The sequence below is a fragment of the Crinia signifera genome, chromosome 9, assembly GCF_055691185.1.
Source record: "Crinia signifera chromosome 9, ASM5569118v1, whole genome shotgun sequence".
In the NCBI taxonomy this organism is placed as follows: Eukaryota; Metazoa; Chordata; class Amphibia; order Anura; family Myobatrachidae; genus Crinia; species Crinia signifera.
This window is the reverse complement of record NC_139225.1, coordinates 29,815,207-29,887,295: the sequence shown is the minus strand read 5'-3', so window position 1 is coordinate 29,887,295 and position 72,089 is coordinate 29,815,207. Positions and strand designations below refer to the sequence as shown.

At 47.5% G+C, this 72,089-nt stretch overlaps 1 protein-coding gene across 3 annotated transcripts; it reads right to left on the bottom strand.

Annotated features, from left to right (window-relative positions):
- Positions 1–18,193: 18,193 nt before the first annotated feature.
- LOC146036544 (histo-blood group ABO system transferase-like) lies at positions 18,194–40,835 on the bottom strand. 3 transcript variants are annotated; one of them, XM_083160521.1, is made up of 7 exons: positions 40,762–40,835; positions 36,297–36,375; positions 33,511–33,561; positions 30,177–30,236; positions 23,934–23,969; positions 20,523–20,657; positions 18,194–19,102 (listed from the first exon to the last, which is right to left on the bottom strand). In XM_083160521.1, exons 1-7 carry the CDS (start codon positions 40,775–40,777, stop codon positions 18,373–18,375), a joined length of 1,107 nt encoding a protein of 368 aa, XP_083016647.1. In that variant the 5' UTR covers positions 40,778–40,835; the 3' UTR covers positions 18,194–18,372. The 3 variants fall into 3 exon arrangements, with proteins under 3 accessions (XP_083016647.1, XP_083016649.1, XP_083016648.1); XM_083160523.1 differs by lacking the exon at positions 20,523–20,657; XM_083160522.1 differs by lacking the exon at positions 30,177–30,236.
- Between the last annotated feature and the right edge of the window lie 31,254 nt (positions 40,836–72,089).

The following is a 72,089-nucleotide window of genomic DNA, read 5'->3' as shown; positions in this document are numbered from 1 at the left end:
TTTCCTGGTTTCTTGTTCCTGTTCTTTCCTGGTTTTCTTAAAAAAAATAAAACATTATTTAATAAATACAGTTTACAGGTTTGTTCACTGCCGAGACAGTAGCCGGGCCGCGATGCTACAGTGAGACCGGGGCAATTGCCTCCTCGGTATATTCAGACCTGCTTGTTGAGCAGTGAATTTGACCCAGTCTCCGATGGTCAGGGTGGGATGGTCGCATATGCGCATGCACAAACCCCCGCATGGTACGTACGTACGTTTTTCACTCACCGGGGTGATTGCAAAAATATTGACAAATGGGGCGGTCACTGGGGTGCGGCCAGCTTTGCATGGGTGTGACTGTGAGGTGAGCAGACTGACAGTAAGACTGTAATTATGATATTTTATTATTTGTAGTGATGAATGTACACTTTAGTCAGTCTGTACCCTCTCGTACTCTATAGATATGTCTATTCCCCATATATGTGTGTGTATTTCCAGATCATATAGTATTAGGCTGTAGAACTCCACAGTAATTAATGTACATTTTAGCCCTCTTGTTCTCTGCAGATGTTTCTATTCCCCATATCTGTGTGTACCATAGTAGTAGACTGTATATTGCCCAATATGATCAGACAGGAAATGTCCACAGGGGGTGATCCAATTCCCCTGCTATTTACAGGAAGGTTATGTCCACAGGGGGTAATCAGGACATAACCAAATTACCTTAATTGTATTTACACTCCTTTGTGCCTTTCTGGACTCTAGTAGACTCTTTGGAGCCTGACCCAGCAGGGGGGGGGGGGGGGGGGGGCAGCAGCAGTAGCTGGGAGGGGGATATACCTGACTCTTGAATCCACCAATTGAGACCCACTGCAAGCCCACTTTTGGTTTGTGCACCATGGGAATTTAGAAGGTTTTAAAATGACTTGTACACATGCCAGCTTTTTCATGTTAGTCGCAATCCTGGCTCAGGGGTCATACCCTCCACTGGATCTTGTGGAACACATCGTTTGCCCAGGAAGGGGGCATCCTACTAAGCTCTGTTGTGGAGCGTCTGTGCTGTGTGGATTTACACCGGTTTCGGCTATCACTGCTGTGTGGAATAAGTGATAGTTTTGTGATTTGGAACTGCTGCTACAAGGACTGCCATTTTGGACTGCTACCCGATAACGTTTATACGCTACATTTGCCTCTTGTTCCTGTGTTTGTCTACGTGTGTGTGCTGTGATAAAAATGAACCATATTTTGGTTTCATCTGCTCGGTGTCTGAGTGATTGAAGAACTCGTATCCTCACAGTGACCATAAAAATGGACGGACCCCTGAGAACGCAGGTGTGCCCCTGCCTGCTTGGGGCAGGCGGATGAGTTAGAAAACTGGGGGGGATCGTCACAAGCTAAATCGGTGATAAGGTATGAATAATAATTACATTGAATGTTTGTTGATTGTACCAACATGCGACCAATAATGACAGGTGTTGTCAGTGGTGCTGGGTTGGTGGTGCTCCCAAAAAAGTTCAGCGTTGAGCACCACCAGGTCATCACTCTCAACCCCCATCTGATATCATCATATGATGGAGGATAGTAGAAGGACTTGGTGACTGCAACAATCTCAGTATCTTTTTCTTCTCCTACTCGTCACTCTCTCATCCACTATCAGACCGGACCCTTCCTGCAATACTTGATGTAACAGGCTGCGGTATCTCTCTGTTTCTGGAAAGCAGAAGTGATCTTTGGTCCAACATGTCATCCCTATGTTGTTCCGCCTGATAGAGTATACGACCATACATTACTGAGCCGCCTGATCTTGTCTGATCTCAGCAGCTAAACAGTTACTGGCCGGATCAGTACCTATTGGGGGACTGATAGGGAATATCTGGTGTCGTATCGATTACAGGTGACCGCACAGCATCAGGTACCTCAGGAAAGACCTTTGTTCTGTTCTCACTCCCACCCTATCCTCCCATTCTTTTAGCTGGCATCTGTAACTGCCACCAATACCATTTGGCAACAGATCATACCATATTCTATCCGTATAATCCTCAGACGTCCAAAAAGCAGGGGGTGGTCCCCCAGGTGAAAGAAAAAATCTTCGCCAATCAAAAGTGATCACGATTTACTATTACAGTAATTAATTCTATCAATATCTACTGTGTATTATCTGTTTTCTAGTATTGACACATGCTAATTTGTCTTTAATTCTCATATTCTTGACGCCGCCTACTGACGCGCACATTTATTTTAAGAGAACCTTAATAAAAGTTATATATTAATTCTATCATCTTTACACATCATATCTTTTTTGTCTAATTGTAGTAAGTGTGCCCCAAAAACCTGTTGTGTTCTTCCTTTGTCCTTCCTTTTGGACACCCATTTTCATAATTCTTTCAGGCAGGCGGATGAGGTCACATGACATCAGCCCCCACCCCCAATTCGCACAAGAACGGCCAGGATAAAAGGAAGCCCAGGATTACTTTGTTATCTGCGAAATAGGAGGAGAAATCACTTGAGGGTGAGTAACGATTACTCCTCTGTTAGAGCGGATGTGTAAGGATTCGGTTCGGGGGGGTTGTTCAGTGGGGCGGTGTTTGCCTGCTCGCCAGATAGCAAAATATACGCAGACTAGCGAATAGGTCTGAATCAGGCCTATTGTCCAGACAGCACTCAGGCAATCTTTGGCCCCAGTGATCTGTACCAACCCTACCCCACCATCTGCACCCCTGAGGATGACCGACATCGAGTGGTCTGTCATTGTGACATAGGCGACTTCCCATAGACCTTATAGGTCTATGAGCTATCTGCCTGGCCTGTCAGGAGGCACACGCACCTCTGAGCCACCTGCCCAGTGTTTTGGCCTTGTCCCCCTCCTGTCTCCCACAGAAGTAACCTTTGCTTGGTCACAGAGCAGAGTAACCAACACGACATTTACGTTGAATCATCAGCGCCATTTCCCAGCGCTTTACTAAATATAGTAGCTCTTACTAACTGCTTTGGGGCTCATCTACATTTTGTATATAAGTAATTTTGGTACTTGTTTCCTAGCACGGCCACACCGATTAAGATCGGGGTGGTCGTGCTGAAAAAAATCGGTCGATCGCATCGCATGCGATTTGGTCGCATGCGATGCGACCGACCGATTTTTGACCCGATTTTTTTCATTGAATCCAATGTAAATTGGGTCCCTGGGACCCAATTTTACATTGTATTCAATGAAAAAAATTCCCAACCCCCCTCAAATTGAAGCGCGTAAACAGCAGCCCACGATAGACGCATACCCGAAGCGTGGCGAGCGCAGCGAGCCCGCGAGGGGCGGCGGTACGTGTCCTCCGACCTTTTCATGCCCTACTATCCACTAGGGCGTGGAGTGAGAATAGAATAGTGTGGCGAGCGCAGCGAGCCACCGAGCCCGAAGCGTGGCGAGCGGACGCGGATACCTTCACAGGTAAACGCGTCCCTTCGCGGGCTTCACAGGTGTCCGCGTCGCCACGGACACCTGTGAAGCCCGCAAGGGGACGCGTATAACTGTGAAGGTATCCGCGTCCCCTCGCGGGGCTCGCTGCGCTCGCCACGCTTCGGGCTCGGGGGCTCGCTGCGCTCGCCACACTATTCTATTCTCACTCCACGCCCTAGTGGATAGTAGGGCATGAAAAGGTCGGAGGACGCGTACCGCCGCCCCTCGCGGGCTCGCTGCGCTCGCCACGCTTCGGGTTGGCGTCTATCGTGGGGCGACGACGGGGACATCTATAATGTGAAATGGGTCATATGGACCCATTTCACATTTTTTGACATTTTTACACCATTTCAATGTTAAAAATTTTTTTAACATTGAATCCTATGCAAAAATCGGGGGCATCGCGTCGGGACCAATGTTAATGGTCCCGACCGACGCGATGCCCCCGATATTTTACCTTTCCCGACAAGATTTCAATGTTAAAATATTTTTTAACATTGAAGTCTATGGAAATATCGGGGGCATCGCGTCGGTCGCGTCGGGACCAATGTTAATGGTCCCGACCGACGCGATGCCCCCGATATTTTATCCTAGCCGGCAAAATGGACCTGATTTCAAAAGAAATCGGGTCCATCGTGGGTAATCGTGTCCCTTAAGTAAGGGACACGATTACTCACGATTGTGGCCGTGCTAGGAAACAAGTACCGTAATTTTAAAAGATTCCTCTCAGATGTAGCAGTACACACCCACGCTTCTAGGTGCCACATTCACAATCTCTCCATATATGGACATGCTCTTTGGGAGGAGCATGACACGCCCTCTCAGTAAGGCGCAATGCAAAAATCTACTACTAACTATAATCTCCTTGAAACTAGTTTTCAAAAGTAGGCAAGTATGATCTGTGTTCAGTCTCAGTGGGGGGAGGCGGGATATTATATGACATGTGGAGGTTTGTGATGTCACGGCAGCTTAAAGGTCTGGGGGCCACCAGGCTGCCAAGTGTATTGAAACCAATGGCTTCAATACAGGTGTAGTGATGTATTAATCCCGCCTATTTTGGGGTTGGCCCCGCCTACAAGTCAATTGGTGCCATCCACCTGACATTTATCTTTATATCCTTAAAAAGGTTGACCATGTCTAGGTGACAGTCACTAGGTCGCCACCTAAAATGGACAGCATACCTAGTTGGCTGTGACAGGAAGTTGACACAAGCAAATGGTCGTGCCTATGTTTTTTGTGCCTATGTTGACATCGACACCCTATAAGTGTACCATGTCACCTTGCATGGCTCGCTGCGCTCTAAAGCCCCGCACACATGGGGCGACCCAGCCTATGATCTAAGTGCCGGCCTAAGCACGATCGCTCAGCACACATCACAGTGCACCTGTGATGCACACCGCGATGTGCGCTGAGCGATATGTGCAGCGCGGGGCTGTGCACATGGTGCGATTAGAGCACCATTTCTAAGCTAGTCTAGGTAGAATCCTTAGAAATGGCGTGAAAACCTCCCCATGTGTTAAGCCCCCTTGGTTCGTGAAGGAAGAATAAGTCTGTTAAAAAAAATCATGAAAAACTCGTCAACCTTTTCCTGTGTCGACCACTTTCATGAGGAACGTTTGCTTGTGTTGAAAAAGAAGAAATGACTAGTGCTAAAAGTAATTTTTTTTAAACCGTGGATCAATGGAATAAAACAATTACAAATTTAGTGTATAAAATACACACACAAAACAATAATTCTTAAATAAAAATGAACACAATGAGGCACCTACACTAGCTGTACTCAGGTATAAATATGAGTCCCACTTGTCCCTATAATGCTCAGTCCTCCTTGTAGGAAGTTGATTAATAGACTACCCCCATAATTGCAAATCCGCTTAATAAGTAGTATGCGTCACCACTGAAGTCTCTGACGAGGTGAATGGTGGAAGTTCACTGCTGGAGGATGTTACGCTCTGTGCCGGTAAGGGGCGACCTCACTAAAAGGCGGGTTCCTTTATTCCAGTGTAGGTGGGTAGAGTATGCACAGAAGTAGCAATTGACGAGTGGAGAGAAGGGGGGGGGGGGGGATTCCAAGTTCAAAGGTAAAGAAGTATTTGAGCTGGTCCAAGACTGGAGGCATTCTGTCAATGACAACCTAGTGTGTCAACCTAATTTCTGTCGACCGATAGTAGCCGACTGTTGACCTAGACACTGTCGACCAGATACCGTGGGAAATCGTGAGCACAGCTAGCCATGCGAGGGGACACTGTGCACATACACAGGGGCCCTTTTTCTGGTTCACTTGCAAAGGCAATTTCATCTCAAATGGACAAAACCATGTGTGACTGGACGCCTGCCCTTAAGCTCTGGCTACGCACTTCGGGTACACAGATGGCTGTTCCTGGTCTCACTGAATTATTGCAGTAATTCTGTTAGTCACAAGATGAAAACAGTCATTTTATTTGCTCAGTTATAAGCCCTTAAAAGGACCCTCTCCTAGATCTCTCTAGGAGGCACAGCATACAAATGTTAGAGCGTACAGATACAGGCAGAAGTACAACTTTACAGGCAAACCTTGTGGGTTTTAATCCAAAATTCCCAGAACATACCAGGCATAGGGGGTAATTCCACCCTGTTCTCCCCCACCTCAGCATTGAGCAGGAGGTGTACATGCCTGGGACATTTACATTCATATATCAATTGGAACATTTTCCTGTCCTAAATAGATCCAGATTACATATCAATGGGTTCAAACCAATTTCCTAATATTTACCAAATGAACAGGAAAGCATGGATTCCTTGACACATCACATATACAAGTGATGTACTACTAATACCTTTACACAGGAACTACAGACACAAAGCCTGCTACCTGCTATGCACTGTCATTCTCCAGACATTCTGTTAGCAAAAGGACAATTTAGCTCATTTCCTCGTCACAGCAACTGTTAGATTCCTTCCTCCAGAAATTAACAAAGTGCATTTTAAGTTAGAATGCTCAATACAATATAAAAAATATATGGTGCAGTCCCAGCTCAGTACTGAACATACATTTCATAAATACATATAACTTTGTGCTTTGTGCCTTGTGCCCAGCAGCAGGCTTCAACTCACAGCAGCGCTGCAGCAGGGGACCTGTCCCAGCTCAGTGCTGCTCATACAGTTTAAAACATTTTAAACATGTCAAGTGCCCTTTTCCAAAATGGCTTAACCCCTTCAGTGCCGTGGCAGCCAATACACATGTGCCGGGCTCTCCGGCCACACTGCTCCCCCCCCATTCTAGCGGGCAACCAGAGCACCATGTCCCAACGATTTGGCTCCTGGACCCGCATTGTCTTGGGTCAAAAGGTAGGCTACCTGGGGGGTTTGGCTCCAGCATAGACAGTTCCTCCATATTGCAGTGGGCCATTTCTGGTTGGTACTGAAAGTCCACACAGTCACCATAATGTCCAAGTCCAAGGCTCCACCAAAACAGTCTGTCTGTTTACCCCAAGGTAGGTTGCAAACCTTCATCAGGTGGGTGTTCCTTCACCACTGTGGGATACCAGTTGCACCCTCTGTGCCAAAGCTGGTCCACTGCACACACAGTTGCCACCCAGTGTGTCCAAATTGTGGCATACCCCACCTACCACCATAGCAGTATCCTGCTCACACAAGTCACAGGGTTCTCCTACCCATATGGCTCCTCCTGGCTCCGTACTGCTGCCAGTCCATGCAGTGACGCAATAGTCCGTACCACAATGTCCTGGTAACATATATGCATCATCAGCACTGTAGCTGGTACCAGAGCCTCGTTCAGTGACTGGAATGCCAACTCTCAAGCAGGTGTACAGTCCACTGTCTTGGGAAGACCCTTCTTAGTCACTACTGTAAGGGGCGTCACTACTGAACTAGAGTCAGGGACAACCGGTCCGTAGGGCCTTACAGGTTTTAAGGTCAGTACCTGTATGGGAGTTGTGGGTTGGGGACAGCCTCTGGTCGCCTCTACCTTCAGTGGTCTGGGCCTACCCCTGTCTCCTCCCACACTATTCCCAGACACTGCACCTCTGTCACTTCTCCCGGGCACCCGTCTGCACTAACTGTCAGACCTGCCCTCCTGTCCTCCTCAAATGACCTATGTCTCCGAGAACTTACCCTATCTGGTGTATCCCCTTCTACCTTCCCAACTACCCTGGGCCTGAACCTTTCTGCCAGGGCACACTCCCTGCCCCCACCCCATCATGGCCACTGCGAGCTTGGCACCCGATGCCTGCCAGGGATGAGATCAAGAGTTGAGCCTCCCTAACCCCCTGCCAGTGGCCCCCACTTTCTCCTAAAGGGGGACACTCTACAGGGGGATCTAGATTGGGATTTCTAGGGTCATTCTGGTTGAGGTCAGTCATGTAAAGGTCAGTGTGGTCACTCATACTCACCGCTGGAGTTGGCAAACCATAAGGAAAAGGAGCATCGCTGGGTACCCCCACAGGATTCAACGAGCTGGCACACACATCCTCTGCATTGCTAGGGGATGTAGGCAAAAGGCATTTTGGGTAGATGCGCTGCTCTAGCGGCAGTGGTATTTTCCTCTGGGCCGATTGATGCTGTGGTTGGCTGTGCTTTCAGTTGAATGGCCACTGTGGTCTGTTCCTCTGGGCTGAGCTGTGCTGGGGTCGAGGGTAAGGATTGTATTCTGGTAGCTTGACTCCAGGCGATGGAGTTAGCAAATGTGGTAACGATTCCACCACCAAGATCATTCCCCAGGACTACATCTGTTGGGAGGCCATCCATGACTGCAACGTCTCGCAACTCTTGTCCAGCTCCCCAATTCAGGTAGACCCTTGCCATTGGGACCTCTCGCTCCATTCCATCTGCCATTGTAACTTTGGCAGTGTGACCCTGCAATACTGCAGCAGGATCAATAAGTCTGGGGCTTATGACAGTGATTGAGGCCCAAAAGTCTCTCAGGCCTTCTCCCTGCAGGGGCCCCACTTGGACCGGCTGAAGGTGCCGCCACATATTTTGTAGGGGCCGCCTGGCTATGCATGTGACTCTCTCCGCAGAGTCCGCCTGCTTCCTACCACACTCCATCGGACTGACTGGAGGGGGTACAGTCTCTGTGGGCTCATCTCCACGGGTTATACAAGCAAGCCGGGCTCCAGCACTCGGATTTGTAGCGTGAGTCTGGGGTGTCGGCAGTGTGTGACAGTTCCTCCTCAGATGTCAGATTTTCCCACAGCTGTAGCACTTCGTGACCAGCCGGGGCTCCGATGATCATAGGCGAATCTAGAAATATGGTAATGGATGGTCCCAGATCCAAATACTGAAGCAGGTTGGACCTTTGCGATGTGAAAAGGGGCGTGGTATTACACATTAGACCACACATCGTAATGCCTATTACACATTTTAGCAAACTCTGTAATACCAATTACAAATAAAGCCACACGCCGTATTGCCAATTACACATAAGACCACATGCCGTAATAACAATTACACATTGTGCCACACATCATGATGCCCATTACATACTGTATAACAAACCGTAATGCCCATTACATATTTGACACGTAAGTGCCGCTTACCTATATGTTCATTGCTAGGGGGTTCTTGCTTGATGCCAAGGGCTTCATGCTCGATGCCAGGTGCTTCATGATTGATGCCAAGGGGGCTTCATGCTCGATGCCAAGGGGGAGTTATTAAATGCTCATTGCAAAGGGGAGTGGGGATTGCTCATTGCTAAGGGGGAATTTATTTATCGCCAGGGCACGCTCCCATCACTGGCAATATGGTCGCCAGCGACCATATTCCCAGCGATTTCAGCCCCTATCGCCCCCGTGTGTACACAGCTTCAGAAATCTATTTCCGGGATCTGCAGTCAAGCAAGTTGTCCTCCCACCAGAAATTTATGAATAATAAGCCCACTCCACTATACACCCCTCCTCTGCATATTAAACATCCTCTACCACCCTGGAAGTTATGTATCAGGGCCCCTTCATTCAGCCCAATGCCCTCTTCTCCAACCCCATCTCACACCATCTGTGCATTAAAGGGGTAATTAGTGGAAATTACTGATCCAGGCCCTACATGCTGAGCGGTTGATATAATACCCCCTGCCACCCGCGGGACATCAATGCTTCCCCCACCCCTACCGCTGGAGGATCGTTAGGGGCCCCAATACATTGCTATGCCCAGGGGTCTACACTGCTGTTGATGCCCCTTTATGTATGCATATATATGTATATGTGTGTGTGTGTGTGTGTGTGTGTGTATACTTGTATAGATATAATTTATATATTTATTTATTATTATTTATATACATTTGGTCTATCTATAATACTTTAACTGACCCGGCATATTCTGCATCACCTAAGGCTGGTTTCACACACTCCGGCTCCTGCCGTACGGTGAAATCCCGCACGGCCAGGGAGCCGTGCCGCACACATTAGTTGTGAATGGACACTATTGTGTCCATTCACACGGGACGGCCACGACCCGGCCGCACGGTTGCAGCCGGATCCCGCCACTGGAAGGGATGGCTGCCGGGCTGTGGCCATCCCTTCCATGATAAACTACTGTGTGCGGCACGGCTCCCTGGCCGTGCGGGATTTCACCGTCCGGCAGGAGCCGGAGTGTGTGAAACCGGCCTTAGTGTCCATCTCCGTGCTTTGCTCCGCCCCTCTAGAAACCCCCTTCTGAAAAATCCTGCATTTGCCCCTGCCTTCAACTTAGAGTAGCACCCCGCCCACCTGATCTGAATATTATTTCACCAGCTTGGTCCCTGGTAGCCACAGACTGCAAACTGAGGGCACAATGAAGGTAAGACCTAAAAATTGACACTTATTGCTAGTCTTTGGGGTTGCTTTCGGGGTGGCACACCCTAACATTTATTTAGCACTATTTATTTTTCACTAATATTATACTTTCTGGTGGGCTGGTTGGTGGGTAAATATTTCTTGGCCAATTAATATACCAAGAACCTCTATTATTGATTGATTAATAATATGGAGTGTGCATCTGCACAATGTGTTTTTCTTTGCAGAACTACAAGTCTCAGCATGATAGCACGTGATGTATATAGGGGGTGCATTCTAAGATCCCCCCCCCCCCAGGGGCGGGGATACAGTCATTATGTCTACAACAACTAGGTCGACAAGCATTGGGTCAACACCACTAGGTCGACATGCAGCAAGGTCGACATGGGTCTAGGTCAACATGACATTAGGTCGACACAAGCATTAGGTCGACATGGGCTAGGTCGACAGTCAAAAGGTCGACATGGGGTTTTTCACTGTTTATTGAGCCGACAGGCGGTATTTCATGCCCTACCATCCACTAGGGTGGGAGAATAAAATAGTGTGCCGAGCATAGCGAGTGATGCGAGGGGATGCAATGCACTTCAAACTGTGTCCATGCCGACTGTGTCTACATTCAGGTAAAAAAACTGTGAAAACCCCTATGTCAACCTTTTGACTGTCGACCTAGCCCATGTCGACCTAATGCTTGTGTCGACCTTGACCCATGTCAACATAGTGGTGTCAACCCAATGCTTGTCGACCTAGTTGTTGTAGACCAAATGATCCACACCCGAGGGGCGATTGCTGGCCAAGAACACATGGGGGACAATGAGCTGAAGAGGGGAGTCCCCCTGGTGGTACAGTCCTTTGGAGTGGGCTGATACTTGGGCATTTGTGGACACAAAGGAACATCTGTGAATAAAACCTGGCACGGATTATTTTCACCAGATAGCTGGCATAAGAAGCATCCAAATCATATGTATTTGACAGCAGGTCCAATGGGATGCACGGTCCCGTTTTGCATCGCATTGGAGTCTGCGAGTCGCACCACCAGCAGGAGAGATCTGTTGGATCGCATGTGCTATATCGTATGCAAAAGGACAGCATATGATATATCGTATGTGATCCTGCCGCCCCGGAGATTTCAGAGCGGCTCAAGGTGGGGATAGCGGGCGACTTCTCCGCTTGGAGAAGTTACCTAATGTATGGCCAGCTTAAGGCACGCACTGAAGTCTGCTTCCCGCAGTATAGGATAACCTCTGTAGGTAGGGAGACATCTGCAACTACAGCCCTATTGGATATATAAGACTAACTGCCGCCTCTGGTATAGCTCAACCTCCATAAGCTGTAACCAGATAACCGCAGTCTGGATGATTTCAAATCATTGTTCAAACAGCGCTCACTGAGAGCTGCCTTCCGTGGCTGCAATGCCACCTCTGTGTGCAGCCTGGGGGTGGAAGGCCACCTGCAGGTACAATCGGCACACTGCACTGTAACGTGAAAAAGCCCCATCCACACTATACAATATGCAGCACAGCCGATATCATTAATGATATTGAAACAATCAGTGCATTAACGATATCGTTCAGTGATGTCACATGCAGTCACTGACAATATAGTCTAATTTGACTGCATGTCAAAACAATTGGGGTTATCGTTAACAATCTGCAGGAACAAACAACGTTAACTATATAGTGGGTACACAGAGAACAATATGCATTTTAATATTGATATACAGCATATGGAGTGTGACATTCTCTTTCCATCTTCTGCCTCCTGTGCCTCTTCTCCACTATTTAGCCTTGGTGCCTATTTAGCCATTGGCACAGAGGGGGTACAATTTACCCGGGCTCGGGTCTGATGAAAGGGCCTCCTACCACCCTCCCTCAGGAATTTGGACATAGAGAGGACATACTGCCAATGCAGCACAGCGCCACTGTCTAACTCTGGCGCTAGGTAACCCTATGGCACAGTTCCACCACCAAGCTGACACTGGATAGCTTCATATATGCACCCTTACCTCACTATGGGTCTGATTTTCATTAATTCAGTCCCCGGCGTGTTCGCACCGGGGGGCCGACGTTTTAGCACTACGCATATCTGCATATGCGCAGGGCTTCTGTGCGGGTGACTTGCATAGATGCCGTGGCGCTCACACAGGGGGGCGGGATGGAGGTGAGCATGGGGCGTACACATGGGGATGCCCAGCATTTCCTGGGCATACCCAGGAAAATGCTGGTTGCGCCCAGGAAAACGCTGGGCGACTCCATGCGAACGATGACGGGCAGCTACTAGCCGGGTGCGAGCAGCTGACATCACTGGACGTTAGCTGCCGCAAATCTAAATTAGCAAAGACTGACACTTTGGGAAAATCATTCCATAGTCGGCAACTTAGGGTTAGGCTGTGAAGGGAGGTGAGTTAAGGTGTGTACACACGGGGGAGATATATTGCTCAGCAATATATTGGTAGCAATATTTTGCTCAGTCTCTCCTTTTCACCAGAGATGGTCGCTGATGAAAAGAAACCTCTGCCGGGGGGAGCCGCAGAGGTAATCAGCTTGTTAGAACGGGGCTGAAAACGGGAGCGCGCACCCGGCGATTTATTGCCGGGGCACACTCCCATCACTGGCAATATGGTCGCCAGCGACCACATTCCCAACGATTTCAGCCCCTATCGCAGCTGTGTGTACACGGCTTAAGGGTTAGGCTGCGGGGAGGGAGGCACTTAGAAGAGGATTAGGGATAGTAATATCCCTGTTATCTCTTATATATTTGGCTACATCTGTCACTCAAAGTGTGTCTGGAGCTGTAACGCTGGCTCACATGACAGAGAACCAGCCCAGTGAGCCCACAGACAGTGCCAGACACCCTCTGCCTCTCCATGTTACACGGCAAAGACACAGCTACTCACCAGACACACCAGGTGAGAGCCCCCCACCTCCATACCTCCCAACATGACCCTCTCCAGGAGGGACAGAATGCTCTGTTTGTGGACTTCCATCTTAATTTATGATTGTCATCACCTGTCATTTTAAACAGGGTAATTGATAAGAAAGGTGTTTAAGCACAGGTGATGGTAATCCATATATTAAGAAGAAAGTCCAGAAACAAAGCAAAGTGTCCCTCCTGGAGAGGGTCATGTTGGGTATGCACCTCCCCCCCCCCATTCACGGCATCCCCACGATTAAATGGCACATGCAAAACACTGACATGGCTATGGTCGACCATGAAAAAGGTTGACAAGATTTATTTTTTACTTTTTCAATGTTTTCATATTCATTCTCATGTGTCGACATGGACACCAATGAAGTGCCACACTTATGTCAACATTTACATGTGTTGACCTTTCTGTGTTGATTTTTTTCTTGTGGCGATTCGCGGCACCCTCCGCGACCCCCCTCCCGCGATTTGCAGCACACCCCCCACAATTCGCGGCACCCCCGGTGACTCCCGCAATTCGCGGCCCCACAACGTGACACCCCCCCTTTTTTTTCCAGTGACAACTATGAACTATGTGCACGTCAACCTACACATATTCAACCAATTCTTTGTATAATATATAACACCTGTTCTGTTTTACTGTAGGTGTTTTAAGTCAGACCTTTTACTGCTACTATTACTGTTTATGTAAATGCATTCTGAATGACAGCAACATCCTACCATCCTACCATCCTTCTACGAGAATATATAACCAACTAGGTGATTCATCGCGCCCCGTGCCCCCCCCTCCCGCAATTCACGGACCCCCTGCGCACCCCCCCTCCCGAGATTCGCAACCCCCCCTCTCACAATTCACGCCCCCTCCCACGCTTTGCGGACCCCCGCCCTCTCCCGCGATTCACTGACACCTGCGCCCCCTCCCTCCCTTGATTCACGGCACCCCCCGCGCCCCTCCCGCAATTCACGGCAGCCCTAAGCCCCTCTTTAGTCCCCCGTATACTCACACACCCCTATCACTACCCAGCATCCTGCTCTCCTGAACCGTAACTTCCACCACTGGGGAGTCGCTGACGCTGTTTTGCCCACATGCCCCTATCATGCCTCATAGCACAGCCTCCTGCTCTCATGCACCCGAACTCCCACCCAGTAGGAGGAGACACTGACTAAGGGCCACCATCCTGTACTGCCACGCTGGACCCTCACCCACTGGCAGAAGCTGCCCAGTGTCCCCCACCCTCCTCTTTAGTCCCCCTTATGCCCACACACCCCTATCACTACCCAGCCTCCTGTTTTCCTGTGTCGTGACCTCCGCCAGTGGGGAGCCGCTGACTCAGAAACACCCTACTATACTATTGCACACACACACCTAAACAACATGCACACACAGCCCCACCCCCACACCCACAAATGTCACTGTACCATCCACACTATCAATGTACATCTTACTGTGTAACCGCTTTTTAATTACACAAAACAATACACACCCCCTTCCACATCATATGCTCTCTATGTAACACATTTCACCTATAACTCAAGTTGCAATACAGGCCATCTTTCATACAATTCTAACCATCTTTCTCATATACAAACGTTCACAAATTAAGGGGGCGCAGCCCCTTACGACGGTGTGAAGAGCGCCCGTAGGGCGCGATGAATCACCTAGTACATAATAAATATACAGGAGACAGAAAAACAATAGCCAATAAGTAGCTGAAGTAGGTCTGTATCACTGAAGGGTGGCTTCCAGTCACTCCTGTAGGGTTAATGACACAGCTGATAACCTGGTAGTTTAAGCATTTATTTGCAGTCGTTGAGAAATGTCAGTATCACTAGAGGCAATATTTAATGAACCATGCAATGTAAATACCACAGCGGATAACATGGTATAATAAGCAAATATCTTCATGTGGCAGCTGCATCACAAGACATTAATATCTTATAGAATTATACTTTCCTGGATGCTGCAGGACACTCCCAGTTTTTCTGGCACCTGGAAGACGGGGCAGACCTCCTACAACCTGCCCACTTCCTACTAGTGAAGTTGGCAGAATGCCGAGACATACCTCCCAAAATTTTGGTTGGGGGAATCGGATGTGGCCTCAGACAGGGGTACTCCCAACTGCCCCCAACGCGAGACACTACTGTTTCCACCCACGCCAAAAATCAGCGGTCTGCTGGGAGGGTGCAGGATCTAAGGACGTGACCCATGGTAGCAGCATCATTTTAGCCCATTACCTTATTCAGATAAGCGCATATCACTGTTTTTATCCATATGGGAGGCTGGGTCCTGCGCATTTTTAACAAACCCCCTCCCTCGTCCTGCATGTTCTGATGAGGGAGGTCCTTATTAACAACGGTCATGCTGCAGCTGGAGCATGGCCATGGCTCCCTCCCCAAATCCCCCCACCACTTTTACAATAAAATGTTATAAAGTGCCAGATACAGTAAGTCACGCAGAACATGGTATTTACAGCGGGCAACCGTAATAAGAAATACGCAATATAAAATTAACAGTAAAAATTATAAAAAGGTAAATAATAAATCATGGCAATATGCTAAACCACAGGTTCTCAAAGTTAGTCCTCAGTGCATGTTCTGCAGGTCTCCATCAAGTGAAATAATTAGCTAGTATAATTATTCAAAAAAATTGAATATGATACAAAGACAAATTATAAAAAGGGTATATCAGGGCTTGACAAATTTCTATAAAATCTAGGAGCCAGGATGAAAATGTAGGAGCCAGATATAAAAATAAAAGGGACAGTGCGCGCCGAAGCCGTGCACCAAAAAATCAAACAAAAAAAACATGCCATAATACACGCCATATGTAATATATACTACACGTCGTAATGTCCATTACACATTTATACCAAACATCATAATGCTCATTACACAATATGCCACACACTGTAATGCCTATTACGTATAATACCATATGCCATAATTACATATTATGCCACATAAGTTCCACTTACCTACATGCTCGTTGATATGGGTTTCATGCTTGATACCAATGGTTAACATGCTCTGCCAGTGGTAAATTCTTGTTGCATGCTGCGACTCTGTGTGGGGGTGGCTGGGCTGCTGCAGCTGTGCGCACTGGAGGTCAGGATGCTACCTGCTGGTGCTGTGTGCAGGGGTGGCCACCTGCTGGAGCTTGTAGTGTTCACTATTGGACTTATTTTAGGGCAGGGTGCTGATCACAGAGCAGAGCACATTTTTCATACGGGAGGGCATTTGACCCCCCCCCCCCTCCTGTAGTGCCATGCTGCCAGTAGTGCTACAGATAAAATGCCCCCCAGTAGTGCCATAGATAAATGCCCCACAGCAGTGCCATAGATAAATGCACCCCAGCAAAGCCATGCTGCCAGTAGTGCCACAGATATAATTCCCCCAGTAATGCCATGCTGCCAGTAGTGATACAGATAAAATGCCCCCCCCCCCCCCCAGCAGTGCCTTAGATAAATGCCCCCCAGCAGTGCCTTAGATAAATGCCCCCCCAGCAGTGCCTTAGATAAATGCCTCCCCAGCAGTGCCTTAGATAAATTCCCCCCCAGCAGTGCCATGTTGCCAGTAGTGCCACAGATATAATGCCCCCAGTAATGCCATGCTGCCAGTAGCTATACAGACAAAAAGCCCCCAGCAGGGATACAGACAAAAAGCCCCCAGCAGTGCCATGGATATAATGCCCCCAGCAGTGCCATGGACAGGGCCGGTGCTAGGGTGTCCGGCGCCCTCCTGCAAACCATACATTTTGCGCCCTTTCACATTGCCATTGCAACAAGCTGCAGCCCGATTGTGGGAGTGTATGCAACATGCGATCCTATGGAGGATCTCGGGTGCATGTACATGTATGCATACACCATCTCAGTGCTGTGTCTGCAAAATGTTGCAGGCACTAAAGGTGCCCATACACGCTGCGAGAATCGCATACGTTATGGGCTAGATCGCATTGCATAGCATGGCATGCATGCAATGTGTGTGCGATGCGATCCGAAAGCAGTACAAAAAGTATGTGCAGCACTCGTGACTGAGGGGGAAAGGAGGGGAGAGAAGGAGGAGATGGAAGAAGAGGGAAGGAGATAGAGGGAGCGGAGTGTTGAGGACCGGCAGTGGCACTGGTACAGCACACCGAAAAGAGGGAAGGAAGGGGAGGCAGCGCTGCTGCCTGTTCGTCATTTGATTGACCGCTGACAGGAGCAGGGAGCAATGAGTAGGGGGCGGATCCGGACTTGACATGTCATCCAGGCATTCACAGACAGCGCTACATGCCTCAGCGCAAGTGTCCGTGAGGAAGAGGGGGCAGGTCGCAGGAGGAGGACAGTGTGTGCGCGGTGCAGGGAGCTGCTCAGACTCTCCATACTGCCACCTGCTGTCAGACAGGCACTGCGGGCGGCGTGCAGGAGGCAGTGACAGTGAGGGCTGAGGCAGCTTTAGCTGGGAGGGAGACGGCGCCTTTTCAGCATGGAGCCTCCCTGCTTTGCAGGAGCTGCTGAGTGGGTAGCGCCGGCCCTGGCCATGGATATAATGCCCTAGTGAGCCACTCTAAGCAGAGGTGATCAGCAGCATATCAGCGCAGCGGGGAAGAGCTAACAGTCACTGTTAACCGCGCTGACACACCACTGTTTCACCTCTCCCTCTGCTCTGCTGAGAATGGCTGTCAGCAATTCCTGCGCTGCGCTGAAACACCACAGAGGTCGGCGTGTCAGCAGTCTGGGAAGGGCGCCTTAGTAACTTACAAAACGGGCAGGGCGCGGCGAACACTATTCTTGTGTGCGGGCCCTGCGGGGGGTGGCCGGCTGCTGCCTGCTGGGGCTTGTGCGGGGATGGCCTGGCTGCTGCGGCTGTGTGTGGGGGAGGCCGTTCTGCTGCCGTGGGCTATGCGGGGGAGGCCGGTCTGCTGCGGTCGACTGTGCGGGGGAGGCCAGGCTGCTTCAGTGGGCTGTGTGCGGGGGAGGTCGGGCTGCCACGACCAGATTCTGCTTTCTCCATTAAAAAAAAAAATCTGGTCGCCAGGAAGCAGAATCTGGTCGCCATGGCGACCTGGCGACCGGGATTTGTCGAGCCCTGGGGTATATATAATATAAGATAGAATAACAAGAATGAGCAACTATAAAAAAAAAACTGAAATAAATACAACAGAAAGAAAATACAATTCTGTGAAATATCATTGTACAACTAAGGTACAGCCTCATCTTTTTGTCCAATGGGGTAACATTAAAGCAAATTTCCTATTTCCATCCTCTTTAATAGATATCATGACTTAGAAGTATTATCCATCTCTTGGTCATTGAGTTCCCGCCTGAATCGGACTTCATTGTAATTCTTCTCTATAGAAACAAACCTCTTGGTTTTAATAACAGCTGGAGAACCATTATAATTGTTCCAAATATATTCAGGAGAGAGGATTTTTGTTGGCTTGTGGGATAAAAAATATTTGTTTAGATAACTTTCATCATGCCAAAGGGCCTCAATGTTTTTCTCTTTGTCCATCATCATGGCATTGTGGCAGTAATTTGTCAATTTGATGACCTCTTCTATTACACCACCGAAATTTCCTCCAGCGTAATAAAAGTCACCAAAGCCAGGTGGAATGTAGGCTATGGATTGTGGCCTTCGCTCATAGGTAAACTTCTTATTCGATTCCATAAAGAATCCTGAATGTAAAGCACCAAAGACGTTACTAAGGATCTCCACCCCAACATCATCGTGGAAAGCCATGTCTACATCTACGCACACCAAGTAGTCTACTTCATTGATAAACCGCTTCATAGAAAAGTCTCGTATCATCTCCATCCGCCTCATGGTGACATCTTGCCACTTTTTGTAGGCGGGTACCTCCAGAATGACCAGTTGCCGCCCCTCGGCAAGAGTGAAGTTGAAATCCTTGTTGGCATGATTGGTGAAGACATAATAGTTGACTTTGTGGCCTACCATGAAGAACTTTTCAGCTGTTTCAATGAATGTTTTTAAAAACATGATGTATCTAAAAAGAGAACAAAACAAAGGAAATGTGAGAATGTTATAAAACAAAATACACAATGTGAGGATTTAGGGAAAAACTATGTAGTGTTAATGGAGAATATATGAAAAGGGATATCTTTATTTAATAATAAAGCAATGTCAAATTCAATATGTACAGGGAAAATTTAAGAACTAGACAACTAAACATTTAAGTTGAGCTTTTAGGGTATGGAGACCTGTCAGTCAGCAAAGTTTTAAAATGGTATACTATGAAACTTTATAGTTCTACAAAAATGTATTTGAACCAACGTTGCTGTAAACGATCCTCAAAATATCTGCTAAAAAGGCCAGCATCACTCACAGCGACTGTTCTTTTAGTATAAAAAAAATACAAAAACAGCCAAGTCATACTTGAAGTATACTTAAATATTGTACCCAAAAAAGAACAGTCATTGTGAGCGGTGCTGGCAATTTTAATGGATATTTTGAGGATCTAAAAACAGAAACGTTGGCATTCAAAGGGTTAAAATAAAATATAAACCTACATACAAATGATACATTAAATTGAGCTCGTAAATATATCCCTTGACATTGCGGGTAAAACTACAAAAACAGCATTTTCCAAAATCGGGAATTATTTGAAAAAATAAATAAATCGACATCGATATTTAATGGGATGTGAATTTGCGGGTGAAAAATGCGTTAAGGTCCTATTTTAAGTCAGGAAAATGTGCGGGGTCCCACCTCCTTAGCATAACCAGCCCCTCAAAGAACCGGTCTTGGTTTTAGAAATTCAGGGGAGCAAAAACATAGGGGATCCCCAGGATTTCTAAAACCAGCCCCAGGCTCAAGGTCCGGTACTGGTTCCCAAAATACGGGGGACAAAATGACTAGGGGTCCCCCATATTTTGGCAACCAACACCAGGCCCAAAGAGCCAACAGGGTAATGCCACAGCAGGGGGAAACTTTTTATGTAAGTTTCCCCGGCCAAAGCATTGATCCCTGTGGCTGGTTAGCCCAGGCAGGGACCCTGGAGGAGTGGGGACCCCCCAGCGAACGGGTCTGAATTGGCACCTACCTATTGTACCCACTGTATGCATTGCATTGTACCCACTGTATGCATGTAATCAGCCAGAAGAGACAGAGACAAAGCCCTAGGTCTCACAAAACAAAAATGTCAAGGTCATGCATTAAATCAGCCTGGCATGGGGTGTTGCTACTAGTCAGAAACCCACCTTGGGTGCGCCCCTGCACACTACAGTAAAAGTAATACACATCTCTGGGACTGTACATGTCCAGAGTTTCTGTACGTTTTGGCATTCTTGGATGAAAGGGAAAAGAAATCAGGGTGCAAGATTACCCAGAACATGACCCCTATCTGCTATATCAGGGGTATCCAAAAGCAGGGACTCTGCAAAGATAAAGATACTCTTGTAACTTACTTTTTAATAGCGAATACTGTTAGACCAACGCGGACATTGATCTGATGGAATTGTGCATCCAGAATATCCCTGTTAAATATTCCATCCCAAACAATAGGTGCAAACCAAGGCGTTACCATCAGTACATCACTTCTCCTGGGAAGACGAATCAAGGTCAGTTTAAATAAGGTGTGTTTACAGTTAATCCTATTTCCTCCAAATAGAACATCTTCAGTAATAAGACAACAAGAGAGGTTCTGCTTTATCAGCTGTTATAGACGCCCACTGCTAAGATGAAAGAAACATTGGTCGGAATTTAATGCCGCCTGAGTTCAGTGGCAGTGCGAGATGTCCGCCAAACTTGGATGTCTTTTAAAAGGGGAATTAACTTACAAAAACCATGCCTTGTAAGTTAATTCCACTTCAAAAAAATGGACATCTCTCACTGCCGCTGAACTATGGGGGCATTAAATCTCGCCTAAAATGTATCATTCCCCTCTATCTGCATGTACAGTAGGTACCTGTGGGAGGAGTAGATAAGATTGGAGAAATGAACCAGTGGAGCAATAGTTCCTAGCAACCAATCAGCTTTGAAGCAATATCAGCATTCCATTAAATTATATTTAAACAGGAGGTAAACATTTTACTACGAAATGCTGCTAGAAGGGGACAGATCCCACCTACTTTCCACGTCAGGGACCGGATTAATGCACGTTCTAGACATTGAGACATAACTAAGCTTGCTGACATCTGGTGCAGGTGATATTTGGGCTTAAAAGAGATTCCAGCTCCGCCCGGAGTCTGTTTGCCTGATGTACCTTCCTTCAGCCTGGTGCAGCACGTAATGGTATAGGGTAGCACCTGGCTCCTGTCACTGAGGAGGAGACTGCATTTAGCGTCACCCCTTGGTGGTTGACACCTGGGTGCAGCCTGCACCTCCCTCACCTATGTAGTGTCGCCACTGCCTAAATACTCCCTTTTGGATATCTACACCCCAACCAGGTGCAGCCTGCGCCCCCCTCACCTACATAGGGTCACCACTGCCTTGATACTACCTGTTGAACGTCTACACCACATGCTGCTTAAACAGTTTACAGTTTAATAAAAAAAGGTTTTTCATCTCTTCCGCCGGTCACCATGGTGTCTGCAGGGCAGACGAGAGGGGGGGAACAGGTACTAAGTACCCGGGCCCGGGCTTGCTGGAGGGGCCCGACAGGGGCCCTATTCTGACCCCTCCCTTCCCCCTCCATCCCTCCCGGGCAGCAACTCTAAACCCTCTATACATTTTGTGGGCATGGCCTAAGCGCGGGAGGTGGCCACACCTTCCGCACTTAGGCCAACCCCCAAAATTTTACCGGGACCCGGCATTCCTCTCGGCTGCCCTGGGTGTCTGTGTAAACCTTCTGTCACTCCTGATTAGAAGATGTATCAAACCTTGGTAGAGATATAAAGAGGAATGAGGTAGAGTACCTCTCTAACTGCAGCCCATAGCAATCCAATATTTATCATAGTACTGATGTATATCCGGTATGTAGATAGAACTACAGTGTCTAGATAGACAGTCAAAAGGTAAAAAAAAAAAAAGGACAATCAAAAGGTCGACATGGTCAAAAAATGTCATCATCCATTTGGGGAGGGAGCATATACTAGTGGGCCGAGCGTAGCAGGGCACCGTGCCCGAAGAATGGTGAGCGAAGCATTAAACTAATGGAGGGTCCATGTCGACAGATGTTGACACTGACACCCAAATATGTAAAAAAAACTCACGTCCAACTTTTGACTCTTTGACCCCGTTGACTTTTTGATTGCATGTCGACCTACTGACGGTCTATCTAGACACAGTAGATCTATCAATCCACAACCTGTATATCCTTAGTTCTAGTATACAAGGTCAACAATGATCATGTGGACAGTGCTGGCCAGAGGCAGAACTCTGGGAGGCAATGGAGTCATCTGCTGCCGGGCTCCTGCTCCCAAGGGGACACTTCTCCTCCCCCTGGAAGTTTAAATTAGTTAATTGAAAACTGTCAATGGGGCAGATGTATTAAGCCTTAACAAGAGATAAATTTAAGAGTGATAAGGAGAGATAAACGTCCAGCCAATCAGCTCCTTACTGACTTTTTATAAACACAGCCTTTAACATGGCAGTTAGCAGGTGATTGGCTGGGCGTTTATCTCTCTTTATCACCCTTACATTTATCTATTTTTAAGGCTTAATAAATCTGCCCCAATATCTCTCTTGTAATGGAGTTCTGAAATATGTGTTCTCTCTTTCTATCTTTCTACCTCTGTCTAAATAAATATATATATATATATATATATATATATATATATATATATATATATATATATATATATATATATATATACAGTGGTCGAAGTGGAAATTTTGAAGTAGGGGTATGGAAATTTTGAAGTGGGGGTATGGAAAAGTAAAGCGTGAATATAGTGCGCACCTTCGGACACCCCCCTGTCCATCAACGTCCCCTGCCAGACTGTCCCGTTGTACAGGGGTATTACAAAAGCACAATATGTGCTGCTGAGTGATCAGAGAGCATCCTGAGGGGGAAAAAAAACTTTTTTTTTTTATCTTCAGATTAAAGTGGGGGTATGCCATACCCCCGTATACCGCCCCACTTCGACCACTGTATATATATATATATATATATACACACACACAATAGAATGTTGGCAAACCTTCCCAGGTGGATTATCAGGGACTTAGCGTCTTATAATGTCATTGACATCTTCAGCAGAGACTTTCAGGTCACCGCGGTCATGCTTGGAGCGGTGTACAACAAGAATTTTTTTGCAAATCCACTGGCGAGTTTCATATAAAGATTGTACAAATCACTTACACTAGACACTTACAATAGACTCTATAATGGAGTCTCTCGAATCTAAAAGAAACTCAAACAAAAAAAGGGACCATAGTGCAGCAATGTTTAAACGTGAGATTGTGTTTTTTATTCAATTCACTCACATTCCATTGGAATAAATGCGCATATCAATGGGACTTTTTTTATTTTAATCCAACATGATTTTCCAAATACACGTTCCCTAGGGACTCGATGAAAGATAAAATAAATAAATGTTATTTTTATTTTAAAAAGACGTTGTTGCACTATATATCTTTCATCGATGCCAAGCGGCATTCTGGGGCATATTCTCACCCTACTACTAATCCTAATCCCCTGCAACCAAGCCCAACCCTCCCCACTCACAGCCTAACCCTCCCCTCCTGCAGCGTTATGTTAATATTCATGAGAATATCAATATTTCAAGTGTCGACATTGTAAACATGTTGACATTCGGAGGATTCAACATTTTGATGTCGACATAAGTCTTGACCTAGCCACTGCATCCCATATCCTGTGTTTGTAGACTACTTTTTTAGCTACTAAAAATGAACATCTTGATATTAAAACTTACGGTGGTTTGAGGGCGTCAGGCTTGTCATAATGCATTCTAAAAATATTTGAAGGAAAACAGTGTTAGCAGCACTACAGACATTATTCTATGTTTATTCCGAGAATACATTCGGTTTAATGCAGTCAAACCCTTTTCCCCACCGTAGGAGTCTTTTATTTCTGCACAAAAAAATAAATAAAAGACCGGAGGCAGATGTCATAATGCACGTGAAGGGTACGGAGAGGGTTAGTCTGGTTACAAAAAAGGCGAATATTCAATATTAGTTGCGTGCACTAAATGCGCGATCAGTTACCAGTGACTTGCTGCTGTTGAAAATAGCGTGTGTGCCAAAGGACTGCATACGGTAATCAGTCCTGCCAACTGTGAGGTTCCCGGGTGGCCACCTTAACTATAATTTTTCAAACACAGCCTGTGCCATGGCAGTTAGGGGCTGCTTTTTGAATACTTTATTCAGCCCTGAGTCCCAGCTGTCAGTATGTCCCGACAGTCGGGACCCTGGCCTGCTTTCACTCCCCTTGACTGTTTATCCACAGGTGGGATTCAATGTCCCGCCTGCCAATCGGCATAAAAGGGGGTAAGTCTGCAAAAAGGGCCGTGAAGTCACTTAGCTGTCACTTTAGCGCTTCTTCCCTTCACAGGCAGGTTACCCAGCTCCGTTGTCCCTGTTGTGGCTGTATGCAGACGAGTGGGGTTGCTTTCCCCAGAACCGGCGATATTCCGCTAGGCGCCGATACTTGCTAAAAGAAGGCTGCGCACCCGCCATGTAAGACCCGGGGTACGCTCAGCCTCGAGCAGACTCGGCTAGGCGGCTCCATTTTACATACATGACAGTGGCGGGCTACGCCTCCTGCCCTGGGCCAGCAGCAGGCACAGGAATGAAGACTGCATTGAAAAATCACATCCACCCAGAGGTACAGCCAGCCATATAAAAGTGCAAACTGTATATAGGTGTATATATATATATATATATATATATATATATATATATATATATATATATATATATATATATATATATATATATATATATATATATACACATACATACATACATACATACATACATACACACACACACCTATATACACACTAGGTGATTCATCGCGCCCTACGGGCGCTCTTCACACCGTCGTAAGGGGCTGCGCCCCCTTAATTTGTGAACATTTGCATATGAGAAAGATGGTTAGAATTGTATGAAAGATGGCCTGTATTGCAACTTGAGTTATACAGTAGGTGAAATGTGTTAAATAGAGAGCATATGATGTTGAAGGGGGTGTGTATTGTTTTGTTTAATTAAAAAGCGGTTACAGAGTAAGATGTACATTGATAGTGTGGATGGTACAGTGACATTTGTGGGTGTGGGGGGGGGGGGGGGCTGTGTGTGCATGTTGTTTAGGTGTTTGTGTGTGTGCAATAGTATAGTAGGGTGTTTCTGAGTCAGCGGCTCCCCACTGGCGGAGGTCACGACACAGGAAAACAGGAGGCTGGGTAGTGATAGGGGTGTGTGGGCATAAGGGGGACTAAAGAGGAGGGTGGGAGATACTGTGCAGCTTCTGCCAGTAGGTGAGGGTCCAGCGTGGCAGTACAGGAGTACAGGATGGTGGCCCTTAGTCAGTGTCTCCTCCTACTGGGTGGGAGTCCGGGTGCATGAGAGCAGGAGGCTGGGCTATGAGGCATGATAGGGGCATGTGGGCAAAACAGCGTCAGCGACTCCCCAGTGGTGGAAGTTATGTGTAAATGTTTACATAAGTGTGGCACTTCATCGGTGTCCATGTCGACACATGAGAATGAATATGAAAACATTCAAAAAAAGAAAAATAAATCTTCAAAAACTCATGTCAACCTTTTTCATTGTCGACCATAGCCGTGCGAGTGTTTTGCATGTGCCATTTAATTCTGGGGTTGCCGTGAATCGCGTGCGGGGGTGGGGGGGGGGGGGAGGAGTGTCCGCGAATCGGGAGGGGGGGGCGCGGGGGGTTGCAGTGAATCGCGAGAGGGTGGGTCGCGGGGGCGGGGGGTTGCCGCAATGACAGGAGGGGGGGTCAGGGGTGGGGAATCGCGGTAGGGGGGGTCGTGGGGGGCACCGTGAACCTCGGGAGAGGGGGCCCGGTGGGTTGGCGCGAATCGTGGGAGGGGGTCGCGGGTGCCGCGAATCGCAGGAGGGGGGGGGTGTCACGGGGTGTGGCCGCGAATCGCGGGAGTCACCGGGGGTGCCGCGAATTGCGGGGGGTGTGCTGCAAATCGCGGGAGGGGGGGTCGCGGGGGGTACCGCGAATCGCCACAAGAAAAAATCAACACAGAAAGTTCAACACATGTAAATGTTGACATAAGTGTGGCACTTCATCGGTGTCCATGTCGACACATGAGAATGAATATGAAAACATTCAAAAAAAGAAAAATAAATCTTCAAAAACTCATGTCAACCTTTTTCATTGTCGACCATAGCCGTGCCAGTGTTTTGCATGTGCCATTTAATCCTGGGGTTGCTGTAAATAGCGCGCGGGGGTGTGGGGGGGAGGGAGGAGGTGAGGGGTGTCCGCGAATCACGGGAGGAAAGGTCGTGGGTGGATGCCGTGAATTGCGGGAGGGGGGGTCGCGGGGGGGGTGTGTGGGTGCCGCGAATTGTGGGAGGGGGGGCTCGGGGGGTTGCAGTGAATCGCGGGAGGGTGGGTCGCGGGGGCGTGGGGTTGCCGCAATGACAGGAGGGGGGGTCAGGGGTGGGGAATCGCGGTAGGGGGGTCGTGGGGGGCACCGTGAACCGCAGGAGGGGGGGCCCAGGGTGCCGCGAATCGCAGGAGGGGGGTGTGCTGCAAATCGCGGGAGGGGGGTCGCGGGGGGTGCCGCGAATCGCCACAAGAAAAAATCAACACAGAAAGGTCAACACATGTAAATGTTGACATAAGTGTGGCACTTCATTGGTGTCCATGGCGACACATGAGAATGAATATGAAAACATTGAAAAAGTGAAAAATAAATCTTGTCAACCTTTTTCATTGTCGACCATAGCCATGTCAGTGTTTTGCATGTGCCATTTAATCGTGGGGATGCCGTGAATGGGAGGGGAGGAAGGGAGGTGCATACCTCCCAACATGACCCTCTCCAGGAGGGACACATTGCTCTGTTTCTGGACTTTCTTCTTAATTTATGGATTATCATCACCTGTGCTTAAACACCTTTCTTATCAATTACCCTGTTTAAAACAGGTGATGACAATCATAAATTAAGATGGAAGTCCACAACCCAGCGTTACAGCTCCAGACACACTTTGAGTGACAGATGTAGCCAAATATATAAGATACTAGGTGATTCATCGCGCCCTACGGGCGCTCTTCACACCGTCGTAAGGGGCTGCGCCCCCTTAATTTGTGAACGTTTGTATATGAGAAATATGGTTAGAATTGTATGAAAGATGCCCTGTATTGCAACTTAGGTGTCCGCGAATCGCGGGAGGGGGGGTCGCGGAGGGTGCCGCGAATTGCAGGAGGGGGGGTCGCGGGGGGTGCCGCGAATTGCAGGAGGGGGGGCTGTGGGGGGGTGGATGCTGCGAATCGCGGGAGGGGAGGGATTGCAGAGAATCGCGGGAGGGGGGTCGCGGGAGGGGGGTTACGGGGGCGGGGGTTGCGGCGAATCATGGTAGGGGGGGGTCGCGGGGGGTGTGCCGCGAATCACGGGAGGGGGGGTCACGGGGTGGGGTGCCGAGAATCGCGGGGGGGTGTGTGTGTGCCGTGAATCGCGGGAGTGTGGGTTCCGGGGGGGTGTGACTCGAATCGCCACAAGAAAAAATCAACACAGAAAGGTCAACACATGTAAATGTTGACATAAGTGTGGCACTTCATTGGTGTCCATGTCGACACATGAGAATGAATATGAAAACATTCAAAAAATGAAAAAAAAAACTTCAAAAACTCATGTCAACCTTTTTCATTGTCGACCATAGCCATGTCAGTGTTTTCCATGTGCAATTTAATTCTGGAGCTGCCGCGAATCGCGGGGGGGGGGGTGCCGCGAATTGCGGGAGGGGGGGTCGTGGGGGTGGGTGCCGCGAATCGCGGGAGGGGGGGTTACGGGGCGGGGGTTGCGGCGAATCATGGGAGGGGGGGTCGCGGGGGTGTGCCGTGAATCACGGGAGGGGGGGTCACGGGGTGGGGTGCCGAGAATCGCGGGGGAGGTGTGTGTGTGTGTGTGCCGTGAATCGCAGGAGTGGGGGTTGTGGGGGGGGGGGGGGGTTGGGGGGGGTGTGACGCAAATCGCCACAAGAAAAAATCAACACAGAAAGGTCAACACATGTAAATGTTGACATAAGTGTGGCACTTCATTGGTGTCCATGTCGACACATGAGAATGAATATGAAAATATTCAAAAAATGAAAAAAAAAAACTTCAAAAACTCATGTCAACCTTTTTCATTGTCGACCATAGCCATGTCAGTGTTTTCCATGTGCAATTTAATTCTGGAGCTGCCGCGAATCACGGGGGGGTGCCGCAAATTGCGGGAGGGGGGGTCGCGGGGGTGGGTGCCGCGAATCACGGGAGGGCGGGGTTCACAGGGGTTCCGGTGGGGGGTTGCCGCGAATTGCGGGAGGTGGGGGGTCACGGGGGGTGCCGCGAATCGCGGGAGGGGGGGTTGCGGGGGGGTGTGACGCGAATCGCCACAAGAAAAAATCAACACAGAAAGGTCAACACATGTAAATGTTGACATAAGTGTGCCACTTCATTGGTGTCCATGTCGACACATGACAATGAATATGAAAAAAAAAAAAAATTAAAAATAAATCTTCAAAAACTCATGTCAACCTTTTTCATTGTCGACCATAGCCATGTCAGTGTTTTGCATGTGCCATTTAATCCTGGGGCTGCTGCGAATTGCGGGGGGGGTGCCGTGAATCGCGGGAGGGGGGTGGCAGGGGGGGTGCCGCCAATCGTGCAAGGGGGGGTCGCGGGGGGGTTCTTTTTGCCGCGAATCGCGGGAGGGAGGTCGCGGGGGGGGTGTTTTTTCCGCAAATCGGGGGGGGGGGGTGTCACGGGGGAGGGTTTGCCGCGATTCGTGGGAGGAGGGTCGCGGGGTGGTGGTTATGCCGCGAATTGCGGGAGGGGTCGTGGGGGGGTTCTTTTTGTAGCGAATCGCGGGAGGGGGGGTCGCGGGGGGTGTTTTTGCTGCGAATCGCGGTAGGGGGGGTCACGGGGGAGCGGGTGTTTTTGCCGCGAATCGCGGGAGGGGGGGGAGGTTTTGCCGCAAATCGCGGGAGGGGGGCGCTCACCTGGTGGCTGTGGAGTAGCAGTGCTGGGCAACATGGGAAGGCAGTGGGTGTCTGGCACTGTCTGTGGGCTCACTGGGCTGGTTCTCTGTCACATACCTCCCAACATGACCCTCTCCAGGAGGGACACAATGCTCTGTTTCTAGACTTCCCCTTAATGTATGATTGCCATCACCTGTTTTAAACAGGTTAATTTCTCAGAAAGGTGTTCAGCACAGATGAAGGCAATCACACATTAAGAGGAAAGTCCAGGAACAGAGCGTTATAGACACAGACACCCACTTTGAGTGACAGATGTAGCCAAATATATAGGAGATATATATATATATATATATATATATATATACATATACACACACACACACACACACACACACACACACACATACACACATACATACATACATACACCCCCCCTCAGAAATCCTGCATTTGTCCCTGACACTCATGGGTGAATAGGATGCAGTCAATTTACCTACAATCAAAATACCGACGGTCAAAATACCGAAAACCATTGACTGACAAGGTCAAATACTGACAAAGTCAAAATACCGACATTTAAAATACAGACAGTCAAAATACCGACATTTAACTTGTTCATACTTTACCATCCCAGTGGACATGGTGGGGGAATATAATAGTGTGCCGAAGCATGGCGAGCGTAGCGAGGAAATGCGGTACTACGTTCGACTGTCATTGTCGCACCGACATGTGCCGATAGGCGGAATTTCATGCCCTACCATCCACTAGGGCATGGAGGGAGAATAAAATAGTGTGCCGAGCATAGCGAGGCACCATGCCCGAAGCATGGCGAGCGCAGCGTGCCATGCAAGGGGACGTGGTACACTCATACAGGTTTTATGTCAACCTATGTCAACATACAGACCAACAAAATATGAATAACTTGTGTATACTTTTTGACACACACACACACATGTGTGTGTGTGTATATATATTTTTTTGTTATGGTACAAATGTTGTTATCTTACCTCTGAAGTTTCACATTAAAAAATAAGTTTACAGCAAGTCTTCTGGAGATGTTATTATATCTACAAAGAGATAATTCATTAGAAGTTACAAGCCTACATATATCAGGTAGACCAGGCATGTCCAAACTGTGGCCCTCCAGCTGTTATGAAACTACAAATCCCAGCATGCCTTGCCATAGTTGTAGCATTTCCTAATAGTTTGTCTATGCCCGATGTAGACAACAATTACAGCAGGAAACATTAAGGGGGGGGGGGGGGGGGGTTACTATGCGGGGAAAAGCTTCAAGTTTTACCTCCACATCTATTCAATTTTTTTTTTCCGACACTCAGTGAACCCTCAGGTAACAAGCAGTAACCCATAGTTTCCGTGTAAGGTGCTGGAATCTATGGGTTTCCTTGTGTGGATTTACCGTGGATTTCTCCTCATAGTTGCTGAGGGTGCAATGACATTTTCTTGGTAAGCGCAGGGTTGATGACCCTAATTGAATAGGTCCAAGCTGATAATTAGCCGTGGGGAAGTTGATGCTGGTACAGAGTAGTAACGTTACATTATCTAATAGATCATTGGTATACGCGGGGGGTGTTCTGGTTGCACAGAATCCCCTTCCTCTTGGCAAGTGACTTAAATTATGACAACAGCGCTGGTATATAATATGATCACTACCACATCATGCAGTGTAAGGGACAGAGCAGAGCTGCTGCACATGCCAAGTTTGCTGTATGTGTGGATCTGAGCCCTGAAACATCACAATAGACCAGAGAGTAGCTGCCAGGAGGAAGAGACAGGAGCCGTAACATGAGGTGGGAGAATGTGCAGTACTGGTTCTATTATGTCTGTGTATTTATTTATAATGTCATGTTAACCTTTTCCTGACCACCCACGTATCTTATTTAAATGTTTGAAACAGCCTATATACCATAGACCATCTGTACTGTTAAATATTAGTACTGTATCCCATATTGTATCCTGTGTATAAAAAGACCAATATTCTTATCACTCCCCCAGACTCCTGTACTTACTCCAGCGTGAGTGTGAGATTTTGGATTACATTTGGAAACCCCCCTCTAAAACTCCTGCGTTTGCCACTGTAAATGATTACCTCTGAAGTATCATTTCTTCTGCTAGATCTTCATCTGAGATACTGCAAAGAAGCAATTATGAGAGTTGATTATTAATACTGCTATAGTGTGTGTGCGTGTGCATATATATCAGGGTTGCTGACTTTAATATTCTCCTCTCTGGAAGAAGCCCGGAGAGGAGAGTTTCAGCAGCTGCTCGGGGAGGGCGGGCTTGAGTGTGACGTCACTAAGCCCCGCCCCCACGACGGTAAACAGGTGAATTTGCGTATCTCCATGGAGGGGGCGGGGCTAAAATGATGCAATTTTGCCATTTTAGCTCCGTCCCCTCCTCTGAGACCCGCAGATTGCGGCATTTAAATGCCGCGATCGGGGGCGCAGCGGGGGTCCCCCCTGAATCCGGGAGGGTTGCCCACCCTTCCGGGGGGCCGGGAGGGGGACCAGATTTTCGGGAGACTCCCGCCCATTCCGGGAGGGTAGGCAACCCTGATATATATATTGAAATGTTGATAACTACAACATTTGTTGAGTTGTTATTTCTTCCTCTGAGTGTCGCTGCGTGATAAGATAGATAGCTACATACATACATAAATAAGAGATGTGTGCTGCACCATTTGTCCTGGATCTGGCTCTGATACAGCTTTGGATTTGATAAGGCCAAAAATGGAGTTTTTTTAAAATATGACAAAAGAAAAGACATAAACTGGGTCTTTTTTTGCCCCTAGATTATTATTCACCTCACTAAAATAAATTTCCAGTCATTTGCAGACAGGTTTGACCACCTCACATGTCACATTATTGTTTTACATTCTGGCTAAAAGCGGCAGTGATTTGGCGGGTGACACGAATGGCCTGATTCAGACCTGTTTGCGTATAGATCAGAGATGTCCTGCCAAATGACTATCGCCCACATCCCCTCACTAGTATGCGCTGTGTACGAGAACACATCTCCTTGCAAGGGGCGAGAAATCATTGCCGCCGGAGATGCCCGAAAATGGGGTAAGCACTGATGTCATGTGACGTCAACCACCCACCCCAAGCAGGCACCGCCCTGCCTGTGTTCCCAGGGGAATGCCCAATAAACTTCTACTGCCAGCCTTTGCCCGCCCCTGGCCGTGCAAACGCCTCAGCGATTGTGATACTTGCCGAAGGTGTTTGCGCAGGGGGTCTGTACATGCATATATTTGCCCATGTGCAGACTCACACCATTGGAAAAGGGGCAGAATTTAGACCAGTCTGAATTAGGCCCCAGTGACAGAGCAGCGGCACAAATACACATCAGTTACAGTACACCACAAAGTAGCACCCTTATACAAGTCAAAGGGGAACCTCTGATTGGAAGAGAGAGCCGCTTATCACTGCTCTCAGCCAATCAACTGCCACCCATTGATTTCAATGGGATTTTTGAAAGTGGAACCAAAACCGTGAGATCTGACAATGGAATCTCTGGATTTTGGCTCGGGTGGACACACACACACATCAGACAGGGCATGATGGGCCCACCAGAGACAGTGTGGCCAGCCAACACAGATGCTTGGCCAACCATTACGGACAAGTCTACGCATGATAAATTACCATTTTAATGTATTGTAGAAAATATATCATAGTCCGATGCTGTATAACGTAACATATGTATAATGTAGAAGGGATACGGTCACGAGGTCGACATATATTAGGTTGACCACTGAAGGTCGACAGGGCTTAGATCGACAATTGACATAGGTTGACATGGCTAAGACAATGGGAAGATCTACAGTCAAAAGGTCGACATGAGTTTTCAAAATTTAGCCGACATGTACCAACAGGCACCATTTCATACCCTACCATCCACTGGGGCATGGTGGGAGAATATAATAGTGTGCCCAGCGCAGCGAGGCTCTTTGCCGGAAGCATGGCAAACGCAGAGACATGTCGACATTTGGGACAAAAGAAATGTGAGAAACTCATGATGACCTAATGCTTGTGTAGGACCATAGCCATGTCAACATATTTCATGTGCCCACCCAAGCTCTGTCGACCTTCAGTGGTCGCCCTGATGTATGTCAACCTTCATTGCGTCAACCGTATGACCCATACCCATGTAGAATGAAAATGCCCAATCTGGAACCAGATTCCTAGAGGAGGAGGTAGGGACCCAGGCAACGGGGCCCACTGGGAGGAAATGACAATGAGATCTCCCTAGAATAAGTGCACAGCCGGCACGGTTATGAGACTGACCACAATACAGTATATACTGTATATATGTATGTACACTTACCCTTGTTTGCAGGAAAAGACAGTAAACGAATGCCATCCTGTATCCCTGCGCCTAGGCAACAATACAAAGGTTTTAGCTTATTTTAATAAAACAAAACATAATTAAAATATCTTAACACAGACCAGACCTTACTAGAAGCACCAAAGCAGACAGTGACACCCCAGGCAGGAAGGGGAACTGCACATGTTGTGAAAGGTGCAGGGTGCTAGAGTGAACAATGGCCCTTATTCTGGTTGACTTGCAAGGCTACAAATTTCGCAGCCTTGCGAGTCCCCCAGATGCCATCCGCCCGCCCCCCTCCTTGCCTGCCACAAACCCCCACACAGCTGGATGATTTGCATAATCATCCATTCACAGCCTTGGGTGCGGTGGAGAAATCATTTAATGGTCGGAGACCATCGAATAATTTCTCCAGCACTCGCAGATCTGAGACACCTCTGTTGTGTCCAACAATCAAAAGAAAGAAAAAAGAAAAGAGACTCTATGGGTGCACTCTAGAACGGTAGCTTAAGGGTTCCACTAAACATAGTATTTACAATAAAAATGAACTTTTATTATATCCCATAGGAAAATATTGGAAATGTGGTACCCACCCACAAATTATGTGGGAGGTCTCACAATCAAACAATTAAAATACAGAATGATTAAAAGCAAGTGAATAAAGAATAGAAAAAATGTGTTTAAAAATGGTTTAATAACCGTGGAGCCGTGATATGAAAGACTGTGAACGTTGAATTAGCTATATATTGCTATTGTGGCATATGATGACATTAATAGGTGTGATTTCACACCGAGTGACCATGGTTGGCACATAAATAAACTTGTATCCGCTTGAAGTATAGTGAGTGATCTCGTAACAATTTATACAATCTGCAACAATTGTGAATGTTCTTGTATCAAATTATTTGAACACAGCCTGTAATAATCTACATAGCCTGTGAATGGCTTAACACAGGGATGGGGAACCTTTTTAGTGCCAAGGGCTGTTTGTAGGGGGAAAAAATCTTTTGGAGGCCATATGTAAAAAGTTTTCTTACAAATTGTCCTTGCGCAGCCGTCCCACGCTCCAGCGGCTGTCGCTGAAAAGGATTGACAGTCTCTGGCTGCTGTTGATTAGGAGGAATCTCTCAAAAACTACCGTTCTCTCGCGAGATTCCCCTGTACTTGACTCCTGGCAAAGCCACGGGGCGGGTGGGAGGGCCACTCAGACTGGCCACGGGGGCCGCATACGGTCGCCGGGCCTGAGGTTCCCCACCCCTGGCTTAACAGGATGTATTCAAACGATCCTATTGTCTAATACTCACAAGCAGATCTGTGTCCGCTGGACCGCTGTGATATTCTCAGATGTTCAATCACTGTTATATATGGAACGTATCTAAACTGACAGACACACCATTTAAATACACATGTGTTCGGTGCCGCATGTATATATGGCAGATCGTCCCTTCCAATATGTGTATCAATTCACAAGTGTAGCAACCATGGATAATATATAGATACTTCTTAATAGTTCCTAGAACAGTCGCCACTACATATGTGGTCTTGTCCCTCAGGCTAGTATAGATAAATTCACCAATGCATCGATAGTGTCATGGGTATCCCCTCACTACCTTCATAGTCATTTAGCGGTACAAGTTAAACAGATCATTTGCTGTGTTTGTAATATTCACTGCTAATAGCATGGTCCTCTTAAATATTTTAGCGCCAAACGCCACATGTTAAACACAGTCTATATCAACGGCTAGTCAGGCCAATGCGCATTTCGCCGGATATCCTAATATTTTCCTATGGGATATAATAAAAGTTAATTTTTTTATTGTAAATACTATATTTAGTGGAACCCTTAAGCTACAGTTATAGAGTGCACCCATAGAGTCTCATTCTTTTTTCTTTATTTTGATTGTTGGATATACAACTAGAGACGGGTAGCACCATCCTCAATATATAAAGGGGAACATAATTTATTTTTTTTGAATAACACTTGAAAGACAATAAGTGGGATCTGTGCGGGTCTACACAAAACCCCAATTAGCACACCTCTGTGGTGTTTCAGATCTCAGCGCGCCCTGTGCGGGAAGCGGGTGGGCAGCTAACATTCGGTGATGTCAGCTGCCTTCCCCCACACTCGCGTCATCGGGGGATTTCCATGGGATCCCATTAGAGGTGGTAGATGCAAATACAGTAGTACAATTTAAACATGCTTGGGATAGGCATATTGATATCCTTACAAAAAACATAAGGATCAAATACGGTTTGAGGTAACAATTTAAAAAAAGAGGCAGACTAGATGGGCCAATTGCTATGTTTCTTACGATACACAGGGCAGTGGCGTAACTATAGCACCGCAGCCCCCGCCACCACGGGTGGGGGGGCGCTGTGCATATGGGGGCGCCGGGGGCTGCGGTGCTATAGTTACACCTACCCCCAATCCCCCACAGGCTTACCTAATTCGCTGGTCCCGGCGGCTCCGTTCTTCTGCTGAGGACCACCACAAAATGGCCGCCCCCATACAGCAGACAGAAACTGTCTGCTGTATGTGGGCGGCCATTTTGTGGTGGTCCTCAGCAGAAGAACGGAGCCGCCGGGACCAGCACGAAAGGTAAGGCTGCGGGGGATTGGGGGGGTTTGCATGGGCGGCGGGGGGCGCCCCCCCTAACGGCGGGGGGGGCGCCCAAAATGTAGCTACGCCGCTGACACAGGGATACATTTTCTGCCATAGTTGTTGCCTTGTACTTGCAGAACCAAAATACTCGACCATTACTTTATTTATGTATTTATTTACTCACCAATATATTGAGAACAGCACTATACACACCGTCATGGAGAGTATGGCAATGAATGGCTTCTTCAGAGAGATGCTTCTCCCTGCAACAAGAAAAAGTGAAACTAAAATGAATGTTTTTAGGAGGAGGGATAGGACTACTTTGTCCATTCTCTCTACCTGCTGCCTCATGTTCTGACCATCTCTGCCATGCTCACTTCTTGCCTCGGGTCTCCTTACCTGCACCTCATGTCACCTGTCTGTCTCCCCCTCCCTCTAGACTGTAAGCTCCTTAGAGCAGGGCCCTCTTCCCTCCTGTTCTCACAGCACCCTTCTTGCATTTCAATTACAGCTCTCTTACTCACCTACCATCTATACCTGCACCTCTTCTCACTCACTTTCCTATTTGTTCGTCGGGAAAGGTAAGAGTGAAAACAATTTTCACTCACCTTTCCCCTGACCTAGGGAGCGGGTCCGGGCGTCATGCGCGTGCACCGGTCATGTGCATGCGCACACTCCCTGGAGCACTGGATCCCGCCCCCTAGCTTTAGTTTTTTCTACAGAGCTGACAGAATGGAGGACTCAGTGTCTGTCTCTGCAGCTCTCTTTACCAGTCCCCATCCTTCAGCAAGTGGCCAAAAATGATGAGAAAGAGGAGGCAACAGGAGTCTGAGGACAGTTCCTCCTCAGAAGAAATAATTATAAAGAGAAAAAAGAGCACAGTAGGGATGGCCATCGACCATCGATTCAAAATCATCGATGGTTCATGGCCGATGTCGAATACTTTGCCATCGATGGGGGAGAACCAGATGGTTTCCCTCCATTGATGGAATAGCAAAACAATGTTTTTCTTTTTTTCAAAGTGCCGGGACATGGAGCATAGCTCCGCCCCCTACACCCGCGAAGCCCCGCCCCCTGTGTTTTGATTGGCCCACAGGCCAATCAATCAAATACAATGGATGACCATCGATATGTAAAAATATCGATGGTCATCCATTGCATGGCCAGTTGCAGAATTGGCAACCATCGATGGCAATGGCAACGATGGCCATACCTAGAGCACAGTCCCTGTCTGCTCTGAGGAGAGCAGGGACAGCTCTCAGTCTGAGAGGGAGCCACCTGGTGGTCAGCAACAGTCTCCCTCAGTGTTTTCTCAGAAAAAGGTGAGGAAACACACCACTAAAAAGAAACATACAGACAATGTTTCTGACAGAGACGCCCGTACGGAAGAACACGTCTCTTTTAGTCGGAATACCCAATATGGTGCGTGACATACCACCATCTTCTGCCCACGGCCGGCACAAATACACTGCCTCTGAACGGCAGCATTCGCTGACACAGTCCCATAAGGGTTCCAGCAAGCAGCAAGCACTGCCTAAACCTCACGATTATAGTGAGCCACATACCCCTCAGGTAGACTGGGAGTCAGTGGAGGTTACTAGAACTTCTGCATCCTCTAAAAGAGGCGAGTACAGCGACCTGCAGATGGCCAGGGTACAATTAGTGGGCAGAACGCCACCTAATAAATTATACGCCTCTCATTGGGCACTTAATGAACGCTCAGAGGTTTACAATTTTGCCCAATTAGCATTTAGAACTGCACTGGTGAAAGAGGATGAGATGGTTCTAAGAAGCCATACCGGCATACCCGATATACCAGCCCTATTTTCTCCCGAAATTGACCCGGCACTCAGCTCACTGATAGGGGAAAGAACCCAAAGTGACGCTAATGATAAACTTCTAAGGAAGATACAGCTGAAAGTGTCAGACTCAGCTGGTCCCCTCCTTTTTGTCCTAGATAAAGCTGAAAAGGAGGGAGAATGTGGCGGTTCTTTAGATTCCTTAATAGCATCTAAGAACGCTCTCCTAAAGGCTATTAGCAGAGCCACTTTAATGATTGGCCAAACCTTTGATTTCCTAACGAATACCTGCAGAGTATGCTGGCTCACAAAGGCAGGTTTAACTAACCTCGCACCTAAGCCCGTTGAGGCACCTGGTAGATGGACACCTGTTCGGTCCAGATTTCATCAACGAGGTTAAGATACGATATAAGGCCCGTAGATCCTTCTCAGATCTCAAGGGCCCCCAATCCTCCAGAAGACCCTTTCCTCTGGAGGGTCGAGCTGCATCAGCCAATGGTTCGGCCCGAGACTACAGTAGCGCCACCAGAGGATCAAGAGGAGGCTCCTACAGGACAAGACCCATGAAAGGTAGAACGTCCTTCAACAGGAACCCCTCAAGGAGAGATGTAGGTTATGGTAAGCCCCGTACACATAACCCCCCACCTTGGCTTCTCTCAAGTACTAATAAGATTGATACAAGTAAAATTAAAGCAACAGTACTGAAATGAACACCATGTTCTGTGTGCTGTAGATACCCTGTACAGATAACACCCTAATATTTGAAATATAAATTCTGTAGTATCATACACTGATACATAAGGAGGACAGAACTGACTAAAACACACACACAGTACAATATACATTTTAATCACTTTATTTCTATGATTTTTGAACGTATATATGTTTGTCTACACTTCGCTGGCTTTCAGCAATTTTAGATAATAACAATAAAAGTTATATTTTAACATTGAATTTGTCGCTGGCTCCCCTGTCATTAATGATTAATAAAATAATACAAAGAAAATACTTATGAAACAGCTCCCCCCCTCCCCTCCCCTAAAGCCCCAGCCCCGGCTCCAGCGCTACTCAAGAGACCAGTGGGAGATTGACGGATCCCCCTCTCCCCCGGCGCTAGCCCCAGCTCCAGCGCTGAACGTAAAACCAGCGGGGGGAATAAATTGTTGGCTACAGCCCAGCGCCATTCTGAGCGCTGAATGACACCAGTGGCTCCCCTGGCGCTGGCCCCAGCTCCAGCGGGTCCAGCACTGACCAGCATCTGAATGTGACAGCAGCGGCTCCCCCTCTCCCCCGGCGCTGAATGGTATTAGTAACCAGTCTAGAACACTACATGATAATAGAATTCAGAGATATTGGTTACATATATTCGCGCAAATTTATGTGTAAGCCCCCAAGCCGTAGTCAAGGCTTCTCTGTTTATTAGGGGTCCCTAATGCCATATCTAGTTGCGGCACCCCAAAAACCAGCACAAGCTAGAAAGCCCAGAGCAGCACACCAGTGAAAATACTATAGTATTAATAGGTAGGAAGCCAAAGCTATATAAGATAGATAAATAAAAAAATAAATAATGAATAAATAAAATTAAGGGTACTTGTGGAGTATCACGGCTCCCATTGCATGCCATCGCATGCCATATATAGTGGCATGCGATGCGAAACAATTTTTACAGATTTTGGCAGTTTTTTGATAAAATCGTATGCAATCGCATCGTATGCGATCGCATCGCATGCAATCTCATACGATTTTGCAGTGAAAAGCATCCAAATGCATTGGAATTAGTATTAAACATGTTCAATGGCTCCCAACTGGCATTTTTTAGGCTGTACCACCCCCACTATCAACGCGAACCCGAAGCGTGGTGAGCGCAGCGAACCCACGAGGGGCGGCGGTACGCGTCCTACAACCTTTTCATACCCCCACTATCCACGTCGGCGTGGAGTCGAGAATAGAAAGTGTGGCGAGTGCAGCGAGCCACCGAGCCCGAAGCCCGTGAGGGGACGCGGATACCTGTGAAGGTATCCGCGTCCCCTCACCACGCTTCGGGCTCGGTGGCTCGCTGCGCTCGCCACACATGAAAAGGTCGTAGGACGCGTACCGCCGCGCTCGCCACGCTTCGGGTTCGCGTTGATAGTGGGGGTGGTACAGCCTCAAAAATGTCAGTTGGGGGCCATTGAACATGTTTAATACTAATTCCAATGCATTTGGATGCTTTTCAGTGCAAAATCGTTTGCGATCGCATGCGATGCGATTTTTTGGCATACGATGCCCATCGTGGGATCCGTGATACTCCACAAGTACCAAATTAAGTGTAATTCAAATATTATAGAAATAGTGTTAGTGAGAAAAAAAAAATTGTGCAACGTGTTAATAGAATGTAGGGGTGTGCCACAGTAGAACCACCCAGCCAAACCAGTCCACCGCACCCCACACCACCGGTTACCTAAATTGGGTCTACGATTATCCATCAAGGAGCCACATGACAATGGCTCCTTACTTAAATATATCTAAACTAAAGGTGCGTACACACGGGGGGAGATATATTGCTAGCAATATATTGCTTGCAATATATTGCTGAACAATATTTTGCTCAGTGTCTCTTTTTCAACAAGCGACCAGAGATGGTCGCTGTTGAAAACAAACCTCTGCTGGGGGTGCCGCAGAGGTAATTAACTGGTCGCAGGAGCAAGCTCCTGCGACCAGCGATTACAATGGGGCAGAAAATGGGAGCGCGCACCCGGAGATTTATCGCCGGGGCACACTCCCAATCACTGGCAATATGGCCTGCGACCATATTCCCAGCGATTATAGCACCTATCTCCCCCGTGTGTACATAGCATTAGAGCTACCTACCTTGATGCATCCCCATAATACTCCTTGTGGCATATCAGGACCTGCATCTCCTCCTAATATGGGCTCCCTTCTGCCTCTCACAACATACACATAGCTAGTGGCAGGTGCTCAATTAGTTTAGTAATACCATTCAGGTCATACTTGCCTACCTGACGTCCCAGGTAATGTATGATTGCCATCACCTGTGGGGAGCTAGGTAATTGAGAAGAAAGGTGTTTCACCACAGGTGATGGCAATCATACATTACCAGGGAAGTCCAGGAACAGAGCATTATCTCCCTCATCGAGAGGTTAGGTAGGCAAGTATGATTTAGGCGCATGGGAGGAGGGGTAATACAGAGTAATGGGCCCCATACATCAGCAATTAATTGTGACAATTTTCAGATATGGAGATGATTGCCACAATTAATTTTAGATGTGTGGGCTCCCCCTTTTGGCAATCGCCAATCGATTGCTTAATCAGGTTTTTAAACATGTTTAATAATCTGGTATTATCTGCAGATCTTTTTTATATGTGTGGGCATTCCCAATTCGTCTTCTTCATCTATTTACATTATGAACAGCTGAAATGACAATCGATTGGGGCAATTTCCAGATATGAAGATGCAATCTTTAGATGGAAAAATCTGCCGATCACTAAAATAAATCTGTAATGTGTGGGCAAAGTCAGATAGATTGTAAAATCCATTTATCTGGCCAAAATATCCCTATATCTGAAAATCCATAAATTGTGATTGCTGATGTATGGGGCCCATTAAACCCCTTTCAGACAGAAAACGAAATTACCGGGTGAAGCAGTTCTACCTGGTAATTTGGTGAATAACACGGGTCATTTTTCTGTGTGAAAGGGAACAACCGTGTCGTAAATCCCGTGTCTCCGACCCTGGAATTGACCAGGGTCGAGGACACGCGATTTATGACCTGTGTTGACCCTTTCACACAGAAGAAATACCCGTTTTGTTCAGCAAATTACCGGATAGAAATGTTCAACCCAGTAATTTGTTCTTCTGTGTGAAGGGGGGTCATTTGAAATGCTGTGTATTTACTGGATTTTCAGACTTTTCTGTCTGAAAGGGGTATCAGGAACAATCCATGGTTTCTCCCAGCTCACTGAATGGTATTAGTAACCAGTCTAGAACACTGCATGATTATAGAATTCAGAGATACTGTATTGGTGTAAATTTATGTGTAAGCCCCCAAGCCGTTGTCAATACTTGTTACTTATTGTTTCAATACACAGCAAAGTGCGCGCACATTACCAGCAGCCCCGTTGTCCGGACCTCTCCCACAAAACTCTCAGTCCCCCCCAATGGTCCTTCCCTGCCCCCAGGCCAGTTCTGAAGCTGCAAATGTCAAATAGCGATTTCTACACTTCAGCGTTAGGGTATGAATCGGGCCGTAAGTTAATTTACTACTTTTCTTATATTCAAGCATGGTGAAAATAAATAAACCTATTTGCGAACAGCACGCCAAGAAAACTGGGCAAGCCTCCATGTTTGTCTAGATAAATCACTGCTGTTTAAAATGAACTTCCCGTGGCTGAGATGGCTGCCACACCTGGTGTCATATGGGGTGAAATCATACTTGCCTACTTTAAATTTCACCTCTCCGGGAAAAGCCGGGAGATGCAATACATCAGGGGGGCAGGGGCAATGCTGACATCACTTGGCTCCCAAATGACCCAAAATGACGCAATCGCGTCATTTAAGCCCCGCCCCCTCACCACGGACCCGTGATTTGCGGTTATTAAACCAGTGGGCAAGGGGGAGCGGGACCCCACGCCGGTTTATTTATTTTCCTTTTTTTTTTTTACACTGAAACCTGCACGGATCTGTCTGCCTATACGAATTCGTATGAGCGGCCGTATATATGGCCGCTCATACGAATTTATACGAATGAATACGCCATCGGGGTTTACAAAGCAGTCGTATTTGACTGCTTTGTAAATTATCCCCCGGAACACGAAGTTGCATACGGCAAAAACAGCCGTATGCAGTCGTAGTCATTCATATTAAGAATACGAATACGTATTAAGAATACGAATACGCTTGCCAAGAATAGACGCTGTGCGCATGCGCACAGCGTCTATTCAGCGCCGACGAGCGGCGAAAATGGGGCCGGAGTCCGCGTCACCCCGTGAGGCCACGCCCCCTTTTCTCGAGGCCGCGCCCCCTTTTCGGGAGCGCGAACGGCTTCGCCGCGCAAACGTCCCGACCTCCCAACTTCAAAAGTTGGGAGGTATGTTACTGTACAGGCATTTTTCTGTACCCTAAACTGCAGGAAGACTTTTATTGGATGAGAAACGCTTGCTATCATTGAATAGTACTGACAGAAAGCGCACAGATCAGCCATGTGACAACTTCTAAAACCCCTGAGTCCTTTCCATATGTAAACTACAGTAGCAGCCTTCCAAACAACAACCCCTGTGATCACCACAATTTCGCAGCCTTGCGAATCAATCAGAACAACCCCCTAAATCCGCTCCATTCTTAGCCCAGACACGTTGTTCCTACCGTGTGCTTGCAGCATCGCCAAGTCTTTCAGCCCGGGCCTCCAGCGGCACCCCCCCCTCACGCGCGCCGGCACCCCACCTCCCCCTACCCCCCCCCCCCCCCAATTTCTATTACTTACCAGCGTTAGCAGCGGCGCAACATCTCCCAGGCTCAAGCAGCAGCGCAGCATCTGCACCCTCCTTCAAGTTGGTAGTCGGGACTCGGAGCACTCACTGCACAGTGCAGCCTGCAGAGCACCGAGACCGAGCCCCTCTGTATCCTAGGCTTGGTGCTCTGCAGGCTGCACTGTGTATTGTGCGTGTTTGGCCGCCGGCGCTGGGTGAGGGATGCATTGTGCGGGTTCGGGGGGGGGGGGGGGGGGTGCCATGCCAAGATCAAGGGCAAAGCCCCTTTCCGAACGCTGAAGCCAGGTAATGCGGTAATACTGCACATTTTCTTCTGAAGCCTCTCCTGGCTTCAGCGTTCCCAGTAGTGCATTGCGCGGGTGCACGGGTGACGTCACCGTGCACCCGCACAGTGCAGGGCTGAGGGCGGAGGCGGGAAGACAGGGAGTCGAGCGGCTGCATTGAGAGGGGGCAGGGTGGCCTGAAGTAATCCCCTGCCAGAGGCAGCAGCAGAGAGCAGTGCCAATGGTAAGATGCCTTATGGGGGCATATGTGTTATCTGGCGCCGTGGGGGCATATGTGTTATCTGGCACAGTGGGGGCATATGTGTTATCTGGCATGAGGGGGCAATTATGTGTATCAGGCACTGTCGGTGGTGATATATAAGGGGGAATAACAGCCCCTGATATAGCACTGATATATGCACTGATATATGGTATTATTATTATTATTATTATTATTATTATTATTATTATTATTATTATTATTATTATTATTAATATATAGGGGAGAGGGGACCACACAGTTATATATGAAGGGGTTTGAGTTTTAAGTTTGACATGCCTGCTGTAGACCTTTCCATCCATACCCAGAAATGGTTGACACAAGAAAAGGGCACATGAGGATTTAAGGTTTTTGGGGTGTCAATTTATAGGGAAACCCCAATTAGTATACATCTTTTCATGGCATGCTTTGGGCAATGTGCAAAAATGAATATGAAAAAGTAACTAAAATAAATAGATGAAAAACATGTCAACCATATGATGCGTCGACCATGTTCATGTCAACTGCTCATACTCTTGAGGGCTAAGGGAATTTGGCAAAATTGGTGTGAAAATCACCAAGCAAACATTTGCATCATAATGACCTGTAATGTTTACCATACAGTATATAGGAAATATAATGTTTTTTTACACAACATTTTTTTATTTGAATCTATATAACAAATGTGAGCGACGCTGGCATTTTTAGTCGATATTTTGCCCATCTCTCACAGAGATGTTGGCACTCAAAGGGTTAATCATGTCAACCAATAGTGGTCGACCTATTAAAGAAAAGAGATACTGCGGACCACTTTGAGAATGGACCCAAAGTAGCACCTCATTAGGCCCCGTCCATCAAAACAGAGAAACTGAAGCGATTCGCTGGTCCATTGCGAGTAGATTCACCATTCAGTCCCAAACCTTGGATCGCTGGTGATTATCTCAAGCCATTCTTTCCTGATGCTCTTTCCTGGGCTATTCCAAACTCTCCAATGGCCAACACCTCAATGCGTCATCCTCTGTATACGTTGCTATGGTGCCCAGAAATATTTTCTTACACCTCAGCGTACAACTTGAATCAACCGACAGATAATATTACTGTCATTGCAAGTCTGCGATCACCTGGTTGTGTCAGAAGTAAAATACTATAATACTATATTTACCAGCAGACATGTGACCGGACCTATATTTACCTAAAGACAACACTCATGACTTCCAGGGCTATGGAACTTGGACTCAAATCAATGAAGGTTGACATATATTGGGTCGACCAATGAAGGTTGACAGGGCTTAGGTCGACACCTGAAACAGGTTGACATGGCTAAGGTTGACAGGGCCGGAAGGTCGACATAAGCATTAGGTAGACAATGGCAAGGTTGAAAAAAAGTTGTCATGAGTTTTTCACAATTTTTTGTCCTGATTGTCGACATAGTCGACATGGACACTATATAAGTGTTCCCTTGCCTGGCTCTCTGCGCTCGGGACACTGTCGGCTCAGAAATATGTGAAAAACTCATGTCTATCTTTTTGACTGTCCCCCTTCCCATTGTTGGCCTAATGCTTATGTCAGGGTTGCCGACCCTCCCGGAATAACCGGGAGTCTCCCAAAATTGGGTCCCCCTCCCGGCCCCCCAGAAGGGTGGGCAACCCTCCCGGAATTAGGGGGACCCCCACTGAGCCCCCTGATCGCGGCATTTAAATGCCGAAATCCGCGGGTCTCAGAGGAGGGGGCGGAGCTAAAACGACACACTCGTGCTTAATGACGGCACAGTCAAGCCCCGCCCCCCGAACGGGTAATGAAAGTCTCCTCTCCGGGCTTCTCCCGGAGAGGAGCATTTGAAAGTCCCCAACCCTGGCTTATGTTGACCTTTTCACCTTAACCATGTCGACCCAATGCATGTCCACCTTCATTGAGTCGACCAAGTGGCAGTATCCCACTTCCAGTATATGTCAATCATCCCTGGTGACTCAGTCACATTCACAATTCCAATGTGAGAACATTTTCTGTTTATAACCAGTAACACAACAGAGGATCAGTTGGGGGCTCTCTGAGCCTGAATATCTTCTTTTCTCTGAAACATGTCCTCAGAGTAATACAAAAGTCATACATTTATTGCAGATAATGTTGTACTGCTGTTTCATCTAGGCAGGGCCTGAAAAAAAGTCTGTGGGGCTCTGGGATGACTGCCCCTGTTGCCCCTCTTTGAATTTGGCCATGTATGCATCTCAGGCCCTGTCCTACGGTATATGGAAGATAGACCCTTGGTGATTTGAAGCCAATGGTCAATCCTTTGGATCATCAATGGTGGAAATATCTGTCATCAATGTTTTTTTCAGTCTTCCTCCCTCTTTTGCCGCAGCACAGAGCTTAGCTTAGTCTGGGGCCATGGTGTAATGGTTAGCATTACTTCCTCATACCACTAAGGTCATGGGTTTGATTCTCACCATGGCCCGAACTGTTTAGGGCAGACTAGTTGGGACAAATTGATCTAATCTGCTGCTAAATCCATTGTTTTCTGATTGGCCCATTGGTTCAGTTTGTCCCTATTCAGTCATGCCCCTGCAATTTGCACATCCATCCTTGGGTAAAACCAATGCTATTGATGGAAAGCACTGATAGCACCATCAATGGTGACTGGATAAAAGTCTGGTGCAGACAAGGATGGGCCAATAGGCTGGCACAGAGAGGCATACAACAGAAAGTAGGGAAAGCCATTGGCGTGGCATCCATGGTGATCAATGGCAGTGTGCCATCGATGGTTTCACCATTATTGCTTTTGTACAAGTGTCCCAGCTTCCATTGCATCTGGATGACAGAGAGAGGAGAACAGCAGAACTTCCAGTGTAGATAAGGATGAGCAGAGAGGATGACACAGATAGGAGAACAGCAGAACTTCCAGTGTAGACAAGGATGGGTAGAGAGGATGACACAGGTAGAAGAACAGCAGAACTTCCAGTGTAGACAAGGATGAGCAGAGAGGATGACACAGATAGGAAAACAGCAGAACTTCCAGTGTAGACAAGGATGGTTAGAGAGGATGACACAGATAGAAGAACAGCAAAACGTCCAGTGTAGACAAGTATGAGCAGAGAGGATGACACAGATAGGAGAACAGCAGAACTTCCAGTGTAGACAAGGATGGGCAGAGAGGTTGACACAGGTAGAAGAACAGCAGAACGTCCAGTGTAGATAAGGATGAGCAGAAAGGATGACACAGGTAGAAGAACCACAGAACTTCCAGTGTAGATAAGGATGAGCAGAGAGGATGACACAGATAGGAGAACAGCAGAACTTCCAGTGTAGACCAGGATGGGCAGAGAGGATGACACAGATAGAAGAACAGCAGAACTTCCAGTGTAGACAAGGATGGTTAGAGAGGATGACACAGATAGAAGAACAGCAAAACGTCCAGTGTAAACCAGGATTCGCAGAAAGGATGACACAGATAGAAGAACAGCAGAACGTCCGGTGTAGACAAGGATGGGCAGAGAGGATGACACATATAGAAGAACAGCAGAACGTCCAGTGTAGACCAGGATGGGCAGAGAGGATGACACAGATAGAAGAACAGCAGAACTTCCAGTGTAGACCAGGATTCGCAGAGAGGATGACACAGATAGAAGAACAGCAGTATGCGTGTCCAGGCACAAGTTTACAATGAAAGTCCAGAAAAAAAAATGGCTGCTCGCATGGCGGATCCATACATTTTTACCTGGGAACGGCTCATTTTGGTGTGAGTAATGGTACGCCATATTTTAAATCTGAAGCTGTCTATTTAAAGACACAATATAGGAGGTTTATGGGAACAATACCATTACTGGAAACCTTTATGTGGGTCATACCACTGTAGACTGTTTGAGTAATGGTACGCTATACGTGATGTTTAAATCTGTCCATTTGAAATCTGAATATTGAAGGTTTTAGGAGTAATACTGATTCCCTTACCTCCTTCAAGCGCTCCCTCTAAACCCACTTCTTCCAACTAGCCTATCCCTCCTCCTAACCTCTTTCGCTCCTCCTATCCTGCCACCCCCTCCATCCAGTCCCATCCGTTCCTACTTATCCCATTGTTTTTCGTTCGTCCACCCACCTCCTTTTAGTCATGAGGGCCCTCCTTCCTCATGTACTCACCCTACCTCTTTAACTCACCAGCGCTCCTGCCCTGTTCTTCCCTTCCTCTACTTCATCTTCAGTCTCCTCGACAATTTCGACACCTACTTCAGAACTGATGCTGATTTTAGTTCTACCAACTATACCCCTATTTATGCTGTATTTTGTCAACACACCCTGTACGTTACCTTGTAATTTGTTTTTGTTTGCTATGTATGGCGCTGCGGACACTTTGTGGCGCCTTATAAATAAACAAACTACTACTATTAATACCACTCTTGGGAGACAAAAGATACCTTTACGTAAGGAGCACCATTATATACTGTGTGAGTAATGGTACGCAGAAGTTAAAAATAATGTAAAATTTGTATATCCAATAGACAACAGTAATAAAAGAAACCTCTATACCCTCACGTGCCCCTTGTGCGGAGGCAATTGAGATATGCCTGAAAATAAACCTTTATATGCGGAGTCAAAACCACATCTACTGTGAGTGGGGTACACCTCCCATAAAATCACCATCTAAAGCCATCTCTATGCGTCTCTATGCCCCTCATGTAGAGGAGAGCGAGATACACCTACAGAGAACATCCTTTCTCATCCTGACTCACAGGGCAGTATTCAATGAGGCCAATTCGCCATGTTCCATGGCGAAATTGTGCTATTTTCACTTTGGAAGGTGATTTTTTGTGTCATAAAGTGAATCACCCTATTCAACGTGCACTTTTCCCCGACGGCGAACAGTGAATGACGGACAATTCGCGGTCTGATACTCTTCGCTGTGGTTTTTCAATGGGTTTTTCAATGTGATTCACGTGAGTGTATTCAATGAGAAGATGGCGAATTGCTTTCTAAGTGATTTTCGCCGTGTGTCACCATGTAGCAATAGCCATCTTTTCATGGTGAAGTGGAATGTGAACTTTTAAAATAATGTTTGTTTTTTTAAATTTGGTGTAAAAAAATCAGGAATTTTATTCTGTGAAGGGGCATGCTATTTTTTTTAATGTGCTTACAGCACATGAATATATATTTAATTTAAAAAATATCAATTTTTTTTACACATAACAGCCAGCAGGGGGCCGGGAGCCGAGAGTCGCTCATTACATATTCATATATTCACTGCTCCCGATCATTACATATGCACGATCAGGAGCAGTGTTAGCGGCTCCTACCCGGTCCCCTGCTGGCTCTCCTGGGGGGCAGCCTGTGCTGCCTAGGTCCCGGGGAGCTCTCCTACCCCCCACATACATTCTGGGGCAGGCAGGGAGACTTCCATCTTCCTGCCTGCCGCTGTCCCATGGCTCCCTGCAGCGTCCGCCACAGGGGTTAGCATTCGCTCGCAGGAGCAGCGAGCCCCTGCGGCATTTAATAGTGTGTCAGCGAGTGCTCCAGCCCTCCGGGACACAGCGACTGTGCAGCGAATCCTAAACAGCATTTGCTGCACATCGCGATTATGGTCATTGAATACTGTCCACTGAGTCTGAAATAGATATATGTTAATTATACACTTCCCTTACACTTGTTTTTTATTTATGTTTTTCACGTATATCGAGTAATCATCGCCATACAGGGTACAAACAAGATTTCCTCACATTGGAATATAGACCACAAAATCAACACTTTGATCACAGAATTTTGTCACAAAAGGAACTTTATTCTCACATTGAGACTCACCACTTCTTTGAAAGGGACGTATTACATCCTTATGTTATTTTGTTTCACTTTATTGTACATTTTTTGTATATTGGTTCACAGCAGGGCTTAAGATCACCATTGTCTCACCCCCTTTTTTTTTCCACAAAAAGATGTGTGGTCTCACAGGAGGAAATGTGATCACAAAATTGTACCCCCAATTCAAATTACACCACACAGTAAGGCAATTTAATTCACATTAACCTCACAACCGTGTGGCTCCCCTATTTGCAATTTGAACGGCACTGCAGCCCCTCCAATGCCCATCACCCATTGTAAATACACCCTATTGGCTCCACCCACTTTGGGATTTCCCTATCAAAACCATCAAATCTTTATATACTTAAAATCCACTCACAAACACCCCCATTTTTACTCTGAGCTACTTAGCTCACACGGAAGCCGGGGCTTCTCTGGCCGTGCTTTGCTTGCTGCTGTATATTCTTCAGCAGCAGGGAGGGGAGCATGGGGACTGACCAGAGACAGAGCACTAATCTCTCCCTCTACACGGGCTGAGTTATCAGAGGTGCAGCAGGCAAATTTTAGTATAATTAATGATAATAAATAGCCCCTAATCCTTGCACCTGCGCCCCAGGAAAACTTGGCAGTAGCTTTTTTTTTGGGGAGGGGTTGTTTTGGGTTTCGGCCATAGTTGCCTATCCTCCTGCATTCTGCAGGAAACTCCCTGACATAGCAGCAATCTCCCTCTCTCCCTCATTAGTCTAGCAATCTCCCTCATGTCACCTGGCCCACATTACACAGTTATATTTTTTGGGATAAAAGGAATGAGAGATAGATACTTTTACATTGATTCATCAGCATAATTTCCCAGCATTTTACCAAGTATAGTATCTCTTACTAACTGCTTTTACATTTGCATATACAGATGTAGCCCCTGCCATTCTTGGCCAGGGCTCGTCAGACCCTCTCCGCTGGCGAGCGCCGGCGGACAGGGGCTACACTGAACTGGGACCCGTTTGCGTCTCATGCACGCGCGTCCGAGTCTCTCAGCGGGGATGCTGCATGTCCCTGCCCATCTCCGCTTCAGTTGCCCTACAACTCCCACACACATGGGCCCTTATTCTAGTTCAGTCACAAAGGCAAATCCCTTCTCAAATGGACAAAACCATGTGCACTGTAGGGGGGGCAGATGTAACATGCAGAGAGATTGAGATTTGGGCGATTTATTTTGTTTCTGTGCAGGGTAAATACTGACTGCTTTATTTTTACAATGCAATATAGATCTCACTTTGAAGTAAAACCTGACCCAAATCTAACTCTCTCTGCACAAGTTACATCTGCCCCCCTGCAGTGCACATGGGCCCTTATTCTAGTTGAATCAGACAGAGGCATATTTTCGGACAGCCACCGAGTGTTCTTAGCCCCGCCTACCATACGGATCGCTCACACCGTCCGAATGCGGTAAGACGCCGACCGAACGGACCGCGAGTGGATGTTTCATGCGAACACCTTCCCTATCTGTGGAAACCTCTCCCTTCCTCCGATGGTCCGACCATCGAATGATGGACCGAGTGGTCAGGCAGCACCGAGTGCTCCAGACCACACAGACATTTTTCCAAATAAAAAAGCAGGGATATGGGCGGGCAACTGACATCCGGCTATGTCAGATGTCCGCCCCCCACACGTGCGTCACGGCCGCATTACCATACTTACGCCCAGCATTTTCATGGGAACGCCCATGAAACGCCGGGCGTACGCATATGGTAATGAGCCTTAATGGTAATGAGCCTTAACAGCCCTTCACGCCCCTCTCCACCCCCTGATCAATGGGTCAGTGTGATCATTTTCTGTACGGTACTCACGCCGTGTTCGTACATGTGAGGTGTTCGCACATGCGCAGATACGCCTCCGCACATGTGCAAACACCAACCATCGGCCATCCGTCCGCATTTGGAGCCATCCAACTCAACCAGAATAAGGCCCATGATTTTGTTCATTTGAGAAGGAATTTGCCTTTGCGAGAGAACTAGAATATGGGCCATAAACTGCTGTTATCCTGCACCCTTTTTCCTGCACACTACACCGCTGCTACCCTGCACTACTGGCTGTAGTGCTGCTCCTCCACATGCCTGTCCTGGTCTGCTGACTCCTCAGCACATGTGCACTATGCTGTCCCCTGGCCCCAGCTACTGCTATATGGGAGGAGATAGAAGGAGGTGCGAGTGGTGCATCTGCATGTCATTTAACTGACAGGAGCGGCAGGGAGGGGCAGGGAGGGGAGGGAAGGGCTTTGACACAGGAGATCTTGCCTACGCTGCCACTGCCTGTCGCACACTGTGACAGGCACAGCCTGCTTCAGCCTGCAATAACACTACACAGCAGATAGGATGCTGAGCAGGGAGAGCGCTTTCCTGCTTTGCGTCCTCTGCTGAGCGGCCACTACACAGCTGACCCCACTCTCCTTCGGTCCTGCCGCTCGGCCACACCGCGCACACACCTGCCACCAACAGAAAAGTGTCTCTGTGTGTTAAAGTCGAGTTACACACACGCCATTTTAGGATAGTATGGCCGCCATTTTGGTTCGCAGAGTTGCGCAAATAAAGTATAATACCCGAGTCTGTGTAACGAAGTGGACCATAAGCGCAGCCATACTAATACACATAAATTCATAATGTGCCACTAACACTAAATAAAATATAGTTAATTAAAGGATTAGTGCACTACACATAGTTTAATTAGAAATACACGATTGTTTCTGTACATGTTTGGTATCTTTATGTTCAGTGTCCCGTGCGCAGCATTCCGGTCGCAGCCAAATATTCGCAAGTCCTATGGTCTGATAATTACGGACAAAATACCTATTATATGTACTTTTATCATGTGTCCTGTGTGAGACTAAGGAATGCAGTTGTAACCAGTTCCTGTTGCTGTTTACGACCCCCGACGACGATGCCAGCAAACAAAAGGACACCAAAGTACCCTTCCCCCCCTGCACTTCTCCAAGCCAGATGAAATACCTTGCCCAATCACTGAGGACTGGACATTTGAACCCTTGACCAATCGTAAGGGCCTTTGACCCCCCCTTTCTGGACCCTATAAGATAGCCATCCCTGAGCTGGCTCGCTCTCTCACTTTGGCACTGCTGATATCCCCTCACCAACCCGGGCTATAGTTCTACTTGAATATAGCGAGCTCCGACCGGACTGCGCTGCGCTATTCCTTAACGGTAACATTTGTATTCCCGTTTTATGTAATGTGGCTGATTATAATTGTATCTGTTTCTGTTCCTTTGTAAGTGTTTTAAAGTACTTATTATTGTTATATAATTGTATCACGTTTTACCCTGTATTTTCTTCTTTCTGTAATCCCCTTTTGTCCGCTAGGGACTAAATACACTATTTACGGAGAATCTATCTCCTCACTTGTTATATCGTGGTCTTGTCTAATTATTCGCATCTAGCGATAAGGTGTATTACGGACCTAGTCCTTAAAGTGTATTCGCAGATTAGAGACTAAGTACTGCGAAGGGATCTCCTATTACTTCATTGATTCATGCGTGTACAATACACGGTAAAGGTACACTGCGTTACGCTTTGTTCGCATGTAGTGAGGAATAAAATGTACGCAAGTTACGGAAAAAGTACGTAACCTACGCTTTTCACTTATTGTTCTTTGGTCATATAAATATCGGTATTGATAATTGGGGAGCTCGTCCTCCGGGCGTTACAACCTTTAAAACACCTATACCAAAAGCACTACTTGAGCCTATACCCAGGGCCGGCGCTACCCACTCAGCAGCTCCTGCAATGCAGGGAGGTGCCATGCTGAAAAGGCGCTGTCTCCCTCCCTGCTCTGCTTAAGCTGCCTCAGCCCTCACTGTCACTGCCTCCTGCAGCGCCTGTCTGACAGCGGGCGGGGGGGCTGCAGTATAAAGAGCTGCTCCCTGTACCGCGAGTGCACACAGCCTGCACACCGCCCGCAGTGCCTGTCTGACAGCGGGCCACAGTATGGAGAGGCTGAGCAGCTCCCTGCACTGCGCACACACTGTCCTGTGACCTTCCCCCTCTTCCTCACGGACACTTGCATGTTTATAACAAATTTTTTAATAATTGTAGATTTTTTAAAATATTAATTTAGAGACTTTTTAAGCAATGGGCTGGGTTATGTGAGTAAAAGGTGGCCATACATGCTGCAATAGCAGCGTGCAATGCGATGTGCGCTCCTGCGGGCATCACACAGTACAAAAAGTATGTGCTGCACATACTTTTTGTACAGTTTTCGGATCGCATAGCACACACATTGCATGCATGCCGTGCGATGCAATCTAGCCCATAACGTATGCGATTCTCGCAGCGTTTATGGGCACCTTTAGTGCCTGCAAAATTTGGCGGAAACAGCACTGAGATGGTGTATGCATACATGTACATGCACCCGAGATCCTCCATAGGATCGCATGTTGCATATGCTCCCACAAACGGGCTGCAGCTTGTTGCAATGGCAATGTGAAAAGGCGCAAAATTTATGGTTTGCAGGAGGGCGCCGGACACCCTAGCACCGGCCCTGCCTATACCAGCAAAAGGGTGGAAAGTGATCATTTAACCATTGCTGGAGAGGCCAAGTCTGCGGCGGTACAGGGTTTGAAAGGTGCTAGCGTTTGAACCCGAGGTACAATAAGTGAAAGCCAGAGAGAAATTACGTGTTGTGTTTAAAGCATATAAAGTATTTGTATTAAGTAAACTGTATTTCTGCCTGCCACAAGTAGTTTAACGGGGTATAGTGTCTTGAATTGCTTGTTTATAGTTACGGTACATGTGCGCATGCGATAAGGTTTGCACACGTGGAGGCAAAGGCCTGTGTTTATTATAGTACATAGAGGATCCCTTCTGTGAAAAACTATAACTTTTTATTGTTAGTTACTGCAGGGCCAGGGACTCCGCCACGTGGCGATAAGTTCTGGGCCTTTTACAGTAACGTGAAGCATCTGCAGTGTATTACGAAAGGTACGCACACACGTGTTTACGTTAGGAAATTTCGCAATTTTGTACGTAATTTACGGATTTATTGCGAGATTTATTTTCGCATCTTGTCCGTAATTTTCGCACAGATTTAGGGGATTTATTCCATATTTATGCGCAATTACTGCGTGTAGCGAAACCCGATCGCGACCTTACAAATACACTGTAGAACACGCGGGTGGCCGAGTCATCGGCGGCCTGGGAACAGGTTTAATAAACACACGTGCACACGTGGCTGTTCACTGGCACTGCACATGCAGCACACATAGGAGCCCAGAGGTGGCTAGTATTAATCACAAGCTTTATTTAAAACAGTATATTAACATACTGTGGATAAAGCGGTAATTAATAAAAGTAAATAATTTTTTTTTTGGTTCATTTTTCAAAAACAAGCAATTCAAGCATTATTTTAATAGATTACTATAGCCATTTAAGGGATTTATACCTGCATAAGTATCTGGTGAGAAACTACCAACCCGGGAAGATTTTCTGTACAGAAATATTGCAAGTTTAAGGGTAAGACCAAGGTGTAACTAGCACCCAGTGTGAAACAGTCATTGGGTGAACGGGTGTGTGACGACACGACTCAGCGCAGTCCAGAGTAGGACAAGGTTTAAGACATAGAGGCGCACGTGACGACGTGCCCATAGGAACTGCCCCTTCCGTGGACCTACCTATTTTGATCCACCGGAAGGGTACAAGAAGCTAAATCGGAACCCAGTGATCTGATTAGCCACTTTAGAAATATACCAGTTTTGAGGATACAGGAAAAGCAAGTTTTCTTGTGTTCTGCAAAACTCGGCCGCACCCCGCAAATCGTGTAGTTATGCGTTTCTTACCGTAAGCGAGTGGTGATTGAGTATACGCAACCTCGCAGAGTGGGCTTCACGCTTAGGTGCGGAATAGTGCCACGCTGCTGTTGAAGGAGTGTTTTGGGAGCTACTCACAGACAAACGACCCACCGGTTTCTGCTAGCTGTGAACTTTTATTCCTGTAACAATGGAAAATAACGGGTCACACAGGGATGCCGTGCTAGTTAGGGAAGAATCAAGCCGACCTAAAGTGTCAGCAGCATTCATGGGCCCTTATTCTGCTTCGTGCGGTACGGCCCGCGTGCGGCCGTACCGCCGATGTTTTTACTCTGCACATGCGCAGAGGTCAATCTGCGCATGTGCAGCCCCCTTCGCCGCAGACGTATTTCGTCCGCCGCAAAGGGGGCGTATAGGGGCGTGAGAGGCTTCATGCCCTCATTTCCCTATGTGTACGCCCCGCGTTTCATGGGCGTTCCCATGCAAACGCGGGGCGTATGCATGGTAATGAGGGCATGACGCAACTCATGGGGGCGGAAAGCTGACGTCGCCGGATGTCAGCTTTCAGCCCCCATACAAGCTACCACACGGACGATTGTCCGTGTGGTCTCAGCTTGCGGGAGCTGCCGGGGCGTGCGGACCTGCCTTCGATGGTCGACGACCATCGAATGCAGGGGGCAGCTCCCACCATGGTGGAGGCGTACGCCTCCACCATTTTTATGCGGATCGCCAGCCGTCCGTGTACGGACGGCCGTGGCGATCCGTAGGGTGGGCGGGGATTGGTTTGTGCGGCCGGAGCCCCGTGTGCGGCTCTGGCCGCACCAACCAGAATAAGGGCCATAATGTGCAGGAAGCACGGTGAATGAGCAGTTGTTTACCAAGAGAAATGGAGAAGGATGAAACAGGGCAGCAAGTTAGAATTTCCCAGTGTTGGTAGTTTCGATCCAGAAGTCTTATCAGCAGTTAGAGATCAGATATGTATGCTCTTGCCACTCAAGGAAAGAGTTGAATGAATGTCTAAAATTGTGGCAGAAGGAAAGTACAATTCAAAGGGAACATAGTTATCTGTCGGATGCAAGTGTAATCAGCCACAGGAATACGAATGTTTCTACCCCCCAATATGTAAAAAAGGGAACAATTCAAGTCCAAAGTGAAACAAAAAAAAACCTGAAAATGAATAACCTGTATACTGTTTTTACCCCCTATAAGCAAGATACAGATCCACAGGAGGGATTCCTGACATCAGCCATCCCTTGCGAAGCTAGCGGAAAGGAGAGAAAGGCTGAGACAGCCCAAGCTGCTGCTGCCATCCTGGTCGAGGAGATGGCTGATGCCAGGAACACAATTGGAGACACAGGTAAGTACACACAACACAGCACAGAGATAGTTATTCCTGGGATGTTGTCCAATGGTGCAGACAGGGGCGAATTTAGGGGTCAGGCCGCCCCTAGGCACAAAATTTTTGGCCGCCCCTTAGATACCCCACACTGCACCATTACACATTGTGCTATACACCGTAATGCCCATTACACATTGTGTCACACAATTATGTATTATATATTATAACGCATAAGTGTGACTGGATTAAGGCTCTGGGAGTACAAGTGTACTAAAACCAAGGGGGCACTGTCGGGGGGGGGGGGTTATAGGTTTAGGCTGGGGGGTAGGTTTAAGTATCTAGAAGGGCGGTTTAGATTTAGAATGTGGGGCAGGGGGGTTAGGTTTAGGTGGTAGGGTGTTGTGGTGTTAGTGGGGATGGTTAGGCTGTAGATGGAGGAGAATTGGGGTGCGCATCTTTCGGGATGCTGGCATCGGCATGCTGCCTGCCGGTGGACCGTATACATGTATGCATCAGATATATATGTACAAACACAAAATACATGTATATCCGATGCATACATGTGTGTACATAAACACCCTATGTGTGTGTGTGTGTGTGTGTGTGTGTGTGTGTATGTATGTATATTTATATATGTTTTGAATAAAGGGGCTATACGTTAACATTTAAGACTGCAATGTCATGATATATATTCCTGAGTGCCCTATATATATATATATATATATATATATATATATATACACTGTATATATAGAGGATGGACAGCACTCAGAAATAAAATTTCACAGCATCAGTCATAAATGCATAAATGTATCACCCCTTTATCAAGACATACATAAATATACATACAAACACATATAAATATACATACATACATACATATATATACAGATATATACATATATATATATATATATATATAAAACCCAAAGCCTGCCTAAAATAATAAAATTATAATAGCTGTAAGAGCTGACTGCCTTACTCATCTTGAAGTTGCAGTCAGCCCAGCAGAAGAACCAGAGTCGACTTCTCCACACACAGTCCACAGCAGCAGACGCTGCCTGCCCAGATCCCGCCTCTTTGAACAGCCTTCTTCCGCGCCCAGTGACAGAGGCGCAGGCTGCTTACATTAACTGACAGCTGAGCCGTCGCTCAGCTGCCCTGTACTGCTATAGGGCGCCGGCGGCTCAGCTGTCAATCAGCGCGGCGGGGAGGGAGCAGAGCGCGGTGCTGCAGATCGGAAGAAAGATCCGATCTGACTGCCTGGCTGGCGGCGGCTGATGGTCGCAGCCTGCCGCCCATGACAGGTGCCGCCCCTAGGCCCGTGCCTCACGGGCCTAGTGGTAAATCCGGCCCTGGGTGCAGAGGGGATACAAATCCACCCTCTGCACACAGTGGAACCTCCTTGGGGACGGGGAGACAGGGATGAGGTAATGCCTGTAAGGGATAGCGACCTGCACAATACGTGGACACGATTGGAACGTCGTTCAATCATCAAAAATTTCCCTGATCCCAGCAAAGTGTCAGAAATTTGTAAGGGAACGAGGAAATTCAGATGAGCCCACCAATAAGGATTGGCGATACATGTTGAGAGCTTGCCTCCCTTCACACATAGATGTCCCGAAATTCATTCGGGACAGTGGTGTGGAGGGCGATAAGATTTTAACTGATCAGGGCAACCAGGAAAATATACACCTAATAAATATACAATTGGGTGTATATTTCCCTGCGACGGTTGAAAATATCCTGACGTTCACTATCAAACAAAAAGATGGTGAATCTGCCAGCGAATATTTCAACCGTGCTCTGCAGGCATTGCAAAAACACACTGGTGTCCCTGACCCCAAGGACAACATACATTGTAGAGGAGTGATTGTTTCTGTGCTGATACAAGGTCTTAAGGAAAATTTGAGAACCAGCATAGAAACCATTTTTCCCAACTGCAGAGAGATGACAATAGGTACTTTAAGAAAATGTGCCATTGATCGAGACAAACAAATTATGAAAGAAATGCAAAGAAACGGTGTGCTTAAATTAATGGCAGTAAGCAGTCAAACTTTCAGTAAGGGTCCAACCAAAAACACACAACACACAAGGCGAGACACGGTAAGACGGAAACAAACCGTATGTTTCAACTGTGGAAACAAAGGACACCTAGCCAGACATTGCAGGGTAGGTAACCATAGGAAACATAACACATATGTAAGTGAATGGGAGACACACTGGGAGGAGACAGGTAGGTCTCAACACATATCCATAGCCCCACCTAGTAGCCAACGCCGCCCTAAGCATGACACATATATGCAAACAGGGAGTAGGACATACATACACCCCACAACCAGGTAACATGACACAATATCTGAAGGAGGAGCCTCAGATATGGGTAAGAGTAATGGTTTAAACGCTAAAGTTTTTTTTAATTAAACCCGTTAACAACATTCCCTCCTGATCTAGGTTGTGCCAAGCAAATGGTAGTTACAATTGGGGTACAGGAAAAGTGCAGCATTACCCATTGGTAAAACAAATAGAGATCATAATCGTGCCCTTGCATATCAAATACTCTTATTGACTGCAGCAGCTGCGATTTACCTTCTATTCACAGAACCGCCTGGAAAGATAAGTTATGTCTGCTTCTGGGCTCCAGAAGATTCATAACTTAGGGCCTTATTTTGGTTCACTCTTTCTGACAAAATCCTTCTGAGATGGACAAAACCATGTGCACTGCAGGGGGGCAGATGTAAAATGTGCAGAGAGAATTAGATTTGGGTGAGTTATTTTGTTTCTGTGCAGGGTAAATACTGGCTGCTTTATTTTTACACTGCAATATAGATCTCACTTTGAAGTAAAACCCCACCCAAATCTAATTCTCTCTGCACAAGTTACATCTGCCCCACCTGCAGTGCACATGGTTTTGTCCATCTAAGAAGGATTTTGTCAGAAAGAGTGAACCAAAATAAGGCCCTTAGAGACCACAGGACCAGTGTGCACGAACAAGATGATAAAATTGTTAGATATACCTCTATTACTAATGCTGCACTTTACTGTATAGATTTTAACCCATCTAAGGTAGCTAATAACTACAGCATGAATACAGAGTTCCCTTTGAACTACAGATGGGTGGGACACAGGATTAAGGGCAACGATAGCTTCAATAGAAACCCATTTAAAAACAGACAGCATAGTGCCCCAAAATACAGCGTCACCATTTGAAACTTGAGATCAAATTGGAAAAGTACCCAGTGAGATAACAAGGTTCCCAAAAGAGAACCTTTTTGTTAATACCCCTAGACACGGCCCATAGTCATACCCCCATTGGAAAAGAGAAAGGAGGGAGGGCTTACAGACCAGAACAGGATTTAAAAAGGGTGAAAACCAAATAGTTGAGAGCCAATTCCCCCATAGTGCCAAATCCTGTTGTCATCCAAATCAAAGAGAAATTTCTGTTACGATAAATGCACATATTGCTGTCATTAATTGTCTTCCTTCTGCTCTAATCCCTCACTTTTCCCCTCCTCTTCTGTTCCAGAAACTTTAGAGAGCCACAAAGCCTCTCCCCCAGGTCTTGCAGGATTGCACACTGTCCTTACAGCCCACAAATGGTTTGATACCGATACAATGGGTCAATGATTTATTGTTATGTCCTTTCTCCACAACACCAGCAGATGGCGATAGACAACTTCTGGTGTATCCTCCTAAGGCAGGACATAAGGTATCGCAGGACAGATTGCAGTTGTGCCTGAACGGGGGCGGGGGAGGGGGAATCTGGGACACGTTGGTAACCACAACCCCACAAATGATAGAAAAGTAGTTTGAAAAATCTGTCGCACACCCAGCAAAGAAATACCTATTATGAATATGCAGTACCCCATAAAACAGCACGAGTGGACAAGAGAGTAGTCACACTATTTTTCAGTAAATTTTGAACAAAGTCCCAGTAACCTTAAGCATTGCTCCTTACGTTACCCAGGGCAACCACAGCCACCATCTTGTGAAAAGCAGTCCAAGAAGTGCACAAAGCTTTCCCCTTCAACAGAGAATGAAAAGGGTTGTAAAATGCATTTACATATGAATCGGTGCAATCACAAAACCCATGTCCTCACAGACAGATGTGGATAGTAAAGAATGAGAAACAGGCCTGATTACAGCCCTTGCCCTGGGTATGACTGACACAGGAGACCATGTGATTTGGAATACTAGACTGAGTGTGCGACAGATATAGTGACTTAAGAAACCTGGTGATGCCAGCCTGACCAATGTCGTACTGCAGTGTACAATTAAAACCCAGTTACTCGAACGTCTCCCACTTGTCTACACAGTGTAGTTGCTATAGCACTACCGGTAAACAAGCTTGAGGATATGGTGTTGGGGTATGTTTTAACTAAGTTATCCTACTCATGTAGTGTGGACACTCCTAAAATTCTGCCTAAACATGAGAAAAATATTCATCAGCCAAGTTCACTAAATGGGAACTTGCATTGATGAATTCTATAAATGTTACCAGTAAAATGGGTAATATTGTAAACCCAGCAACACTCTTACCAGGTGTGCCCTCCAAGGCACAAAGGGTGGGGGCTGAGGCTGAGGTTGCTGGAATGGTGGAAGTTAGTGGGAGCCTAGACGAATATGATTGCATGACATGTTTGAATCAGACCTTTGCAGCATGCCCCCAAAGGGTGGTAACAACCCATTGGAAGAGGTAATTCATTTTTTTCCCTCTTTCTTTCCACAACACTGAGATAGGAAAATTGTACACTGGCTATACCGTAATAGATGGAGAAGGTATAGTAGAGGCTGGACCCCTTGGAAGTCTCCCTCAGCAACAGCAGCCTCATTAGTAGTGCTGCGGGCTGAGAGAAAAACAGCCAATATTTATGCCGACTCCAAGTACGTTTGTTGGGGTAATGCAGAAGATCTTGGGCCCTATGGCGCCTCAGAGATGTTTGTTTCAGTAGCTGGCACTCCAGTGGCGCAAGCGTTGTAAGTTTAAAAGATTCCTGACAGCCACACAGCTGCCGGACAGAGTGGCTGTTATCAAGTGTAAAGCCCACACCTTCGATAAGGATTCAGTGTCACTTGATAATGAACATGCTGGCAAGGCAGCTGGGTGAGCCATGCGCTTTGCGGATAATGTTTGTGTTCCCCCTGTAAATGTCAGTGTATTCACATAAAAATACAAGATTTGTGTACCCTGCAGGAGAAGACAGTATGGAAGCCGAAGGGATGTGGACAGGAATAGAAAGATGGACAAGGAAAACCAGTGACTCAGAGAACATACCAAACTGTCAGGGCAGAGATAGCCCATGGCCTGACTTGTCTTGACAGGGAAGGTATGTGGAAATTGGTCCAAACTTACTGGTGTGCCCACAGACAGGTAAGACGACAAGGTCATGCCTTACTTGTCTGGGGAAAGACCCTGGAACGGCTGTTCCCACAGAGCCATCTCCACATCCCTCCTCCAGCAGGAACCTCTGCAGGTAATACAAATTGACTTTGTACAGTCCACTCTAAAAGCGTTTAGATATATTTTTTTATGTGTTGATGTTTTGTGTGTATAGATATGGTAGCCCAGAAACCCCCGTAAAAGTTTTAAGACAAGTGTAAACTCCTAGGGACTGATGGTACACCCCACATTCTCTGCCAACCCCAACTAACCGCTAAGGTGGAGAAGGTGAAGGGTACTATCAAGAACAAATTGGGTAAAGTTATAGCTGAAAGAGAATTGCTATGGCCAGGGGCACTGCCCATTGTGCTGCATAGTAGTAGAATCACTCTCAGGACTCCACCTCATTTGTCCCCATCGAAACATTGCCTGGTTGGCAGCCATACGTTATGGAAATCCCACAAAAAGATCCTAGACCCAACCACGAACTGAACCGTGTGTCAAATATAATACAAATGATGTGTCCACACCTTGAAAACTACAGCAAAAGGACTTTGTTGACACCTGTTGTGAACTATCATAACCATGAACCAGGAGATGTTGTTGTTTCCCATGCTTTGCCATATACAGATTGCTTGATAGACCTTTGAAAAGAACCACCCCAAGTCTTGTTGACCAGCACTACCTCAATAACAAAGTCGCAGAGAGAGAGATTCGGGCACGTTCGTCCTACTGCCAAAAGACAGGCAGCACGGACGGTGTAATGGTTAGCATTACTACCTCACAGCTCTGAGGTCATGGGTTCAATACCCACCATGGCTCTAACTGTGCAGAGTTTGTATATTCTCCCCGTGCTTGCGTGGGTTTCCTCCGGGTACTCCGGTTTCCTCCCACAATCCAAAAATATACTGGTAGGCTAATTGGCTTCCAACAAAAATTAACCCTAGAATGTCTGTGTCTGCGTGTACATGTGGTAGGGAATATAGATTGTAAGCTCCACTGGGGCAGGGACTGATGTGAATGTTCAAATATGCTCTGTAAAGCGCTGCAGAATATGTATGCGCTATATAAGAAACTGTTAATAAATAAATAATAAATAATAAAAGACCAGAAACCCAGAAGGTCCTTACATTCAAGAGTGAAAGAAAGAAATTGCTAGAGGCATCATTTCGGGAGGACTGGAGAGCAGCTAAGGTCAAGCAACCTGTACAAGCTACAAAAATGACGGTGACACACCCCACTGGTAACAGGTTGGAAGGATCACTAACAAGTTTTTTTCTCAGTTTTTCTCCATTATTTTGGGTCCTATTTTTGTCTCCCCCCCCCCCCACTATCCGTTCTTATCCCCAAAGTCAAGGATACTGCTTTCGCACTGCTGCCAGGTATTGGGCAGACGATACAGAGTTCTGAGAGTGTGTTACCTGTCCCAGTTTAGGTCAAGATAGAATCTCTAAGCTTGACACGTTACCCAGGACCGGATGTTGGTAAGTAGGTTTGATAGTAATAATACCAGCATACTCAAAAGTATACCAAAAAGAGAGACAACAAAGAATTCAAGGGTCTGTTGTCACAAACAATGCCTACCAAAGGATGCCATATCTGAAAAATAATTGTATATAGTGTAACCTCCCCTGTTTTTATTTTTATCCCAAAAATTGTACATTATCCTTTGTCACCCTGAGTAGATTGTTCAATAAATGTGGCCCCTCATTTATCCATGATCCTGGATTGGCCAAAGAGCAGATGGTTTACTCCCCTTATATGTTTAATTCAAAAATCCCAAATTATTGTTAGGATTATGAATTTCTATGTTTTAGGAAATAATTTTGTACTGTGACAATTTTGTATTTACTGTCAAAGGGTGGACTGTTAAAGTCGAGTTACACACACACGCCATTTTAGGATAGTATGGCCGCCATTTTGGTTCGCAGAGGTGCGCAAATAAAGTATAATACCCGAGTCTGTGTAACGAAGTGGACCATAAGCGCAGCCATACTAATACACATAAATTCATAATGTGCCACTAACACTAAATAAAATATAGTTAACTAGGTGATTCATCGCGCCCTACGGGCGCTCTTCACACCGTCGTAAGGGGCTGCGCCCCCTTAATTTGTGAACATTTGTATATGAGAAATATGGTTAGAATTGTATGAAAGATGCCTGTATTGCAACTTAGGTGTCCGCGAATCGCGGGAGGGGGGGTCGCGGAGGGTGCCGCGAATTGCAGGAGGGGGGGTCGCGGGGGGTGCCGCGAATTGCAGGAGGGGGGGGGGGTTGTGGGGGGGTGGATGCTGCGAATCGCGGGAGGGGAGGGATTGCAGAGAATCGCGGGAGGGGGGTCGCGGGGTGGGTTGCCGCAAATCGCGGGAGGGGGGTTACGGGGGCGGGGGTTGCGGCGAATCATGGTAGGGGGGGTTGCGGGGGGTGTGCCGTGAATCACGGGAGGGGGGGTCACGGGGTGGGGTGCCGAGAATCGCGGGTGTGTGTGTGTGTGCCGTGAATCGCGGGAGTGGGGGTTGCGGGGGGGTGGGGGGGTGTGACGCGAATCGCCACAAGAAAAAATCAACACAGAAAGGTCAACACATGTAAATGTTGACATAAGTGTGGCACTTCATTGGTGTCCATGTCGACACATGAGAATGAATATGAAAATATTCAAAAAATGAAAAAAAAAAACTTCAAAAACTCATGTCAACCTTTTTCATTGTCGACCATAGCCATGTCAGTGTTTTCCATGTGCAATTTAATGCTGGAGCTGCCGCGAATCACGGGGGGTGCCGCGAATTGCGGGAGGGGGGGGTCGCGGGGTTGGGTGCCGCGAATCGCGGGAGGGCGGGGTTCACAGGGGTTCCGGTGGGGGGTTGCCGCGAATTGCGGGAGGTGGGGGGTCACGGGGGGTGCCGCGAATCGCGGGAGGGGGGGTTGCGGGGGGGGGTGTGACGCGAATCGCCACAAGAAAAAATCAACACAGAAAGGTCAACACATGTAAATGTTGACATAAGTGTGCCACTTCATTGGTGTCCATGTCGACACATGACAATGAATATGAAAATATTCAAAAAATGAAAAAAAAAAACTTCAAAAACTCATGTCAACCTTTTTCATTGTCGACCATAGCCGTGCCAGTGTTTTGCATGTACCATTTAATCCTGGGGCTGCCGCGAATCGCGGGGGGTGCCGCGATTTGCGGGAGGGGGGGGGGGGTTGCGGGGAGTGGGTGCCGCGAATTGCGGGAGAGCGGGATTCATGGGGGTTCCGGTGGGGGGTTGCCGCGAATTGCGGGAGGGGGGGGGTCGCAGGGGGGTGCCGCGAATCGCCGGAGGGGGGGTTGCGGGGGGTGTGACGTGAATCGCCACAAGAAAAAAATCAACACAGAAAGGTCAACACATGTAAATGTTGACATAAGTGTGGCACTTCATTGGTGTCCATGTCGACACATGACAATGAATATGAAAAAATTAAAAATAAATAAATAAACCTTTTTCATTGTCGACCATAGCCATGTCAGTGTTTTGCATGTGCCATTTAATCCTGGGGCTGCTGCGAATTGCGGGGGGGGGGTGCCGCGAATCGCGGGAGGGGGGTCGCAGGAGGGGTGCCGCCAATCGTGCAAGGGGGGGTCGCGGGGGGGTTCTTTTTGCCGCGAATCGCGGGAGGGAGGTCGCGGGGGGGTGTTTTTTCCGCGAATCGGGGGGGGGTCACGGGGGAGGGTTTGCCGCGATTCGCGGGAGGGGGGGTCGCGGGGTGGTGGTTATGCAGCGAATTGCGGGAGGGGTCGTGGGGGGGTTCTTTTTGCAGCGAATCGTGGGAGGGGGGGTCGCGGGGGTGTTTTTGCTGCGAATCGCGGTAGGGGGGGTCGCGGGGGAGCGGGTGTTTTTGTCGCGAATCGCGGGAGGGGGGGGGGGCGCGCGGGGGGGGAGGTTTTGCCGCAAATCGCGGGAGGGGGGCGCTCACCTGGTGGCTGTGGAGTAGCAGTGCTGGGCAACATGGGAAGGCAGTGGGTGTCTGGCACTGTCTGTGGGCTCACTGGGCTGGTTCTCTGTCACATACCTCCCAACATCACCCTCTCCAGGAGGGACACAATGCTCTGTTTCTAGACTTCCCCTTAATGTATGATTGCCATCACCTGTTTTAAATAGGTTAATTTCTCAGAAAGGTGTTCAGCACAGATGAAGGCAATCACACATTAAGAGGAAAGTCCAGGAACAGAGCGTTATAGACACAGACACCCACTTTGAGTGACAGATGTAGCCAAATATATAGGAGATTAAAGGATTAGTGCACTACACATAGTTTAATTAGAAATACACGATTGTTTCTGTACATGTTTGGTATCTTTATGTTCAGTGTCCCGTGCGCAGCATTCCGGTCGCAGCCAAATATTCGCAAGTCCTATGGTCTGATAATTACGGACAAAATACCTATTATATGTACTTTTATCATGTGTCCTGTGTGAGACAAAGGAATGCAGTTGTAACCAGTTCCTGTTGCTGTTTACGACCCCCGACGACGATGCCAGCAAACAAAAGGACACCAAAGTACCCTTCCCCCCCTGCACTTCTCCAAGCCAGATGTAATACCTTGCCCAATCACTGAGGACTGGACATTTGAACCCTTGACCAATCGTAAGGGCCTTTGACCCCCCCTTCCTGGACCCTATAAGATAGCCATCCCTGAGCTGGCTCGCTCTCTCACTTTGGCACTGCTTATATCCCCTCACCAACCCGGGCTATAGTTCTACTTGAATATAGCGAGCTCCGACCGGACTGCGCTGCGCTATTCCTTAACGGTAACATTTGTATTCCCGTTTTATGTAATGTGGCTGATTATAATTGTATCTGTTTCTGTTCCTTTGTAAGTGTTTTAAAGTACTTATTATTGTTATATAATTGTATCACGTGTTACCCTGTATTTTCTTCTTTCTGTAATCCCCTTTTGTCCGCTAGGGACTAAATACACTATTTACGGAGAATCTATCTCCTCACTTGTTATATCGTGGTCTCGTCTAATTATTCGCATCTAGCGATAAGGTGTATTACGGACCTTGTCCTTAAAGTGTATTCGCAGATTAGAGACTAAGTACTGCGAAGGGATCTCCTATTACTGCATTGATTCATGCGTGTACAATACACGGTAAAGGTACGCTGCGCTACGCTTTGTTTGCATGTAGCTAGGAATAAAAGGTACGCAAGTTACGGAAAAAGTACGTAACCTACGCTTTTCACTTATTGTTCTTTGGTTATATAAATATCGGTATTGATAGTGTGTGTCCAGACCAGGCCCCCCCCTGACAGACCCGGGCCCGCGTAAATTGTACCTGCTCCCCCCCCCTCTCGGTGGCCCTGCTTAGGCCTGGCATGGGACAGGCCTTGCCCAGAAATTCTGTTACAGTACGCAATAGATACATATAGATACACATTGTTACATCAAGTTAAAAGGGATCTTTCAATATATTTGGTTGGGGCTTAAATCACACCCAAAACCAGAATGTGCTTTCTCCTATACCAGCGGTTCTCAAATTGTGGGTCCTGACCCCAAAGTGGGTCCCGATCTTCTTAGCATGGGGTCACGACTCCATGTTGCTGACCATCAGGCTAATGACTTTTCTAAACCTCCTCACAGCACTGAGGTCATGGGTTCAATACCCACCATGGCCCTAGCTGTGCGGAGTTGGTATATTCTCCCCGTACTTGCGTGGGTTTCCTCCGGGTACTCCGTTTTCCTCCCACAATCCTGTCAAATGTTGCATGTCATGGTCTTATTTGCTGCACACAATATTTATCGAATTGCAGGAGCAATCCGTGGGTCGATGGTGGTGGGTGGAGGGGTGGGCGGAGGGAACGCTTTTTCAGCGGCGTGGGGTTTGGGGAAAGGGGGCCCATTGGCGGCATGGGAGAGGATAGCATTGTAGCTGTAGCGCTAGCGGGGGTCAGTCAACGGTGGCGGCAGAAGTGTTTAAAAACACTGGGCAGCCCTCTGATTGGCTGAGATACTTCAGCCAAACTTCAGCCAGGCAGTGCCGCTGACCACTATGTCAGCCGCTGCCCGGTCCTGAGCCACAGCGCCCCATCCCTGCATGCGGCAACCTGGCTTGTCATAAGCCGGCACCGCAGGCTGTAATACAACAGCCAGGGGGGCTGGGTGAGTTAGAGGCATGGTGGAGGAGAGGGCTGCCCAGTGTTTAAACACTTCTGCCGCCACCGCTGATTGACCCCCAGTAGCGTCACAGCTGCAATGCCACCCTCTGCCCGCCCTCTTCCAGCACCCGATGTGCCATCTCAAGATGACATGCGGCACTTTTTGCACCAACACATGAGATTGGGTTCGATGGACATCCCACTTCGATGTCACATCGAATCCAATCGCATAAGTGTATGGGCAGCATAAGTCCTGTTATTGATAACTGTAGAATGTAGTTCAGGTGTCTTTTTCTTTCCTTACAATTTGTTAGGAAAGGATTACAGGTCCTCTTACAAGAAATGCAATGTAATACGTCTGAGAACACTGGGAATAAAAATTACATTAAAGGAAGACAACAATACAAAATAGTGGCAGCTAGATATTCTTGGGGCAGATGGGAAGGAGGAGGAGGTATCAGACGACCACATGGGGAGGTGGCAGAGGCACACATGGGGGTGGGGGAGGGGGCAACAGAGCCAGAAGAGGGAGGAGCGGACACCTTAGTGAGTCTGTGTAGCCCAGTCAGAGTGAGCAGGGGGACAAGCAGCACCAGTGTACCCCAGGGTTGCCTACCCTCCCGGAATGTCCCGAAGGGTCCTGGAAATCGGGTCCCCCTCCTGGCCCCCCGGAAAGGACGGCAACCCTCCCGCATTGTCCTGCATCTTTAGCGGAGGGGGGGGGGGGTCCGTGGGGATTCCGTGGGTCAAATGACGCGATTGCATCACTTAAACCCCGCTCCCCGTAGTGCAATGCATAAAATACTGGCATTGCACGGGGGGGGCGTGGCTAAAAGGACGCAATCGCTCTAGCCATGGCCCTAAACTGCTCCTCACAGATGTGGCTCCACCCCTTTTTCCTCCTGGCTTTGGCGTCGCCCCCCCGCCATACTGAGTTGGCTGCTCTCTCCTGGAGAGAGCAGCCAGAAAGTCGGCAACCATGTGCCACACACAAGTGCTCCTTCTTAACATTACACCACACAGTACTGCCATAGTTGCTTACTTTACTGGAGGCTCCAAATTCAGTAATAGATCTCCTACTGCCCTACAATGTACTGCTCAGGAGGGACAGAAACCTCCCGTGGAGCAGATACCATGGGTACATCCTGGGGTTCCACTAAGGAGTTTCTTTGCTGTTATCAATATGATTTTCTGTAGGTCATCAGGGGTTCCTGCTGATGACACTCAGTCATTATACACCCTTGTGGGAACCCCTGACAGAATAGAGAGACAGGAGTGTGTTTGACATAAGGTACAGCCCTATGCACGGTTCCGTGAGCATCGGATTGGAGCCTGAGGTTTGAAAGGGATGCACTATACATATGCCAGTTTGACAAGCCTCCATCCGGCTTGGCTGGGATCGCATGCTATGTATAATCGCTGCTAAAATAATTAGCCCTGTTGGAAGAAATGAATTATGTTCCGTATGTTTGCCAAATACATTCCTACGTATCACACATTATTATTATCTGTAATAAAACATAATGCTAAAAAAATATAGGAGAAATTCTACTGTGACGCCATAGAAAAGATACATTGATCTGGCCACTACAAATGCTACCGTGTTTCCCCGATAATTAGACCTACCCCGATAATAAGCCCTACCCCAGATTTTGGACGCTGGTCCAAAATAAGCCCTCCCCCGAAATTAAGACCTATCATTTTCCCCATGTAATTTTATGTACCCCATATGTGTAGCTTCCGCTGACCCCCGCTGACCCCCGCTGCCCTCCGCTCACCTCCTCTAACTCACCTGCAGCACCGCAGCTCCCGTTCCCAGGAATGCATTGCGGTAGGCGCGGCGTGACGTCACGCCGCGCACATCGCGCCGCGCACATCACGCGGCTGACTGGCTGGCTGGATGCTGCTCACCACACAGCGCCATCAACGAACATACCATTAAAGAACGGTAATAAAACAAACAGGTGGGGGCATGTAAAATGTCAAATACCGGTACATTAAATTATGGATCGCAGTGGGGCATTTCTTAAAGGCGCAGTGGGGAATTTCTTAAAGGCGCAGTGGGGCATTTTTTAAAGGCGCAGTGGGGCATTTTGTAAAGGCACAGTGGGGCATGTAACATGGAGCATCTATTAAAATAAGCCCTCCCCCGAAAATAAGACCTATGGTCTTTTTTGAGGGAAAAAAAAAAAATAAGACAGTGTCTTATTATTGGGGAAACACAGTATTATTAATAATGTATCACTCAAGACTGCTGTGATCCACATAGCTATGCATTACAATATTGTGCTCCCTTATACAGTAGCTATGTATTCGGAACTTACCCATCTCCAGGCTCATGGTGAGATGGTACCTGAGCAGCTCCTAGGATCAGCTCTCAGGTGTTTCTGAGTAGATGGTAAATTGGCAGCAGATTCTACCCCTTTCAGACAGAAAACAAAATTGCTGGGTGAAGCAGTTCCACCCAGGGCCGGTGCAAGGTTTCTAGACGCCCTAGGCAAAGCGACACAATACCGCCCCGGCATCCCAAAATCCCAGCCCCTCCTATGCATACAGTAATTCACTTCTTCAACCATTAATATATTGATTTCTAGATTTATGAACAACATAAATCTAAAAATAATAACATTAAAAATATATCAATAATTAATAATGTCTGCAGGCCCACTATGTAATATTAAGAGAATGTAATAGCTCACCATACAATATGAAGAGCATTTTAGGGGCTGCCAGACAACACAAAGAGCATTTAAGTGCATGACAGAGGATACAGAGAGCAGGGTCGGATTGGCCCACCGGGAAACCGGGCCATTTCCCGGTGGGCCGGCCCAAAACTCATCAAAAAGGGGCCGGTAGCGCTCACCCCTGGGCTGGCTGGGCCGCGGGCAGTGGCTGCAGCACTTTGCCCAAATCCATAATGGCCTCGGGAGGGCTACTGTGCATGCACAGACAGCACCTCCCAGGCTCCCAGCTCCCGTTCCCCCTCCGTCCGGCCAGCAGGAAAAAGAAGCAGCAGGTGAGCCGACCCCTCCCCTGTCGCCCACAACCACCGCCCCCTGGGCGTGCATCACTGCCGCCGAAGCCACCCCCCCCGCGCGCGCGCGCTCCCGGGTTGGTTTCGAGTCCCAATCCGCCCCTGATGGAGAGTATTTACGTGACCAAGAGACATTACTATGACCACCATACAATACTGACCACATGTTAGAGATTGACACACAATACTAGATTTTTTTGACAACTGGACAATATGGAGAGAATTATTGTGACTGTCAGTCAAAATAAGTAGTATATCTTACTGTGTCTACCATACAAGATTGACAGCATTTACAACAACACTAAGAACATTTTTGTGACCCTCAAACTTACCATCTCATCAATAAATAATCTTACTAAAAAAAACAACATTAATTTATTCAGCAAAAACCCCATTAAACAGGATGCGGTTAATATCCCGGTGAACAGGATGCTGGCACCCAGAATCAGTTCCTAAATAGGGGGCCCTTAAAAACTTTTGCTATGGGGCCTACAAATATCTAGTTACACCCCTGCCAATGCCTGCATCCTGATTTGCGGCAACAATTTTTTTTGTCGGAATCCCATCATTGATGAGGATGTTGCACTGGAATCCCAAAAGTAAGTATGCGGTGCAAGTTAGTGGTAGGCTGTGGTGGGGAGCAGGGCCGTTTCTAGAGGCGGACAAGCCGTGCAGCAGCCTGGGGCGCC

Excerpts from the sequence above, each read along its gene's own strand:
- LOC146036544 (XM_083160521.1), bottom strand. Across the intron at positions 23,970-30,176 it reads TTTAATGTGAAACTTCAGAG|AATGCATTATGACAAGCCTG; the intron begins GTAAGATAACAA and ends AAATATTTTTAG. Across the intron at positions 20,658-23,933 it reads CCTGACGCCCTCAAACCACC|GAGAAGTGATGTACTGATGG; the intron begins GTAAGTTTTAAT and ends TCGTCTTCCCAG.